The sequence below is a fragment of the Schistocerca serialis genome, chromosome 1 (genome assembly GCF_023864345.2).
Source record: "Schistocerca serialis cubense isolate TAMUIC-IGC-003099 chromosome 1, iqSchSeri2.2, whole genome shotgun sequence".
NCBI classification, from domain to species: domain Eukaryota; kingdom Metazoa; phylum Arthropoda; class Insecta; order Orthoptera; family Acrididae; genus Schistocerca; species Schistocerca serialis.
This window is the reverse complement of record NC_064638.1, coordinates 916558820-916630908: the sequence shown is the minus strand read 5'-3', so window position 1 is coordinate 916630908 and position 72089 is coordinate 916558820. Positions and strand designations below refer to the sequence as shown.

Here is a 72089-nt window from a genome sequence, read left to right as displayed (position 1 = left end):
CAATAGGTCTGTGCGGGGTAGGGTTGCCATCCATGTTGTACTACAAATCCATTGCTCATTTATTGGCCTGTAAATCTCTGTGGCACTATCTGCATAGTAACAGGCTTGCGTTGGACTAGTATCTCTTCATATATCAAATCTATTGAGTCCAATAGAGATAGAAAGTATTCAGTGTCATGTTCCAGAATGGTAATGAGTTTTTCCCTTATGTGGGATGGAAAATGGCCCTTTAAAATTTTCAGCATGTCTGCTTGAGATATCAGGTTCATCAAGTATCTGGTTTCATCAAATATTTTTCAAAATAGTCCCATAAGCTTCCATCTTTGCTACTGAATGGAGCTTTGTTGAATACTTCATGTCTGAGCCTCTCTTGTACTGCCTCATACCATTATTTATCCAGAAAGGCTCTCTCAAACTGTTCATAGTAGTGGCAACACTCTGCCATGTCCATAGCCCATAACAGAACATCACCCTGTGTGCATCCAACAACAAATCTAATTTTCTGGGATTTGGGTCAGGTACGGGGAAAAACATTTCAAAATGCTCTAATAAGGACAGTGGGGTTTGTTCTTTTCCCTTCAGAGGTAAATACCAGAAATTATCATTGCCTAAGTAACCCCTTATCTTCAAGCAATATTAACAAATGTGCGATGCGATCTGTGACAGGAGTGTTTGTGTACACTTGTGGCGTAGCACATGGCAGTTGCGCTTTCTAAACAGGTAAAGCTGCCAGCAAGTGTTGCTGCATTCTGCAACCTTTACTATTTTCCTTCGATGGGCTAGCCATGTATTGTGTGTAACTAGTGAAAGTATCTAGCTCATGGATTTGTTTTTTGTCAAATGTTGTTTTCTGTCAAATGTTGCTTTGGAATGTCAGTAGATTTAGCAATACTGACCCATAGCCTTCCTCTGCTTCTTCTACTGTATCTACATAAATTTTGCACTTTGACACTACCTTTTCAGCAAGCCCTTTTCAGAATCCTGGCTTCAGCTTTTTCAGTTATTTCCTTTACATCTGCATATATCTTATCTCTCTGTTTTTTGTCAAAATTTTTACTCTAAACTTATTTGGTCTACTCTTAGACTTAACTTTTATACTTCTGTGGGTACATTTTTGGACATGTCTTGCAGATTGCTGACTTTATCCGTCACAATTTTTACAGATGCCGGCACTTGGCATTGTGTCTCCTGAATTTGAGAATATGCTTCACTAAGGTTTCGTAACTCACCTGCAAGTTGTTCCTGTTTATTATCTATGGATGATATCTTTTCCATTAACGTATTCATATTGTGGGATATGTTGGTAATTATTTCTTGTTTCATTGTTTAGCTAGCTCTGTCAGCTTCCCAGATAGTTTTGCTTACCTTACTGAACTGCTGATTAATACTATTCTAGAAATTGTTAAATGCCTGATTTTGCTGTGTAAGCTGTTGTGCTATATTTTCCTGATGATTTGTGAACTGCTGTGTCATATCCTTCAGTTGTTGTGTTACACTTTCCAGAAATTCCTATTGTTTTGTAAACGATTGTGTTATTTGTTGTATGAGTTGTATCAAATTGTGTGTCTCACTAGTATTTACATTGCTTTTATGAACTGTTTCCTGTTCTTGCATTCATGATGTCATCAGCAAGTAATTAAATGAATTTTCACTGTAGTGCTCCTCAGTTTCACTATCTGAAAAATTGTTTCCTGGTGATAACTGAGAAATTGTCTCATTGAGGGTCATAAATGTGACATCATGATTAGTTACATTACTAGTGTCATCATTTTTTGATAATGGGCGACCAACATCATTGGTTTGGTTGCCATTGGCCAATTCATGAGTTGGCACATTACTTTCAAATGTTACCAAGCTCAGTTCTCGAACTTCTTGGTGTATTGAATTTTGTAAGGAATTTTCAACTATGACCATTTAATTGGGTCCATTGTACATAGTTTTTACAAAATTGTGAATAAAATGTTTTCTTTCAAAACTGAAAGTTTGTATGTATTGATACTTCTCAATTGAAGTATGCTATGTATTCACTAATGACCTGATTATTATCTGACACAGTCTTGTAGAATCTGAATGACTCATCTTGCACTTTAATGATGACTGAACAAATTTTCATCTTTTCTGTAGAAAAGCACTTTCCATAAAAGATATTAAGTGGAGGGATAGCAGATTGTCTACTGCAAGAGACATGGTGCCAAGCATGGCCATATAAGCATACAGCATAGCAACTTCCTACCTTTACCGCTGAAATCAGCATTCCTGGCTTGTCTTGTTTCTAGGGAGAATTTAATTTTAATTTGCACCCTTAATGTTTTGTCATTCTCAATCTCGTAGGCATGTAACAAATACAATGACAGTTTCATTAGCTTCTTGTAACAATAATATGAATCATTTATCTCAAAACTTTTTATCTCAACAATTGGAACGCCTGTTCATATTTCACTCGGCACCATCCTATCACAGTTGCCATAGAATAGTTATATGTATATGTGGGGGGATAATCATAGAAATTGATTAATAACTGTTTGAATAATTGGAAAAATTGATTGGAAAGAACAATTGAAAGAAAATGGAAGGCAACTTATAAATCTGTATACAATCCTGGGTGACTTTAACAGATGCCAATATCAATAGACCTTCAATATCAATACATTCAAGGTCAATATTCATAATTTTCTTTATGTACTGCTTCACATTAATTCCATTGTACGTAGTCTTGATTATAACAATGCTGATGCAGGAGCATTTCTCCACTGCTCGGGCAAATTCCTCTTATCTGCTCCAAACTTCCCTGATGAAGGATCTCAGTGACGAGAGAAGTGATGAACAGAAAGGGATGGACAGCTTGAAACATACGATTAAATTTTGCTTTCCTAATAACTTTTTATAACACTTTTAATATATAGTTGAAATACACATTTCTTTTACCAGTGCTGGTATGATGGGTCCAAGCATACATCCACATGCTACCATTTATAGAAACAAATGGATGAAGATACAGGAATTAATGAGCAGAAGAACATATTTCTTCTTTTGTTTCATGCAGATGTACCAAAACATTATCCTTGAGACAAAACAACTCATTAATTTACCTTTGTGGGTGTTTGTAACCCATTGAGTTTACATGTAGTTTATATGTATAAAAAGAAAAGAATGAAAAAATAATATGATTCAACACATAACCACAAATGATATCTGTGGTGTCAGTGTGGTGTTAGGTAAGGATGAAGATAGGATCCATGCAGTTTTAGTCACTCAATAGAGACCTTCATGGTATTGCAGTTTTGCAAGACCACCATGATGTGGTCTGATTGTCATAATGCTGGGAAATTAACAGCGTACATTGGTTGGAGCAGCGATCTTGTGTGATCATGGCAATGAATGACATGAGTACAGTGATTCAAATTCATATGGATGGAAATTGGTTGTTTGCCATGGCACAGAGGTTGTGGTGATTCGATTTTGGTTACATGGACTCAGAGCTTTTGCATCTATTATGGAGAGTTCACAGGGGATATCAGTGGTGCAGGTGTGAGATAGTCTGCCAGAATGCATCTGATGTTCAGATTAATGCTGTGCAAATTTTCTGTGGCCCTTATATAGAGTTCCTGAGTTTGATGCTTGGTCACTGTAGTTCAGACCACTAGCCCCAACTGCTGAAGAATCCAGTGCAACATGCTGGCATTTCACAGGTGCATTTTTCTTCTTAACTGTGGTGAATAAACTCTGGGCTCTTCAGAAATGCTAAGTAAGTGCTGGAGCATGATGATGGTGCAGCAGAGTGTCATATTTTTTACTTGAGAAGGCATCCATCATGTGGAGTTGGCAAAGGCATCATTTGCTGCTGACGTCATGGCAGCTGGTGCTGGTGACTGCAGTGTTGTGTACACTCTTTTTGGAACTTTGAGCCATATGCGTAATGGCTAATTATCTTACAGACCAGTGTTAGTTGCATGTGTAATGATAGCTGCTGATGCCAAATATGCAACAAGAAGGCATTGCAAACTTAATTGTGTCTATCATACCTTATAGATGTCATCAAAATTCAGAATGCTTTTGTTGTCTCATTTTTCTCGATAAACCACTTGCTTGAACCTTTTGTCTGACAACTTGATGCTGCAAACAATTGATACAGTTTTTGAAACAAAGTAAACTAGCTGATGAGGTGGGTAGAACACCTGACATCAATGCAGTTGCCCACTGGTCCACATTACTGAACATTAATGTAAATTCTTTGTGATCATCTGAGATTTGTTGAAGCAGATTAATATTTACCATAATTGGAACCAGATTATTGGTTGGTCAGGCACAAATGATTAAGCCTGTAATTACAAATGCAGTTTTCTCCTTATATCACTCACAATTACCATGGTAAACAAAGATAATTAATATGTATTTCAATTAATTAAGTACTTAAGCTGCGAAATTTGACCTCGTTTCTGTACTTGTGAAAATTAGTAAATAAATATTTGATGTCATGAACCATTTTTGATTAAAAAAGATTTTTTCTTCTAATATGTAACTACTGTAGTTGCGCTGTTTAACTTTTATTTATACTGTTTTTGCCATGATCATAATTGAGAAATTGATGGAAATCTGTAATTTTATAGGGAAAAACATGTGGGGACTGATCAGTCTTGATGGTTGATCAAAAAATTGGGTGACAATGGTGAGGGCAGATGATTAATCACAAGGACCAAGAAACTAGAGGCAAAGAAGCGGGAGATGTGCCAGAAATATGTAAAAACCAATTATGTAAAAAGTCTGATATAACAACCCAAGCATATACTTACATAACATGTGAAAATTGATTCATAACCTGTTGTCATTTTGTGTGTACAGATAAGAAAACAGCCTTAATGAATCTATTACATTTTACCTGAATTAAGAATGAATGTAAGGACAATCTTACAATGAAACTGTAGTACAATCTTAAAATGAAACTGTAGTAACTAAACTTAATGCTGCATGTGTGTTTCTTTTTAATATTATAAATCTGGTCAAAGTGGTGAATTCTGGTGCTCTGTTGGCAACACTGTGTCTATGTGGACTCTTCAAGTATTTGCTGCAATAAATAACTATAAAAAGTGTTGTTATTAAGCTGTTTTTAAACATTTACAGTTGCTATAAATATAAGTGTTGTTGAATTAGTGGAAGTATTAGTGAAGTATAAAATCTAAACAAATGCACTACAAGAAGAAGATAATGTCAGGGAACAAAATAAAAACAATATGGGATACAGCGAAAGAGGAGACTCGTAGAACCAGAAAGGAACAGGAGTAAATAGCATTAAGGGTAGATGACACATTAGTAACCAATGGGCATAGTGTGGCAAATCTATTTAACAAGTACTTTATATCCATTACTGATAGAATGGGATTGTCAGGATCAGCAAATAATGCCCCTGAATATCTGAAACTAGCCTTTACAAATAGCTTCAGGTATATGAATATGTCACTCACTTCACCAAAAGAAATAACTTCCATAGTAAAATCTTAAAAAAAAAGCATTCTAGTGGTTACAATGAAATATCAACAAAGTTAATTAAGGCATGTTCTTGTGAGTTTAGTACAATTCCAAGTTACTTGTGTAACCGGTCAATTATAACTGGGACATTTCCTGACTGGCTAAAATATGCAGATTTCTATTCAAGAAAGGGGATAAAGAGATACCATCAAACTACAGACCAATTTCACTTTTGCCAGCATTGTCAAAAATTTTAGAAAAAGTAATGTACAGGTAGATACTCAATCATCTGATCACAAATAGTGTATTATTGAGAACACAGTTTGGATTTCTGAAGGGTTCTGATATTGAGAAGGCTATTTACACCTACAGTGAAAATGTACTTAATTAATTAAATAAAAAATTACAAGCAGCAGGTATTTTCTGTGATCTGTCAAAGGTATTTGATTGTGCTAACCACAACATCCTTTTAAATAAATTACAATTCTATGGTGTCATGGGCAGTGCTGCAAAATAGTTGAAGCAGAGTTTGTTTTGTTTGCAGATGACACAAGTATTGCAATAAACAGTATGTCGAGTGTAGTTATAGAAAGATTTGCTAATGATATTTTCATGGATATTAATAAATGGTTTAAAGCCAACTCACTGACATTAAACTTCAAAAAGACTCACTATATGCAATTCAGAACCTGTAAGAGGTTTCCACCCAGCATATGCATAAAGTATGAAGAAGAGCAGATAGAAGAGGTTGACAGTCTTAAATTCCTGGGATTACAACTTGATAATAAATTCAGTTGGGAGGAGCACATCACAGAACTGCAGAAATGCCTTAACAAATCTGTATTTGCGATTCGAGTGTTAGCAGACACAAGCGACATAAAAATGGAAAAGCTTGAATACTTTGCCAACTTTCATTCCATAATGTCATATGGTATAATATTTTGGGGTAACTCTTCAAGTCAAACAAAAGTGTTCTGAGTCCAAAAGTGTGTAATACATATTATTTGTGGAGTAAATTCATGGACGTCCTGCAGAAACCTCTTCAAAGAACTGGGTATACTAACTGCTACCTCTCAGTATATTTACTCCTTAATGAAATTTGTCCTAAATAATATATCTCTTCTTCAAACAAGTTTATTAAACTGTCCAGCCAAATCAATGTCAATAGCTTTCACACTGCGATACACAGGAAAGCTGCACCACCAGCCACGTTTACTTGTATTAACGTGCCTCAGCAATGCCTCGGCGACGTGCATGGCGTCGTCGCTGGTGGCGCAGCTTTCCTGTGTATCGCAGTGTGAAAGCTATTGACATTGATTTGGCTGGACAGTTTAATAAACAACAGTTGATTGGAGGTCCAAATGTTTTTCGTGGACTCCATTTGAACTTTACATGTGATGTACAAGCAGTTTTTGGAGGTAGTACATGGCTTACTCTTGCTGTTGTATGGGGCAATCATGCAGACTATGGTGGCCTTGAAGCCTTTCCAGATGGAAATATTTTAACATGGAAGACATGGAGTATAGCAGAGACAACAGGACTTTTGGCTAAGCAGCCTTATGGTACAGTTGTTCCTAGTATGCCATTTACTTTTACAAGCTTATGGAGCCAAAGGCTCCTTCATCTGGCAGAAGAGTTGAAGGGAAAGGAAGAGAGGCAAAGGAAAATGACTGGGGTGGTTTAGTGAAAGGGGTACAGTTCAGAAAAGTCACCCAGTTCATACTTACAATACCAGGAACAAAAATGATCTGCACAAAGACTTAAAAGCACTTACTTTAGTTCAAGAAGGGGTCCACTACTCAGGAATACTCATCTTCAATAATTTTCCAGCATGAAAAATTTAGTTACAAATAAAGATCAGTTTAAAAGAAGCCTGAAAGACTTACTAGTGGCCAACTCCTTCTACTCCATTGACAAATTTTTTAATAGAAACAAATGATATATTGTATATACTCATACTATTAGTATTGTTATTTCAGCTTAAAAAATGATGTATTGTATATACTCATAATATTAGTATTGTTATTTCAGCTATTTTTTTTTTTAAAAAAGGACATGTTCCACATCCATGAGGATCTCCTCAGCATGGATCTATGGAACGAATAACTAATCTAATCTAATCTGTGGTTTTGTTTTATGTGACTTGTAATTGTTTTACTGTTATTGATGTCCATTTTATAAAAATTTAATGACATTAGGTAGTTTTTGGGCAAATTACTTGATTTGTCACAGTATGATAACAAAGTAATTATGGAAGTCAGAGGCATTGTCAGAGGCATCGTGTTTACATAATGGCAATTTTTTTATGAAAATCAGGTGACAGGAATGTTCCCATGTGTTAATTTTGTCAGCTGACAGGGAAAAGTTATATTAAAGTGCCAGCATGGTTCAAGGATTGTGACACTATAAAATGTTAGGCAGCCTTTGCAGAATATTTGGATGGGTGATATGTGTGAAGAGCCAGTTTCTCAGCTTTTATGGAATCAAGAGAGTAAGGTAAATAACAACATATTTTATCCAAGCAGTGGTAGAGTAACACACACACTAAAGGGTTTAACTTTTACAAGCTTATGGAGCCAAAGGCTCCTTCATCTGGCAGAAGAGTTGAAGGTAAAGGAAGAGAGGCAAAGGAAAATGACTGGGGTGGTTTAGTGAAAGGGGTACAGTTCAGAAAAGTCACCCAGAATGCCAGGTCATTGGAGACCTACTCTATGGGATGAGAAGGACAGAGTGATTGTTGGGGACTGCACCAGACAAGTTTTGAAAACCTGAGAGCTTAAAGGCAGAAGACAAGGTAATATGCAAGATGGATATTACTACTAAAATATTGAGCATGAGTTAGTAAAAATGGAAAGCTAAGTACATTGTATGTAAAAGACATGGGAGGTGGGAGGGGAGACAGTGAAAAAGAAACTAGTCAGAAAATGAAAGATGTGGAAAACTATAATGGAGTGAAGAAAGGAGTAGTTATGAGAAGAGATGTTGAGATGGAAGGAATTAAGGTAAATTGAGGCCAGATGAGTGGCAAGAACTAAGGCAATGTTGTAGTGCTAGTTCCCACTTGCAGAGTTCTAAGAAACTGGTCTCTGGCGGAAGAATCCAGATGACACGTGTGGTGAAACAGGCACCGAGGTCATAACTGTCATGTTGCACAGCATGCTCTGCAACAGGATATTGTGTGTTGCCTGTATACACCCTCTGCCTATGCCCACTCATCTTGACTGATAACTGGGTGGTAGTCATGCCGATGTAAAAGTATATTGTCAGTAATTGCCTATATTGTCAATAACTGATAATTTTTGTTGTCAACACATTTTACCCAGCAGATTCCATACAACCATTGTGGATGGCATAATGGTGGTGTCATTGACATTAAATGGCAGTGTCCACCCCAGAAAAAATGCAGCAGCATGTTGTGACGATAGTAATAACTGCCCTCAGCAGAGCACAGTGATGCTGTGGCCCTGCACAGTAACCATGTCTCAGTGACACTGCATCATGTTTTGATGCAACATGGCTGGCCCTGTATTGGGACTGATGGCTGACAGAGATAGGCTCTAGCAGGAACATCAGGAAATACTGATATATTGGTAGCCCAGCAGCAGATCTGATTTTGGAGGCATCCAGGCATGGGTTGCATACCAGAGACCCTTCAAAGATGCCCAGGAGTCAGTTTGCTCTTCTTTCCTATATCAAATGTATTTACAGGTTAAACTTAAAACATGTTTGGTTCATTGCATAAAACTTATTCATTACTTTTGGGTAGGGGGGAAGAGAACATAGAGGGGGCAGTGTGGGGGGTAGAGGGAGTGGTAGTGGGAGGGGTAATATAATGGACTGAGAAACACAAATTGGACTATGCATGATCCATGTTTACCAAACTAGGTGCTCCACATTTCATTACATTTTTAAAGAGTCAGACTCATGATTATTTATTTATTAATATTCATTACTGGTCATTATATTTTTATTAAGTAAAGGCAATGTTATTGGATATCCAGCCGGGTGCAGTCACTTTTGTAACATGATATTTCAGTAGCATACCTTGCTGTCATCTTCAGGTGATACCTGTAGAATGAGCCTGGATGGCAACATAACAGGTGTGTGTGTGTGTGTGTGTGTGTGTGTGTGTGTGTGTGTGTGTGTGTGTGTGGATACAGATACAATCATTTGTGTATGCTTATTTCCAGAGGAGTACAAAACTTGTTTGTTACTCCTGCCATAAGGGTTTCATTACTGTAACAGTACTGGCAATTGGACTTTTTAGTTCTATTTACTCCCACCGTAAGGGTTTCATTACTGTAACAGTAGGCTACTGGCAATTGGACATTTTAGTCCCATATTAATAAAAACAGAAAATATTCAACTGTGAGAGAAATCAGAAACATAATATTGGAGACTGCTAGAAAGAAATGGAAGTAACTGAATGAGGTCAGTATTAGTTTTGGTCTGCTTTATGTTAACAACTATATGAAAACTTTTAATTCAAAAGTAACATGTTCAAATATCACTTTATGTCACATACTTTCTCCCTGTTCCCAATAAATGTATAAAGAATTGCAAAAACAGTACACACTTTGCAGTTGAAGGGGCTCAGAATTTAGATGACTGATCTACTGAGATAAGTAAAATTGCTCTCATTAGTTAGAGAGACCATTTAAGATAGAATATTCCCTTAACATCTAAGGAAGAGTAATATTGTGATATTGAAGACTCTGTAAATTTGTATACTATGTTTACATCTACATCCACATCTACGTGGATATTCTGCAAATCACATTTAAGTGCCTGGCAGAGGGTTCATTGAAGCACCTTCACAATTCTCTATTATTCTAATCTCATATAGTGCACTGAAAGAACGAACACCTATATCTTTCTGTATGAGCTCTGATTTCCCTTATTTTATTGTGGTGATTTTTTCTCCCTATGTAGGCCATTGTCAATAAAATATTTTTGCATTTGGAGGAGAAAGTTGGTGGTTGGAATGGCATGAGAAGATTCTGTCGCATTGAAAAACGCCTTTCTTTTAATGGTGTCCAGCCCAAATCCTGTATCATTTCTGTGACACGCTCTCCCATACTTCGTGATAATACAAAACTTGCGGCCCTTCTTTGAAAATTTTGATGTACTCCATCACTCCTATCTGGTAAGGATCCCAAACTGCACAGCAGTATTCTAAAGGAGGACAGAGAAATGTAGTGTAGGCAGTCTCTTTAGTAGGTCTGTTACATTTTCTAAGTGTCCTGCCAATAAAACACAGTCTTTGGTTAGCCTTCCTCACAACATTTTCTATGTGTTCCTTCCAATTTAAGTCATTTGTAATAGTAATGCCGAGCTATTTAGTTGAATTTACAGATTTTAGATTAAACTGATTTATCATGTAACCAAAGTTTAACGAATTCTTTTAGCAGTCATATAGATGACCTCGCACTTATCTTATTTAGGATCAACTGCCAATTTTTACACCATTTTTTTTGTCTATATTGTTTTGCAGTTTGCTTAGATCTTCTGATGACTTTATTAGTCAGATTGTCTCCCAAATAGTTTATATAGATAAGGAACAGCAAAGGGTCTATCACCCTACCTTGGGGAACGCCAGAAATCATTTCTGTTTTACTCAATGACTTTCCATCAATTACTTCAGACTGTGACTTCTCTGACAGGAAATCACAAATCCAGTCACATGACTGAGATGATATTCCATAAGCATACAATTTCACTACAAGCCACTTGTGTGGTATAGTGTCAAAAGCCTTCCAGAAATCCAGAAATATGGAACTGATCTGAAATTCCTTGTCAATAGCACTCAACACGTCATGTGAATAAAGAGCTAGTTGTGTTTCACAGGAACGATGTTTTCTAAACCCATGTTGACTGTATGTCAATAGACAGTGTTCTTCAAGGTAATTCATAATGTTTGAACACAATATATGTTACAAAATCCTGCTGCATATAGACTTTAATGATATGGGCCTGTAATTTACTGGATTTCTCATACTACCTTTCTTGAATATTGGCGTGACCTGTGCAATTTTCCAGTCTTTGGGTATGGTTCTTTCGTCAAGTGAACAGTTGTCTATGATTGTTAAGTATGGAGCTAATGCATCAGCATACTCCGAAAGGTACCTAATTGGTATACAGTCTGGACCAGAAGACTTGGTTTAATTAAGTGATTTAAGTTGCTTCGCTACTCCAAGGATATTAACTTCTATGTTACTCATGTTGGCAGCTGTTCTCAGTTCAAATTCTGGAATATTTCCTTCATCTTCTTTTCTGAAGGCATTTTGAGAGGCTGTGTTTAGTAACTCTGATATGGCACCACTGTTTACGATAGTATCTCCATTGCTATTGTGCAGAGAAGGGATTGATTGTTTCTTGCCGCTAACGTACTTTACATACGACCAGAATCTCTTTGGATTTTCTGCTAGGTTTTGAGTCAAAGTTTCTCTGTGGAAAACTCGTATAAGCATCTCCCATTGAAGACTGCGGTAAATTTTGAGCTTCTGTAAAAGATCATCAATCTTGGGGATTGTGTGTCTGTTTAAATTTGACATGTTTGTTTTGTTGTTTCTGCAACAGTGTTCTACCCCAATTTCCGTACCAAGGAGGATCAGCTCCATCATTTGTTAATTTATTTGGTATAAATCTTTCAGTTGCTGTCAATACTACACTCCTGGAAATGGAAAAAGGAACACATTGACACCGGTGTGTCAGACCCACCATACTTGCTCCGGACACTGTGAGAGGGCTGTACAAGCAATGATCACACGCACGGCACAGCGGACACACCAGGAAACGCGGTGTTGGCCGTCGAATGGCGCTAGCTGCGCAGCATTTGTGCACCGCCGCCGTCAGTGTCAGCCAGTTTGCCATGGCATACGGAGCTCCATCGCAGTCTTTAACACTGGTAGCATGCCGCGACAGCGTGGACATGAACCGTATGTGCAGTTGACGGACTTTGAGCGAGGGCATATAGTGGGCATGCGGGAGGCCGGGTGGACGTACCGCCGAATTGCTCAACACGTGGGGCGTGAGGTCTCCACAGTACATCGATGTTGTCGCCAGTGGTCGGCGGAAGGTGCACGTGCCCGTCAACCTGGGACCGGACCGCAGCGACGCACGGATGCATGCCAAGACCGTAGGATCCTACACAGTGCCGTAGGGGACCGCACCGCCACTTCCCAGCAAATTAGGGACACTGTTGCTCCTGGGGTATCGGCGAGGACCATTCGCAACCGTCTCCATGAAGCTGGGCTACGGTCCCGCACACCATTAGGCCGTCTTCCGCTCACGCCTCAACATCGCGCAGCCCGCCTCCAGTGGTGTCGCGACAGGCGTGAATGGAGGGACGAATGGAGACGTGTCGTCTTCAGCGATGAGAGTCGCTTCTGCCTTGGTGCCAGTGATGGTCGTATGCGTGTTTGGCGCTGTGCAGGTGAGCGCCACAATCAGGACTGCATACGACCAAGGCACACATGGCCAACACCCGGCATCATGGTGTGGGGAGCGATCTCCTACACTGGCCGTACACCACTGGTGATCGTTGAGGGGACACTGAATAGTGCACGGTACATCCAAACTGTCATCGAACCCATCGTTCTACCATTCCTAGACCGGCAAGGGAACTTGCTGTTCCAACAGGACAATGCACGTCCGCATGTATCCCGTGCCACCCAACATGCTCTAGAAGGTGTAAGTCAACTACCCTGGCCAGCAAGATCTCCGGATCTGTCCCCCATTGAGCATGTTTGGGACTGGATGAAGCGTCGTCTCACGCGGTCTGCACGTCCAGCACGAACGCTGGTCTAACTGAGGCACCAGGTGGAAATGGCATGGCATGCTACATCCAGCATCTCTATGATTGTCTCCATGGGAGAATAGCAGCCTGCATTGCTGCGAAAGGTGGATATACACTGTACTAGTGCCGACATTGTGCATGCTCTGTTGCCTGTGTCTATGTGCCTGTGGTTCTGTCAGTGTGATCATGTGATGTATCTGACCCCAGGAATGTGTCAATAAAGTTTCCCCTTCCTGGGACAATGAATTCACGGTGTTCTTATTTCAATTTCCAGGAGTGTATTTCTTTGAATTCAAGACACATCTGTTCTACACTTACTTTATTAATTTGGAATGAGTGGAGACTGTCTCTCAGGAAGGTGTCAAGTGAATTTTTATCTGCTTTTTTGAATAGGTATATTTTTCGCTTATTTTTGAAGGATTTTGTGATTTTTCACTAATCCCTGTATCAGTTTTGATGCTCGTTATTAACTCATGATTATCTGTTGCTAAGAGGTCAAGTGTGCTCTCAGAACCATTTACCATTTGCATGGGCTCCTGAACTAACTGCTCGAAATTATTTTCAAGGAATGTGTTTAGCACAGTTTTGGATGATATTTTCTGTGTACCTCTGGAATTAAGCAAGTATTTTCGCCAACATATCGAGTGTAAATTAAATTCACCACCAATTATTATCATACGAGTCGGGTACGTGTTTGAAATCAAACTCAAGTTGTTGCTAAGAGGTCAAGTGTGCTCTCAGAACCATTTACCATTTGCATGGGCTCCTGAAGTAACTGCTCAAAATAATTTTCAAGGAATGTGTTTAGCACAGTTTTGGATGATATTTTATGTGTACCTCTGGAATTAAGCAAGTATTTTCGCCAACATATCGAGTGTAAATTAAATTCACCACCAACTATTATCATATGAGTCGGGTACGTGTTTGAATTCAAACTCAAGTTTTCTTTGAACCTTTCAGCAACTGTATCATCTGAATTGGGACGTCAGTAAAAGGATCCAATTTTATTCTGGCTGCCAACAATGACCTCTGCCCATAGTATCTCACAGGAAGTATCTACTTCAATTTTGCGACAAGATAAACTACTTCTAACAGAAACAAACACGCCACCGCCAACCGTGTTTAGCCTATCCTTTCGGGACACCATTAGGTTCTTCACAAAAATTTCAGCTGAGCTTATATCTGGTTTTAGCCAGCTTTCAGTGCCTATAACGATTTGAGCATCAGTGCTTTCTATTAGCAATTGGAGCTCTGGTACTTTCCCAACACAGCTACGACAATTTACAACTGTTATACGAATGGTTCCTGTATCTACATTCTTCCTGTGTTTGGCCTGCACCCTTTGTGACTGAAGCCCTTCTTGTGTTTTCGTGAGACCCTCTAACCTAAAAAACTGCCCAGTCCACGCCACACAGCCCCTGCTACCCGTGTAGCCACCTCCTGCGTATAGTGAACACCTGACCTATTCAGCGGAACCCAAAAGCCCATCACCCTTTGGTGCAAGTTGAGGAATCTGCAGCCTACACAGTTGCAGAACCATCTGAGCCTCTGATTCAGACCCTCCACTCAGCTCTCTACCAGAGGTGTGCAATCGGTCCTGTCGACTATGATGCAAATGGTCAGTTCTGATTTCATCTTGGAAGCAAGACTGGCAGCCTTTACCACTTCTAACAGCCAATTCAAACCAGCCAAAACCTCTTCTGATCCAGAGTGACACACATCATTGGTACTGACGTGAGTGACCACCTGCAGTTGGCTGCACCCTGTGCTCCTCATAGCATCTGGGAGGACCCTTTCCACATCTGGAATGACTCTACCTGGTATGCACGCAGAGTGCACATTGGTTTTCTTTCCCTTCTTGTCAGCCAAATCCCTAAGGGGCCCCATAATGTGCCTAACGTTGAAGCTCCCAACTACCAATAATCCCACCCTCTGTGATTGCCCGGATCTTGCAGGATGAGTGGTTTCCTCTGAAACAGGACAGGCGACCACATCTGGCTCAGTGACAGCGTTAGCCACAGACAGCACCTGGAACCTGCTTGTCAGACAAACAAGGGAGGCCTTATGTGCGACTGACTAGGAAGTCTTTCACCACCAGCTTCACCCAGGTGTGATCTCCCACTTGACCACAGGTGAGGGGTCAACCTGAGAGCAAGCAGTAACTGGGTTGGGCACTGGTGAGGACCGATCAGAGGACTCAGAGATGCTGGACAACCTTTGGATCCCCATGGCCAGCCCACAACAGTGGTGCTCATCAACTGCAGCCTCAAGCTGTGTAACAGAAGCCATCACAGCCTGAAGCTGAAAGTGAAGTGTCACCAACTCGGCTTGCATCTGCACACAAAAATTGGAGTCCCTGTCTGTACTAAAGTCCATGGAAAACTAAAGTATGCAGATAAATTGACTATCGGCATGTGCTGTGCAATTCTACTGTAGACGATGACGAAAACACAGGAACTGTTTCTAATAATATGCAGATATTCAGAAACCTAGCTATCAAAGCACAAAGGTGAAACTAAATAATTTGCCCATGATTAACAACTTGTTATATGTCACGAAATGGGTTTACTTTCTGATGCAAAGGAAAATGCGAGAACTGTGGTTATTAGATATTAAATTTGCATGCAGAAACTCAAGAAACTAAATTGTTAAAGCACACAGATGATATTATACAATTCTCTCCTGGTTAGGGACTCAGAAATGTCACAAAAGTAGTTTCTTCCCTGCTGCTGTGTCTGTCTCAGTCAACTAGTACTGCCTGACTAAATTATTTAATGTCGTTTGGCTTTTTACAAGTTTTTACAGTAGTTTGGGTGGTGCATTCTTTGTGAAATTTTAATTGTATTCCTAGTTTAATAGCAGTAAACATGCACAAGTCACTTTCAACACTTTCTAGAATCAGTATTGGAATTTTTGCATGCAAGCTTCAAATATTTTATTGGCCTTTTTGCGAGGCATTTGCTACTGAGTGGATACACAAATTTTTACTTTCATATTACCTGTAATTTGTTAAACTGGGATCAGTTTTGACATTTTTGAGTGAAGAATCTTTGTACTTAATATCTTACTATATCTGATGTGCTGAAATTATTCCACTGTTATTTGTGGTATGAATTCAATATATCCTGTACCAGCCTGTTCAAGGAACTGGCAATACTAACATACTTATTTCTCTAAAAAATTTGTCATAAATAATGTATCACTCTTTTGATCTGATAGCTCAGTTCTCGGAATCAGTGTCAGAAATAAGAATCAGCTACATTAAAATTTAAAGTCACTTACTTTATTTAGCAATGCCTATTTTCAAGAAATTGTCAGCAAACAAAGAAAGCTGAGTCATTAAAAAATATTAGTTTAAGAGGCACCTAAGAGATTTACTGTTGGTCAACCCTTTCTATTCCATAGGAAAATTTCTTAGTGGAATCTACTGGTGTCTACACAGTTTTTGAAAGGTTGACAACCAGCACCATTATCATTTATTTCAATGTTGCCCATAAAGTTACTATTAATTTACTTTTGTATTAGGTTTTCAGATCTGTTCCAGTCTGTCCTTGCTAGTGAAGAACTTTAGAGGAGTTATTAATTTTTTTGTATTTTCAAAATGATGATAAATGGTTTTGAGGGAATATGGTATAGTTGTAGGTAAACAACTAGAATTCTCTCATATACTGATTTATTCACACTTAGCGTCTACACAGATACAAGTCCGGAGGCTAACTGCCGTTAGCGTCCGACATGCTCTCCAAAGCCCTCTCCTCAAAGATAGCACACTTACGCACAGAACAAATATCGATTTTTATGGCGCTCTACACTACATAGCCCCCTCCCCCCCTCCCCCCGCGCAGTATGGAGTACGTCCCCGTGATAGGGGGGGGGGGAGTGAGAAGTTAGGAAGGTAACACACAGTTCTTCTGCGTCAGGCGGAAGCGGTCGACTGGTAGGAGACCGGGGGGTGAAGCCCGGTACGTCGACGGTGAAGTCAGCAAGCGACGCCGGCGGCTGAAGACGACGTCCCGTCCTGGAGTGAAGGTGTAGCACTTCGTCAGCCGGCAGGCGGAAAATCACCTTGCCAGAAGGCCTAACAAAGGCACGCAAATTGCCACACGCAGCACTTCTGCTCAATTTAAAGTGGCGCACCACACGAGATTCTGCACTTCCTCCCTCAATATTGTCACACGCGAGTACCACACACACTGTATCGCCATCTACGACAACAGATAATTTATGTATGTCATCAGGGTGCACATGTGTTGTGAATTCTTGGATGGCACCTGTATGAGCAATGGTAGGAGGCAGGGAGGTGTGGGAAAGCCATGGCAGGGGGAAGCATCTGCTAAGAGGGGGGTGGCAGGTGCACTAGACTGTGCAGGAGACAACCTCGGGCGATCAGCTGACAGGCGAGGGAGCGTGACCGAAGGCAACGAGGAGCCAGCGTGGGTTGAACGGCGTGACAAAGAGCTGTCACACGAAGATGGTAACACAATGGTAGAATCCGAGTGGTTGGCAGTTCGACTGCGAGGGCTGTGAGGAGTGAAGCCCCAAAAAGATTGGCCACTCGAATTAGATGAACGCGGAGAAGGAGCAGTGCTCGGCAGAGAAACACGCTGTGGAAAATCAATACCCAAATGCATGGGTGGGAAGATGGATGGCCGCTCGAAGCAGGAGTGGGAGAAATAGAGGCAGAATCAGGGAGGTTCACCTGAGGCTCAATGAAAGCTGGTTTCACTCGGTTGAGTGAGACCGTGGTTACAGAGTCTTTTATGAGGAGATCCATGTTATTCTCAGAGCATTTGACGACCTTGTAAGGACCTGTGTAGGGTGACTGAAGCGGGGCTTTGACTGAGTCATCTCTGAGAAACACGTACTCACAAGAGTCTAGTGTGCGCGGTACGTACACGCGCGGAGGTGTATGAGCAGCCGGAGGTGGCGGCTGAATTTTGCTGCAGTGCAAGCGCACCTGCTCGAGAAGTGAAGGAAGTTCAGAGGGCTGTGGAAGTGGGGTCAGAGTGACTAATTCTCCAGGCAAAACCAGAGGTTGGCCATATACAAACTCGGCTACGGACCCCTTGAGGTCTTCCTTGAAAGTCGCACGAAGGCCAAGAACCACGAAGGGCAGTGCCTCTGTCCATAGTGAGTCATGGCAACGCAGGGCAGACTTCAGGGTGCGATGCCATCGCTCAACAAGCCCATTGCTTTGGATGTGGTATGCAGAAGTATGAATTTTGACAATACCACACATTTTACATAAGTCAGAGAAAACTGAAGACTCGAATTGTCGCCCCTGGTCAGTGGTGAGGTAAACAGGTGAGCCAAATCTAGAGATCCACAAATCTAAGAATGCTTGACTTACTGTCCCAGAGGTAATGTTCAGAATAGGCACAGCCTCAGCCCACCGAGTCATCCTGTCAATAGCTGTAAACAAGTAACAGAAACCCTCAGAGGGGGGCAAAGGGCCTACGAGGTCAACATGAACATAGTGAAACCGGCCTGGAGGTTGGGCAAAACAGCCAAAGGGTGGAGAAGTGTGCCTGAAAACTTTGTTCTGTTGACACACCATGCATGCTCTTGCCCAAGACTGACAGTCACGGCGCATGTTTCTCCAGACAGCTACCAGATGGGTGGAGGCTTTGACACCGGGGTGTGCTAATGTGTGTAGTTTGTCAAAGACCTGGCATTGAAGGGGATTAGGAATGAATGGCTGCAACGTACCACTCGATTCATCACACCACACTAAGTCAGATATGCCAGGGAAAGTAGAGCGTACTGGTTGGAGAGAGGAGCTGTGGTCTGAAATTAACTGCATGGTATTGGGGTCTGCCGATTGCAACCAAAGTAGGTCCGTTAAGTCAATTAAGGTTGTGACAGCACCAACACGTGAGAGAAAATCAGCGACCACATTGTCCGCTCCTCGGATGTAGCGAATGTCATTTGTAAACTGCAAGATGTAATCGATGTGATGAAAGCATCGTGGGGGCGGATCAGCCGCAGGATTTTTTATGGCAGGAACCAACAGCTTGTGATCAGTGAGCACATAGAAATCTCGTCCCTCAACATCAGTTCTGAAGTGTCTTATGGCCTCATAAACTGCAAGTAGTTCTCTGTCGAATGCTGAGTATTTCTTCTGCGTGTTGTTTAGCTTTTTTGAGAAAAACTGCAGGGGGGTCGTAACATCATTGTATGTCTGACTCAGTACTGCGCCGATAGCATTGTCACTAGCGTCAGTAATGATAAACATTGTGGTGTCCACCCGTGGGTGAGCAATAGTGACAGCGGAGGCTAACAGCTGTTTGAGTTCATTAAATGCCTTGTCCATGTCTGGTGTCCATGGTACCTGGCGGGTGCCAGAAGTTTGTGGGCCAGCGAGAGCATCTGTGAGAGGAGCCTGCACCGCAGAAGCGGTTGGCAAATGTTTCCGGTAATAATTAACTGTTCCGATGAACCTGCATAATTCCCTGTAGGTCTGAGGGTGTAGCATCTCGAGAACAGGCTTGATCTTGTCCTGTGGTGGTGTCAGACCGTCCGATGACACAATATAACTTAGGAATGTGACGGATGACTGGTGCAATTGAGTCTTTTTATTGTTCAGTTCAATACCAGCGGCTGCTAAAATATCTGTCATGACTTGAACACACTCCTCACTCTGTTCTAAAGTAGAAGCAAAAACCAATATGTCGTCCATATATACGAAAGAAAAGTCTAGATGGGATAAAGTTTGATTGATGAAATGCTGCCACGTTTGGGGTGCATTTTTCAACCCAAACGGCATAAATTTGTATTGGAACAGCCCGAAGGGAGTGGTTATGGCAGCCTTTTCAACGTCCTCCGGAGCCATAGGAATCTTATGAAATGCGTGCTTATAGTCCAAAACAGAGAAGTAGTTTGCACCTGCGAGCGCATGATTGAAGTCTGCGATGTGTGGTACCGGATATTTATCAATGATGGCGCGGGCATTTAGACGCCTATAGTCTCCGACCATACGCCAAGTACCGTCTTTCTTTTGGTCAAACAGGATAGGACTAGCCCAGCAACCGGAAGAAGGTTCAATTATTCCCTTTTGTAACAGATTGTCCAATTGTTCTTTTGCAATTTTCATAAATTCTGGCTTGAGGCGGCGTGGACATTGCAATATGGGCGGCCCATCGGTTAGACGTAACCGATGAACTGTGCCGTTAGTGACTACTGCAATACGTGGCGCGGCACGATAGTCAGATGTCCGTGAAGCGGAGCAGGCAGTGGCGGACGGGCCAAGCTGTGGCACTGAGGGCACAGAAGTACAGGTATGCCACCCGCTCGTAGGCTGCGTAAAGGCTGCACACGTGTTAACATGGGCGAGGTTGGTACACTGGTTCTTGGTAGTGGGCCATGCCGCTACGAGCGCTGTAGGCACGAGTGGGCGTGGCCGGACAGCAGATGGCTGTAGTTCATTGCCACAAGCTTGGTAAGTTAATTTTCCATTCGGAACGTAAGGAGCATGAGCACTCGGGCATACCCTATCATTACAAAAGGGGGTGCTGACACAGTTTACAGAGTTCACAACATTGTCGTTAACGTGCGCGGGCACGGGAACACCAGATAGGCATGGACTGACCTTGTCTGTAGCCGACGAGTCGTCTGCTTGTAGTGCCGCGAGGCGTTGTTGTGTGGAGGCCAACTCGTGGTGTATGTCACGGAGATGCAGCAGCATTTCCATACGTTCCATCCGCAACTTAGAAGACTTGGCGCACTCCACTAGCCACTTGTTTGTCCAAGATTGCAGCTCCAAGGATAGGTTTACACACTTCTTAGCACAGCACACATGTTTGGTGTTAGCCGAACTGTCACTCGGCGAAGCGAAAGGAATATGTTTGTTAAGGGAGGGGTAAAACACAGTATTTTGCACAAAATCTAGTGACAACTAATAGTGCTTGAGGAAATCAATTCCGAGAATAGGTTCTTCAATTGTTGACACTAGAAACGTCCACTCCAGCTTGCACTCGGGCGAAAGTTTCAATGTATACAAAGTGGAACCCGAACACTGTAGGGTAGACAAGTTCACTGCACAAAGTACTGTTTTGTGTGGTTGCACTTTATTGGTTGCTAGGCGAACCGGCAGTAAAGAGACGTCTGCGCCAGTGTCTACCAGAAAACATACACCTGATCGACCACACTTACTGTTGTTGTCCGAAACGGAGTGCAACGTGGGATGGTGCCCGTTGTTTACATCGCAGGAGGTGGCACCGTAGCCTACCTGCGGTTGTAGTTTGGGTAAGAACACGGTGACTGGCATTTGCGAGCTTGCTCCCCGAATCTCACGTGGAAGAAACAGTAAGGATGGGCGGGCCTGTGCCCTTGTGGGTAGTTGCTAGGTGACGGAGTATGTGCCCCAGAGTCTTCCACAGAGGCCGATGCACTGTCGTTGCAAGGAGTTGAAGGTGCAGGCAGGGCGGCTAGTTTAAAAACTTGTTATCAGCAGCACCAGACAAGGGCGTGGCGTCAGAAAGCGTCTTAGTGCAGTCACGTCCAGAACACAGTGCACGGAGCTCACGTTGCCTGGCGGAGTATGCTCTGTCGGCGGCGCATAAACGTTCATTTACTGGCCTATCTTCATATGCAGAGATTGGAGTCTGGACAGGCAAAGGCAGCTTTTCAATCCAGATTTCTGCGAGCGTGTCATCAGGCATAACTTGCTCATCGACGAGAAGACAGATGCACTGCCACAGCTGGGATGGAGACCTGTTGCTGAGATGCTGAGACGCTCTTTGTAGATGAGCTGTCGCACATTTTCTCTCCTGGTTTTAGAGACGTGCTCCAGTATCGTTTGTTTCGCCACAGCATACTTCCCTGCTAGGGGGGGCGCTTTGACCAGATCATAAATTAAATCGACGTGGTCGTGAAGATGGTTCATGAGGCAGGCGAAGCGTGCGTCGTCGTCCAAAGCACAGACATTGAATGTTTGCTCAACCAGGTTAAACCAGAACTCCGGGTGAGCGGGTTTGAAGTCTGGTAATTTCAGCAGATTAGGCACTGCAGTCACTGTGGAGGTGCGCCTATTACTTCGGACAGAAGTAGAGCATGCAGAAGATTGCGAGTCCGGATTATTGGCATCCTGTAATGCGGGAATCGCGAAATTCACTTGACGCCGGGGGGGCGGCTGAGAAGTGACGGACACTTGAACGGTGTGAGGATCGTAGTCAAAATGCGCATTCTCATTGACGTGGTGGCTCGGAGAGAAGCCACAAGTGCTTAAGTACGCCGGTGAATGTCCGTTATGCACACAGTATTCACTCGACCGTGAGTGGTGGGGCTGGTTGTAGATGTTGGAGTAATTACTATCCAGCACAGAATTGTTGACCTGATTAGAAGCAACACAAGGATCCCACACACGTCCACTAGGAAGCACACTCGGTGTGATATTTGCTTTTTGGCGAGCATTGAACACCTGTTGACTAGCCGGCACGGAAGGATACACACGTGGCAGGAACTGATTCGAGTTTGAATTTACTACTGGATTTTACAAAGTAGCAAAACCTCGCTCGACGCCACGAACTGTATTGAATTGTGTATTCGACACAGGAGTAGAAATGTTCTGACCAACACTCTGTGGAGAACACGTGGGAAGGTCCAGGCTAACAAAGCCAGAGTCCACGACCGTTGGCAGTTGGAAGAAACTGGCAGCACTCGATGAATTCCACTGCATGTTCTGGCTGAAGGATTCCGAAGATTCTTGCGGCATGTCCACTATGATGGCAGGAGTGCTGGAGAGATATTGCTGGAATCCGGGCGGCGGTGAATGCTGAAAGGCCATTGTCTGGAGCTGAACAAAGGCCCTCGCGATCACGGAGAAACCCGATGCGGTAGGTGCGTAAATAACCTTCAGGCGGTGACTCGGACGCGTATTACACAAACACGTGGTCACCAGTGAGGGAATATGGTATAGTTGTAGGTAAACAACTAGAATTCTCTCATATACAGATTTATTCACACTTAGCATCTACACAGATACAAGTCCGGAGGCTAACTGCCGTTAGCGTCCAACATGCTCTCCAAAGCCCTCTCCTCAAAGATAGCACACTTACGCACAGAACAAATATCGATTTTTATGGCGCTCTATGCCACAGTTTAGTTTTTAAGGGTAAGAATGTTTGGCTCAGAAGTGGCTGGTCATAAGACTGTGATCTGTGCACAAAAATAGAAAATTTGATGCATTTACTGCTCTGTATTACAAAATATTACAAAATCTCTTTTACCTCGTTGTTTTGGTTTTTTTACTTCTGGCACATCAAACATTCTAACATAAAGCAGACATCTCATGAATAACAAAATGTAGGTGGACCACAATGCTTTCAGATAGTTTGAAACATCTCAGTCTCTTTTGCCAACTTAATGTCAAGACAGAATATTCAAGATATGTTAAATACTCAAGAAGCAAATTGGCTAATTTTAAGAAACAAACAGCACAAAAAATGAGATAAAACAAATGTTCTAATATTTTTCTAATACATGGCAGTAAACACTTTGTAATGTTCTCTGTTTGTACCAAAACTCACAGTCCTATGATAAGCCACTTTTGAGCTACACTATTTTCTCCTTAAAAATTATATGATTAATAGTCATTTCTGAAACAAGGCAGAATAAAACGAATTTTACATGAAAGTAAATTGGAAATAACTTTATGTGCAGCTTAGAGATAAATGATATTAGATGGTGGTTTTAAATTTTCTCCATCATTGCATTATTGATAATGTCAAATAAAATTAGAGTTTTGGCAAATCTGACTTCTGCACATATTCAGTGCCGTAATATGATCAATACAAAAAAGTATTGTAAACCAATTTCTATTTGATAATGTGTGTCTGTAATAGCCCAAAAGTTGTCAATTGCACTTCAGTGTATAGGCTACTCATTCATATGACTGATAGTTTGTTGTTACCTTCAGAGATACTGAAATTATATTTCCAGAGCTTTCTTTTTATTTCATTTCAAGAAGAACTACTTCCTGTAGAATCTCAGGAAGGAAAATTAATATTTCTTTTTTTTATAAATGTGTATTATGTATTCTTTTTTTATGGCATTTTCTACATCCTTGAGAATCTTCTCACTGTGGATATATCGAATGAAAACTACCTTTAATCTTTTGTGGTAAATTTTTTTCTTTGTTGAGTCTTTTTCCTAGAACTGTATAGCTGTCTTGGAGAGTTGTAAATTTCACTTTTTTGACTTAAATACTATTTTACTGCACTCCAGTAACTTCATCCTTGCCCCTGGTGATGATTACAATTTTTTTGTGTGACTCTATTTTACACATCTCACATTTCAAGAAATAACTATCAGTTATGAGTATTAAATTTATTTTGCAATATTTGTTATGAAACCAGTAATCACTGCTTCTACTTGTACACCACTTCTCAGGATATTGCTACATAAAAAATGGTACATATGTCCTCAATTTGAAGTTTATCCTGTTGAAGGTTGTATGCTCTTGCCTTTCTCCAACTTTTGAGCTCAATTACCCAGTCAGTTATGGTAGGACCTGTAGTTTAATGTGGTCTCTGAAAGATGATGAAATTTTGCATTCCTCCTATTAAAAATCATTGCCAGAAGTGAAAATATCAGAAAGAGACAGAAGAAATTCTATAACTGTTGTTTCACACATAACTTGGGCAATTCCTATTAACTTTATCTTCATATTTAAATGATACATTTTCACCTACTTATGTGAATAGTTCCATATTCAACTTGAGGTGTTATACAGAAATGAAAAATGAAAGATTGCTATGCTTCTAGGGTGTACCTCAATCATTACGTTTGCATCAGCATTGTGATCCAAGAGGGTTTTGCAAATCAGGACCATTTCATTGCATGGCTTTTGTAAAGCCACTACATGCAGTGGAGTCAGTTCAGCACCCTGCAAGGAAGGGATAAGTTTTGATGTTATCAGTATACATTTAAAAAAATGAGAGGTAACAATGCTACTGTATCAGTTCACTTTATTTTGCTTGACAATAAATCTGAATAAATATTATTCAGTAACATACAGGTGTCTCAGACAAATGAAGGTGGTTAACTTACACAAAATGCAATATAATGGACAGTAAACAAGGGTGGCTTCTATAGTCCTACTTCATAGTTAGGAAGCAGCTAAGTCCTCACAGCAGTTAACATGTACTGTTGGATGGGGGTCACACATACAGTACCTTGCAAATAAATCGCCTAGCATATGCAGTGAAGATATTGTACAATGCTACCAGTACGGCATAAGAAAAGTAGTATATCACAGCTACTTTGAGTCAGTAATAAGATATGGAATTGTATTTTGGGGTACCTCTAACCGTATGTGTCAAATACTAAAACTTCAGAAAACCATCATTAGAAATATGCACAATGTAGGGCGAAGAAAATCCTGTCACCCACTCCTAAAAAATCTGAGTCTACTAAGTGTTCCCTCACTATACATATATGAGCTGATTATCTTTGTACACAGTAATCCTTATTTATTTGCAGCAAATCATTTACAACATGATTACAACACCAGAAATCAAAATAATTTTATGCTGCCCACCGACCGTTTAAAACTTTATGCTCAAACTCCACATTATATGGGTATGAAAATTTATAACAAAGTGAAAGGAAGAGAATTGCTCAGCACAAATTTAGAAACACTGAAAAAATCCTTATATGAGAAACTAGTGCAGAAATGTTACTATTCATAAATGACAACTTGAAAATTTGAGCAGGAGGGAGCAAATACTTAGGACTGTTAATCTTAAAAGTTTGTTACTTTTGAAGAAAAATTATTAACTGCTTAATTAAGTAATTATTCAGTAATGTATATTATATTACTGGTATTATAAGGAAAACTGTAAACCAGTTTTTGTGTTTTGATGATTCTCCTGTACATTTAAGTCAATGGCTTGAAATTGTGTTATGACACAATAAACTTCTACCTATACTGGGCATTGCTTAATGTGGACAACAAATTGAATAAGGAAGGAGGGGGGAGATTAGAAAAGTGGGCATCACCCGTGATTCATTGGCTAATAATGAAGTTTTGAACACATGGAGCAAAACTGAAGGCTGTCCAACAAAGGATCTTTATACCAACAGTGATGATGCACTACCAATACTGAAAGACTGGATCTAATGAAAATGAGGAGGGCTTTACAGCTACAACCAGGGACATCAAAAGGGAAAGATAAGTACAAAATATTTGAGAAGTTAATATGTTTGTAGACTTGTGTGCTTGTTAGCAAAATGAATAGGGACCAAAGCAAAAGAGAGGTAGAAAATGAAGCTACAGGATCAAGTCAAGATATGTCTGAGCCGATTCAAATCATAGACAGTAAAGAAACAGTAAAGACTGATGTTTTGCAGTTAATTTTGACGAAATTATGGGGAAATGAAGGCAGACATCAATAGCAAATTTGGTGCAGTTAATTATCAGGTAAATGACCAATAGCAAATTTACTTCACAATTAAACGTCTTGAAAACTGAAAACATTAGTAAAATGGATAGGGTACAATATAAAATAGGTCAACTTCGTGATCAAGTTTCAGGGTTAGAAAATAGGTTGTCAGAGGGTTTAAGAAGTGTGAATGAAAAAGTTGATGGCTTAGAAAATGAATTTATTGGTTTAGAAAATGTGTTTGTAGATGAGTCAATGAAACAATTAAAGAATCTTGATGACATCAGAGTTGAATAGAAGGCCATAGTGGAAAAACTGTGTGAGTTGGGAGGTACCAGCCAACAAAACATTGCCACTCTAAATAAAAACAATTAAATGTAGAAAAAATATGCAAACTAATGCAACTTTTATGGATCAAAAAAATTCAGCAGTTCAGGAAAGTTGTATTAACAAAAATCTGTGTGCAAACAATGCTACTGTGTGGTCCAACACTCCTATCAAAATATTCTTTCAGATGATTTATATACAGTGGATTTTCTGCACCTCTGCAGAGATAGCTTTGTGTCAGGCATGAATGACAGTAAAAAAGATTAAATTTGAGAAAAGATTTATTGAAGGCAAAGCCCTGTCATGGCTAAATTTAAATTCAAGTCAGTGGGAAACATATCAGAATTCCAAGAAATGTTTTTTAAATAAATTTTGGTTGTAAGCAGAAAAGAGGAGAATCAAAAGTGAATTTGTGAATGGTCTTAACTATAGGAATAGGGACGGCACTTTGAGAGTTTTGTAAGAACAAACTTAAAATATTAGCACCTCTTGACAAACCATTTGATGAAAAGACCTTGATTGATGCACTTAAAAGGAGATTGCAAGAAAGGCTGCAGTGGGACTTAGTATGTGGACCTGATGATTGTCTTGAACAATTATTCTTTGTGTTCACAGAAACCACAATGGTAGTAATTACAGAAACAGAGATAATGGTGACTTCTATCAGGATCAAAGTGTCAATAGAGAGAGGAATCCTGAACATCAGCAGGATAAGAATAATGGGGGTAGCCATGACCATTTTAATAGAAGAAACAATCATAGAAGTAGCTACTCAGGAAATGGCAGTTCATCTCAATGAAGATCCACAGTTTTGGGACAAGGAAACGCAACAAGCACAGACTCTCAAGTTATACATGCAATTAGTCAATAATAACAGTGATATAGAACATGTATCTGAAACTGAACAGAAGGAATGAATATCTGATTTCTCATTAAAATTTTGATCAAAAGTTTTGAGATACTCTTTTCATTCACTTATGTCATATGGTATTATATTTTGGAGTAATTCTTCCCATTCTAAAAGGAAAGAAACAAGTAGTTTGGGCAATAAGCGGTGTAAGTTCACGAACTTCTTGTTGACCGCTGTTCATGTGTCTGGGTATTTTGACATTGTCCTCTCATTATTTATATTCCATACTGTCATTTCTTGTTAACAATATTAGCTTATTCGAAGAATAAGCAGCTTTCACTCAGTTAATACTCAGCAGAAATCAAACATGCATATGGATCGGACTTCCTTAACTCTTGTGCAGAAAGGTGTGCCATATACTGTTGCATCCATTTTCAGTAAGCAACCATTAGAATCCAAAAATCTTAGTAGTAACCCATGCACTTTCAAATCTAAACTGAAGAGTTTCCTCATGGGTCACTCCTCCTGTTTTGAAGAGGAGTTCTTTGAAAAATTAAGCTGATTCTTGTTGTATTGTTGATTGTGTTTACTTAAAGTCATGGCTTAACTTTTTTTGGGTTCATCAATATTTTATTTTTATCTGTTATTACTTTTATGTTTTAATTTCATGTACTGACATGTTCCATGACCCTGGAGATTTGCTCCTCAATTTCATCCTATGGAACTTGATCTGTAAACAATAAATAAATAAACAAAAAATACATTAACTATGGTATAGGTGATAATCCCAAACCAGAATGCAAGAGTAGTAAGAGTTTTGATATAGTATGTACTAATGATTTCTTCTCTTGGTAGGAAAACAGTGTTACTGGTGTGTGTAAAACAGGTGATGACAGTATTGGATCTGAACTATGTGATACTTTTTATCTAGATGTGAATTAGTGCTGTGAAATAACTGAGCTTGGTAAGCCTGACACTGGTGGCTTGTTGAAAATGAATGTAGATGAGGTAAGTGACTTTGATGGTTTCAAGATTTGTATTGTTAGTGATGTTGTTGATGAAGTAATTTTGGGGGACTGTGATGATGCTAAGTATCAGGTATTTGCGGAGTTTAAGAATAATGAAGTTTCAGAGTTATTTGTAAATGATGTTGACAAGACAAGTAAGATGAGCGATGTACATGATGTTGTAAGTGAGGGTGATGGAATATCACTTTCTGCACTTTCCAGAGGGAAATATGCTGGCTCCAACTGTGTTCAATATGTACACAAATGACCAACCTGTAGTATCCAATAACAGGAGCTTCTTGAATGCCAATAACTTTGCCCTATCTATCCAGAGCATAAATTTGAAATCAGTGGAGAACACCCTCACAAATGCTCTTAAACAACAACAACACAAACAAACTTAAAGTAATTCCTCAAAGATACATGTGTGGGATTTTTATTTGAGAAACAGGTAAGCTGCCTAGTTGCAAACTAAAGATAGTATGGTCAGATGTCAAACTGGAAATTGAGAGACCCCAAAATATCTAGGAGCGACACTTGATGGATCTCCAACTTTCAAAAAGTGCTGCCTAAGCTTCATGTCAAAAGTTTCCACCAGGAATGATCTTCAGTGGAAACTGAATGGATCACAATGGTGTAGTCAACCTGAAACTATTCAAATTTATGCAATGGCAATATGCTGTTCTATGGCAGGGTATGCATGTCCAGTATGGTATAATTTAACACATACCAAACAAGTGGACATAGCTTTCAGTGAGATCTGCAGAGTGGTAACAGGATTCTTGAAATCCATTGCAGTCAAATAAGATTTACTACCTTCCAGGATTATGACCGCCACCTGTTCAAAGACAAATAGTGGAAAATGAAGAAGGAAAAGAAGTGGAGCCATGGAAGACTCATCCTCTGCATGGGCAGGAGTCATACCCACAACAACTGAAATCGAGGAGGAGTTTCCTCAGAAAATTGTCAGTACTTTGAAGTGCTGCTGAAAAAGCTAGGTTGCAGCTATGGAAGGCTACAACCTAGCTTTCTTGTGGGCAGAAAATTCGTTCTGAAACTGTACTTATAGGTTATGATAATAAATGGACAACTTGGAAATGCCCGAAAAGATTGAGATATAGAACTGGCAAGTCAAAGATTAATTTGGCAAGCACATTGCTGAAGCTCATGTTCACTGGGACTGTGTAAGATACTTGATTGTTCATCATAAGCTTCAGTGGTGATTGTGTTCAGCTTCCTGCACAGAAGATAAACTGCATCAAGTAAAAAAATGCTTTGAAAGTGGCCAAGTTTTGAGCAAAAGTAATATTGTCATAACTGTGTATAATACCTTTGTTTCTAATATAAGAATAAAGAAATAAACTGAATTCAAATACATATAATACAGGTACTTAAATATGAAATAGTTGACTTTTTTATGAGTATGTGTTTTCATGTAATTATCAGCTAACACAGCAATGCTTCACAATTCTTCACAATTGATAAATACGTATGGGAATAATATATATATCCCACTTTCCTTCTCCCATCTCTCTGTACATCTACTCTCCTTCTCTTTGTCCAGCTCCTCCTCCTCCCCCCCTCTCTCACTGTCCATCTCCTCCTCCCCCTCCCCCTCCCCCCCCAAATCTCTCTCTGTCTCCTTCTCACCCCTCACTTTGTCCATCTCCTCCATCCCTCCTCTCCCTGTTCATTATTTTCCATAGCCCTTCTCTGTGTTGCCAGCTGGGGTGGCCGAGTTGTTCTAGGCACTTCAGTCTGGAACGTGCGACTGCTACGGTCACAGGTTCAAATCCTGCCTTGGGCATGGGTGTTTGTGATGTCTTTAGGTTACTTAGGTTTAAGTAGTTCTATGTTCTACAGAACTGATGACCTCAGATGTTAAGTCCCATAGTGCTCAGAGGCATTTGAACCATTTGAGCCGTTCTCTGTGCATTTCTTCTTCCTCTCTCTCTCTCTCAGGAATTGAACTTTTGTTGAATTATTGCAAATGAAACCTCAATTTGGAAATGACATCACTTACAATGAACAGATAAATTGTTTGGGATGATTGATATAAGGGGTGCAGGAGAGACCCATCCAGCTGCTGGATCTCTGAGGATAGTAGCTTCAATGATACTATTTCTCATATTTTTAATCAGTCAATGGATAGGACTGCAAACTTTCGGATGATTCAGGTTCAACCATGGTATTCTAATCATAAGTTGATAAGTTATAAATACAACATTCCTCTTTCCTCTTAAAACAGACTGTGACAAAGAAGACAGAACAGCACACTGCTGTGTGTTCAATTTTTGTTTAAAATTATGTACGATGAGGAAGAATATACATGGAAATAACAATTTGTCTAATGGTTTAAATGCCCTGACATATAAATTAAAACTGACTGAGAGAAAGAACATGACTTGCAAATGGTTGGTTGGTTGGTTGGTTGTTTTTGGGGAAGGAGACCAGACAGCGAGGTCATCGGTCTCATCGGATTATGGAAATACGGGGAAGGAAGTCGGCCGTGCCCTTTGAAAGGAACCATCCCGGCATTTGCCTGGAGCGATTTAGGGAAATCATGGAGAACCTAAATCAGGATGGCCAGACGCGGGATTGAACCGTCGTCCTCCCGAATGCGAGTCCAGTGTCTAACCACTGCGCCACCTCGCTCGGTGAATTGATTTGCAAATGACATCACTTAAAATAAATGGATAAATTGATCAGGATGATAATATAAGGGGTAAAGGAGAGACCTCTCCAGCTGCTGTATCTCTGAGGATAGTAGCTTCAATGACAGTTTTAACAGAAAGTCTGTAGACTGTTATTTTTTTAATAATAATAAAAAAAAAACATATAGGGGAAGGTGGGATAAGATGACGAAGTGGGTATGATGACAAACACGGTATTTCTCGAACTAATTCATAGAAACCAGCACCTCTCCATGCAGTTTCTGAGATCCAGACAATTGGTTACAAAGTTCACTTAATGGTATTTCGAGAGTGATTGTTTCAAAAGCAGTTAAACAAATCTGTGTTTTTTCTGTGAATTTGTAATTTTTGGACTTGGCAGCCTAAGGAATTACTCATGTGTGGTGTGGTGTTTACACTTTTCCATAAACTATTCTCAAAATGCAATGAGAACAATGTATGGTGAAGATAGTCAATGATAAACTAGAGTAATAATAATAGAGTTCAAAATGGAAATGACATGTGGGGTGAGATGACAAATGGCAGCATGTGTAAGATGATGAGAAATTGGTTAGTTCATCATCTTACCAGACATATTTTGGAGAAGACATTTTTTATTAATAGCTTTTACCATTATTTCATAATTAATTTCAAAACTCAGTTTTATATGCATTTTTTAATATTTTAATTCCTAATTTATGGCTGTTCATCTATTAATGTTTTAGATATTATAAACATAATTCCTAGAAACTGTACCAGTAAATGTGATGGGGGAAATGAAATAAGGAGGCAATGAATGCAGCTATTGGTGAAGTAAGAGATAAAACCTCTAGTGTAAATACAGCAGCAAAGAAACACAATTTGCCAGAACCAGCACTATGGATATAAGTGAAACACAGATGTGGCGTCAAACGGGAAGCTGTAAGTGGGATACCGTAATACAATTTTTTTTAAAGAAATACCTCAAGAAATAATACATCTTAATATTTGTAGATAAAACTTCTATTTGTTTTAGGAGTATCCTAGAAACTTGAGAAGATTTAAACTACATTTACTTACCATCAAATTGAAGAGCTGCCACAGTATGTAATTGATTTTGATAAAAGAGCATTTAGTAACAGATAGACAATTTGGGAAACAGTCGTTTTGTATGCAGAAAAACTAGGAGTATGCCATCAGTTCAATAAAGATGAGGATGCTATTGGAAAAGACCTCATAGAGTATTTTCAAAACATCTGAAAACTAGCTCTGAGAAAGCCAGAGACAACTACAAGAGCTCAGCTCATGGCCTTCAGTAAAGTTAATGTAGTGAAATTTTATGGAACACTTAAAGAACTTAGACTAAAGTATTTGTTCAAAGCCTAAAATATCTATAACATTGATGAAGATGGGTTTCAACAGTGTCAACAGTGTCAATGAAAACTCCTAAAGTAATCTCTCCCATTCCCAATCCTAACATGTCATTTAAGTTTTTTCTGCTGAACAAAGAGTAAAAGTCATGGATTTATGTGGTATGAGTGTTACTGGACCTACTTTCACATGGTAAGGATGAATCCTGATCTTTCTTTAAATGGAGCACCATCAGGCACCTTTGGAGTGTCTCGTGGATCAGGGTGGATGACTGCTCAAAATTATTCAAAGCTCTTAGAACACTTTACCAGTCATGCTCACTCAAGCAAACAAACTTCACTTCTAATTACAATGGAATATCACACATCACATGTCCCTTTGAAGTCTATTGACTTTTTTTGGAATAATGGGCTATGTATGCTAGGATTAAGTCACAGGTTGAAGGCACTTGATGTGTCTTTCTGTGGTTTACTGAAGACTGCCTATTCTCAAGGCTGCAAAGCTTGTTTGATACCTAACACAGGAGCCATGATCGCAATCCAAGAGGTAGCCGTTAGCCATATGAGGCAAAGAATACCTCAGAGTGAGTACTATCCAGACTGCTATCAATGGGTTCAGAGTGTGATGAAGCAAGCTGGGAAATTTTAATTCCCCTCTTGTTTTCCCATCTGCCTCCTTAAATTGGTTTTGTTACTTTTAACTATTTACAATTAGCATACGTGAATATAATCTACATTTGTCATGAAAGAGAAAGATTGGCCCTTAGTTTTAAATAACATAACACCAGAACTGACTTTGTGATTAGTTTTACGTATGTAATTGATTTTCTAATTTATTTTGTTATATGGTGAACTCAGTGATTGTTTTGTACCTTAAATTCTGTTATTGACATATAAACAAGTATAAATTCTGTAGTAATTGTAAACATTTGGAAGATGAAGTACTAGTAACCTTAAAGTATCTATTTAGCTCTATTCAAAAACATGTTAGCAAAACCAGCCCTTCATTAATTACAAAGTAGTTAACAGTTTTGTCAAAAGTATTGTTTACATAACTATATTTGTTAATTTCATGATTTAAACAAATAATTTGGCATAACCCTCATAGTATAAGAAACTGCTAAAAAGAACCAATTTTTCGATGTATTCAGTTAATTTAATGAGTTAAGTTTTAATTGAGCTGCATCAAACCAGTCTCTGGACTGAAGACTACAACAACACATGTTTCAATTGTAATTTCTGTAAATTTAACTTCAAACAATGTGGAGTTTCAGAACCGATTATTGTGATGATATATAAGGGCCTGATTTTGGTCATGAGACAGACAGTTCACAGGCGAGTTTCAGACAAGTGACCTGTGCTGGTTAGAACAATAACAATGCTTCAGTTTAACTGCAAAATATGTGTTAAACAATTAGCCCATGTGTAAAAACCAATGACAATGACTGCTCCATATGCACCAGGTTATTCTCCAAGAACTGTGAACTTTGTGGTTAGGTTTTATTGCTCGTAGCTGTTCAACAGTAAACTATCATACAAGTATTTGAAGTTTTAGTTACAACTATTAATGAGGCTTATGAAAACTTTAAACAATAGAGCACTGGCCACATAACTGTGTAGTATTGGGTGTTGTGCAAAGTGAAAATTAAAGTACTGTGAAATGCAACTGCACACCTGTCAGCTATATGATTGACAGTAGTGTATGTTGGGATCCAAAACCCATTTTTCAGCCAGTGTAGCAATGTAGAACGTTGAGACAACATCAATCATCAATCAATGAATAAATAAAAGCAGGAGGAACTGCCACAAGAGCTACTGGCGCTGAGCCTCAAGATAGGAACATTTTTACACATGATGACTTTCAATTTCATACACCACTGACCTTGTTAAAAACAATGGACAGGTTGCTCTTGCCACTTGTCAGCAGCTCATTCCCTTAGCCCTTCCTCCAGACCCCCAAGATGCCAGCAACCCCATCTCCACAGCCTACCATTTCCTCAGCTGTTCCCCCACAGCCATCAAATTCCTGAACACTTCCTCCACAGCTCCCTTCCAATGGCCAGCAAAAAAACAGCCAGGAGACCAAGGAAGAAAATATATTCTTGCTCCATTTTTGGAAGTCATGTGAAATGAGTTCTTGAAGACAAGAAGGGAGAATTACTAGCCCTGAATGACGGGAAAGATTGAAAACAAAATCTGAAACATTATCTCAAAGAAATCCAACTGCTCCAAAGGATTGAAAATACCAGAAAAAGTTAAGAAAACTAAAGTATATCAATAGGACTACTCAACATCTGATGAGACATCACAAGAGGTTCCTTATAAGGCACACAACATTTCTAATAAGGAGGCAATATTAGAAGAATATGAAGAAGGCTGCATTATTTGTGGAGAACATGGAAAGGAAGAGTTTTGTTATCAGTGCTTCATGTGCATATCTTGGGCACATGTTGCATATTGTGGCTGGGATGATCATGGTGCAAAAGATACAACCTGGAAATGCGATTTTTGTGGGTAAGGTGTATTGGCTATCTAATTACCACTATTCTGAATTTTTGTTGTGATTAACATTTCACAGTTGAGTTTAATTATGAGCAATCCATTAGGGTCTTGCACATGCCCCACACCATTACAGAGCCTCCACCAGCTTGAACTGTCCCCTGCTCACATGTAGGCTCCATGGATTCATGAGGTTGTCTCCACACCTTTACACATCCAACCACTTGATACAGTTTGAAATCAAACTCTTCTGACCGGGAAACATGTTTCCAGCCATCAACAGTCCAGTGTCAGTGTTGATGGGCACAGGCAAGATGTAAAGCTTTGTGTCATGCAGTCATCAAGGGTACACGAGTGGCCTTCAGCTTCGAAAGCCCATATTGATGATGTTTCATTGAATGGTTCATATGCTGACACTTGTTGATGGTCCAGTATTGAAATCTGCAGCATTTTGTGGAATGGTTGCACTTCCGTCATGTCAAGAAAATTCTCTTCAGCCATCATTGGTCCCATTTTTGTGGGGTTGTAGCAATGTCAGAGATTTGAAGTTTTACCAGATTCCAGATATTCACAGTACACTGGTGAAATGGTCATACGAGAAATTCCCCACTTCATCTACCTCAGACATGGTGTGTCCCATCATTCATGTGCTGACTGCACCAACATGTTCAAACTCACTTAAACTTGATAACATGCAATTGTAGCAGCAATAACTGATCTAACAACTGCACCAGACACTTGCTGTCTTATATAGGCACTGCCAACTGCAGCACCATATTCTGCCTGTTTACATACCTCTGTATTTGAATATGCATGCCTACACAAGTTTTTTGGCACTTTGGTGTATTATACATACACACATATACAGAACAAATCAAAATTTGTCACTGAATCAGACAGTAAATTAAGATAAATAAAGTTTGAAAACCCACAAATATAAAATTAACTCCCTCTTAACAAAACTATTTTACTGAATTTTCAACAGTACCACAAACTGACGAAAGAGTTTACAACAAATTCCCTGGTGTAAATGACTAACACAAATGTCATTCTTGAACATTAATCACGAGATAGTAACTTCAATATATTTTAGAAAAACTTTACATAAAACATTATTTCACATTCACACAATTCACTCTTATACCTAGGCACAATTTTACTAGTAATTCACAAACAATTAGAAAATGAAACAAAAATAACTGCAAATCAGACAATATTTTAACTGCAGCTCAAACAGTGTCTGTCAGCTAGTGACCTCTACCAGATCACATAGAAACTATATTCACTAGGCCATCTAAGGCTACCTGTCCTGCACGTGACTTACACTACATGTGTTTTACTACTGTTACAGTCTCAACAGGCACAATATAAGGTGCTACACCTCACACACCCTTTAATTATGAAAAAAAAATTTTTCTTACAAATAAAAATTTTGAATAACTAAACTGAAACACTGGGACAACTTCAAAACCAAAATATAGTAAATTACACCTCTTTGCTTCAGACCTGGTGCTACCAATCACATCAAATTAGTTTTTTCATACAAAATTAGTTTTTTCACACAACTTCTATTTCCTATGTATTTTCCAATATTTATAAAATTTTGCTTCTTTGCTATGGATCGTTTCTATTATTTTACACTAATTAAATTCTCTCCTATATTACTGTTGGCTCATCATTAGCATTAAAATTTTTTTACACTCATTTTTAACATATGTCAGGCCCCAAGTATGTTGCATCCATAACATTTGACCTTCAACTACAATTGCAGCTTCAGTTAGAAGCCCATAGTCTGTGGAGACAGAGTTTCATCTAAGCCTACAAATAACAGTTACAGCTTCATGAAATAAATCATTGTTACATATTTTTCTTAAATTCCATTTCTCATTTAACTCTCCTCTAACTAATGTGTTGAAGTGGCACCCAATTAAACTTCTTGAAACTTTGCATTTACAAGTCAGATGCCTTTGCTCATGTACCAAAACAATTTCACAGTAAGGTTGATGCCAAATGCAGAAAAGATGTTGGTTATCAAGGAGAATCAATCAATTATCAACCTTATGATCCTGCGAGTCTCAGAGTGTTTGTATCAAGGGATGTCACATTCAATGAGGTTAGTAACAGCTCAGCATCTGCACAACGATAATTTGATGACACATTCTTAAATTTCAAGACTGACAAAGAACAAAATATCCAGGATTGACACAAGCAAGTTATTGGTGAATCAGTGCAAGAGATGGAAATTTCACAAAATGATATAAATAAGGCTAAACTGGAAACTGAAGAACAACCTACCAAAGTGCTGTCAATGCAGCTATAAGATCATTCTATGATCCACAAGCTAATCAGATATGAAGCTGATTTTGCTTCAAAGAAGCAATTTCTGGTCCTGACTCAGAATGCTGGTAAAAAGTGATTGAAGAAGAACTGGACTCTCATGAAGACAAGAAAGCACGGAAGATAGTTCCTTAGAACTAACAGCCAGAGAGTTATTGACTCAAACTGGGTGTTCAAGGTTTTATTTGACACAGATTGTAAGATTACTCGGCACAAAGCACGGCTGTGCACAAGAGGTTTCAAACAGCACTATGGTGTTAACTACAATGAGATACGATACGATTCACTCAGAGTTTTCTTGGCAATTGTCACATATAATGTTCTAGAGATGGTACAGTTTGATGTTCGCACAGCATTTCTGTATCGAAGCCTTGATGAAGAAGTTTACATGGATATACCTTAGGGAGTGGTGGTGAAAACAGAGGAAGCTGCAGTTTGCAAACTTCAAAACTCACTGTACGGATTTAAGCAAGCTCCTCGGTGTTGGAACAAGAAATTCATAGATATTCTTTCATACTATAGTTTTCGAGCAACTGATGCTGATCCATGTTTATTCAGTGGTGTAATCAGCAGTGATGTTATCATATTACCATTATTTGTAGATGATGGTGTTATTGCATTGAAGTCAGTGCAAGCTATTCATAAAGTTGTTACATCTCTAAAAGAAGTCTTTCATATCACTGTTGGTAAAGGTTATTGCTTTGTTGGAGTGGAGATTGAGCAAGATCGTGTGGGAATGAAAATGTTAATACATCAACACCAGTATATGAGAAGAATAATTGAGAAATTGGGAATGTCTGAAGTGAAAGATTTAAGTGTTCCTACTGATTCCCAAGTGAGTTTGTTACCTAATGTTGAAGAGTTCAGTGGGGAAAAAGTACCATATTGTGAAGCAGTTGCATTTCCTATGTTTTGTCAGTTATCTCTCGACCAGATATTTCATTTGCAGTTAACAGTGTGAGCAGATTTTTGAACAGCCATTCTAATGCACATTGGCAAGCAGTGAAAAGAATTAACAGGTACTTAATTGAAACACCAGATTACAGTATAGAGTACTCAGACAGCAGAAGCAAAATGCAACTGGTTGATTTTTCTGATGCTGACTACACAGCTGACCCTCCGTCTCAAAAGTCAACAACAGGATTTGTTTTTCTTTTGGCTGGTCATCCTGAAACGTGGACTTCTCAGAGGCAAAATGTTGTTGCTCTAAGTATAACTGAATCCAAATATGTAGCTGCTGCTACCGCTGGTTAGGACTCAATTTGGCTGAAAAAAGTACTAGGTGGTCTGGGAATCAAGTGTAAAGAACCAACTACAAAAAAATCAACAACCAGAGTGCAATCTATCTGCCAAAAATCCTGAATATCACAAATGCACCAAACATTTAGATGTACACCATCATTTCTGATGTGAAAAAGTGCAGTATAAAGAGATAGAAGTTGTTTATGTGTGTACCGAAGAACAACTTTCTGATTTGTTGACCAAAGCATTAACCAATGAAAAATTTTGAAAGCTCAATGTTTTAGTCGTAAATGCAATCAATTAAACAACAGGAGTGTTGGAAAGGTTTTATATAATTGCATTTGCTTATGTTTGCAGTTCTTGTTCTTGTTTATGCTCACAGTCTAGCCACCGGTGTATAGAGTTTATTTATGTGAGCGCAGCTGTTTAACTTTGTCTTCTTTGCAGTGGTAGTATTCTTTGTATTGTTTTTGTTGCCTTTGAAAATTCAGCCATCGTAAAGAAAGACATTTATTTTAATTAATAAAATAAGTTCATACACAGCTTTATTAATCTCTCTTAGCAAACCTGCACTATCCACATCAAGTTATGGGCCCAGGCATCGCTCGGTTTGTGTGAGGAAAGTTGTTATTTCATACAAACTTTTGGTATTCTGACTGTGTTGTGTTCAGACGAAAAGAAGAGAGAAGAAATTTGCAATGGCTGAAGGAGTGTTTTGAAAATACATCTCAAAGCTGGACGTGAAAAATTATCAGACGTGAAAATTGCAGATAACTGCAATCGTGAAGGCTTATGGAATTTTCGATGTTGTAATTGGTACTCAAGGTCAACCTAATGAAGATGACGATGCAAGCTTAAAAGCATGGCCAAAGAAAATGCAAAATGTATGTTTCTGATTTCCACACTAGTAGATGATACACAAATGCAAAGTCTGTTGGTTTGTGAGACAGCCCACAAAATGTGGAACAAGTTGAGATCAATACATGAGCAATGGTCAGAAACCAGCAGACTAACAATAACTCAATGTTTTCATGAATATTGGATGAATGCATATGATTCTGTAGTTGCACATGTAGCTAAAGTTGAAAATCTAGGATTACAACTCAGAAATGTTGGAGAAAAGATTTCAGATGTAGCTGTAATGGCGAAAGTCATTGAAGTATTACCATCAAAATATAAATCATTAAAAACAGCTTGGGACAGTGTGCCAGCTAGTCAACAAAACATGGAAACTTTGACAGAACGTCTCATCAAAGAAGAGTGCCAGATGAATATGAGTGATGAAGAAACTGGTGCATTTGCAGTGATGTCCATCAATAGACAAAAAGGAAATGCAAGATATCCTTATAAAACCAAAAGTTCACAAGAACAAGAAACAAGATCAGATATCGAGTGTTTTTACTGCTAGGAGGATGGTCATAAAGCTTGCAAGTGCTGGAAGAAAAAACAAAAAACAGAGAAAGGTAAGAATGGCGAAAATAAATCCGGGTGTGTATTTATTATGTCAGCAGATAACATATGTCGAGTTGTCAGAAGGTCAAGAGAGACATATGTTAAGTGGTTTGAACATGGTCAGTCAGCTGTTGTGGTTGTTGGACAGTGGTACATCATGTCATATGACTATTCGACAGGAAGCGTTTTCAAAGTTCTGTCCACCGACTAGGGAGCATGTATTACTGGGTAATGATAAAGAATGCCAAGTCTCCACTGTTGGTACCATTATTGTTAGCAAAGAAGATAGTGGCAAATGGAGTGAGGCACATCACAAAAATGTTTTGTGTGTACGAGGTATCAAAAAGAACTTGTTTAGTGACAGAGTATGTATGTCGAAGAAAATCTCTGCAGCTTTCAAAGAAGATCAAGCTGTACTAATACATGACAGAGAGACTGTAGCTGAAGGTGTGAAGGAAGAGAACAATACTTATAGGATGTGTTTCATGACAGAATCCACACTAGGGAGTGAAGTTAATGTTGCAGTGACTGATCTGAAACAGTGGGATGAATGGTTAGTGACTGATCTGAAACAGTGGGATGAACGGTTAGGACATTTGAGTGCAGGAATAATGCAACAGATGTCAGCAAAAGAGGTGGTCAAAGGAGTAATATAAAAAAAAAGAACAGGAAGATTTTTCTGTGAATTGTGCCAGCTAGGCAAGGCACATCAGTTGAAGTTCAGCAACAAAGACAAAATCGTTAACAAAACTAGGGGAATTTATTCATTCAGACGTGTGCAGGTCAATGTCAATTGAATCAATTGGTGATGCAAAGATTTTTGTCATATTCAAAGATGATGCAACTGGATACAGAGCTGTTTATATTCTAAGACACAAATCTGATGTCATTGATCAGTTTCGTGAATTCACTAACTTTGTGTTCAACAAGTTTGGTCAGAATGTGGAAACATTGTGTATGGACAATAGCACTGAATACATTAATTATGGTATGAAACAGTTTCTGATGAACCATGGAATTCAGTTAGAAACAACTACTTCATATATGTGAGAACAGAATGGTCGTTCTGAGAGGGGAAATCGCACAATTTTTGAAAGTGCACGCACACTCTTGGAACCCAAAAACCTTACGAAGTTTTTATGAGCAGAGGCTGTTAACACTGCTGTATGAATATGAAATAGAGTTATAACAAAACGCAATTTGGAGCAAAATCCATATGAGTTGTGGAATGTAAGAAAACCATATGTTGGACATCTTTGGGTGTTTAGATCAGATGCCTTTGTTCTTGTACCAAAACAATTTCGCAGCAAGTTTGATGCCAAATCCAGAAAAGTTGTACTTGTTGCTTATCAAGGAGAAACAACAATTTATGACTTAATGATCCCACAAGTCACAGAGTGTTTGTATCGAGGGATGTCACATTCATTAAGGTCAGCAACAGCTTAGTGTCTGCACAAAAATTAAGTTGATGACACATACTTGTACTTCAAGACTGACGAAGAACAAGATATCCCGGATTGGCACAAGCAAGTTATTGGTGAACCAGCACAAGCACAGGAAGAGATGGAAATTTCACAACATGATATAAATAAGGTTAAAGTGGAAACTGAAGAGCGACCCATCAAAATGCTATCGATGCAGCTATGAGATCATTCTATCATCCACGAGCCAGCAAGATATGAAGCTGATTTTGCTCAGTATAATAATCCTTACAGCTTCAAAGAAGCAATTTCTGGTCCTGGCTCAGAACACTGGAAAAAAGTGATTGAGGAAGAACTGGACTCTCATGAAGACAACGAAACCTGAAAATAGTTCCTAGAATGAATAGCCAGAGAGTTATTGATTCAGAATGGGTGTTCAAGGTTTTATTTGACACAGATGATAAAATTACTCAGTACAAAGCATGGCTGTGCACAAGAAGTTTCAACAGGACTGTGGTGTTAATTACAATGAGACTTTCTCACCAATGATATGATATGATTCACTCAGAGTTTTCTTGGCAGTTGTCACATATAATGATCTAGAGATGGTACAGTTTGATGTTTGCACAGCATTTCTGTATCGAAGCATTGATGAAGAAGTTTACAGGGATAGACCAGAGAGAGTGGTGGTTAAAACAGAGAAATCTGCAGTTTGCAAACTGCAGAAATCACTGTGCAGACTTAAGCAAGCTCCTTGGTGTTGGAACAAGATATTGATAGACATTCTTTCATACTATAGGTTTTGAGCAACTGACGCTGATCCATGTTTATTCAATGGTGTTATTAGCAGTGCTGTTGTCTTGTTAGCATTATTTGTAGATGATGGTGTTATTGCATTGAAGTCAGTGGAAGCTATTCATAAAGTCGTTACATCTCTAAAAGAAGTATTTCAAATCACTGTCAGTGAAGGTTATTGCTTTGCTGGAGTGGAGATTGAGCGATATCATGTGGGAATGAAAATGTTCATATGTCAACACCAGTATACAAGAAGAATAATTGAGAAATTGGGAATGTCTGAAGTGAAAGATTTAAGTGTTCCTACTGATTCCCAAGTGAGTTTCTTACCTAATGATGAAGAGTTCAGTGGTGAAAAAGTACCATATTGTGAAGCAGTTGCATTTCCTATGTTTTGTCAGTTATCTCTCAACCAGATATTTCATCTGCAGTTAACAGTGTGAGCTGATTTTTGAACAGCCATACTAATGCTCATTGGCAAGCAGTGAAAATAATTTGCAGGTACCTAATGGAAACACCAGATCATGGCATAAAGTACTCAGACAGCAGGAGCAAAATGCAATCGGTTGGTTTTTCTGATGTTGACTACACAGGTGATCTTACATCAACAGGATTTGTTTTTCTTTTGGCTGGAGGTCGTGCAACGTGGACTTGTCAGAGGCAGAAGGTTGTTGCTCTAAGTACAACTGAGTTCATACACAGCTTTATTAATCTCTCTTAGCAAACCTTCACTATCTGGATCAGTCTTCTTTGTTAAATGATTGTAAATAATATTACAAGTTTATATTTGTTTCTGTTATATTTGTGCAAGTACCTTTGATGCAAAGCTAATGTTTGATGTATTTGCTCCTAGTATTAGAGATCTGTGAAGTTTAAAACAATATATAGTTGTTCTGTTGCTGATCTTACATTAAGTTCTGGCACTTTAATAAATCTTTGCATAATCATTTACAGGTTGGATACATATATTTTTGTCCTAACATGGTAGCAGAGTGTGGTTGAGATTAGCATTGATTTGATATATAATTGAGACGTGTTAAATAGTGTCAGAATCAACTAATTCAAGCAGACAGCTTGCGATGCAATCAACTTTTTTGTAGACAGTTTATGAAGTTATTCGACGTGTTTGTAAGCGTAAACAGAAAATAAGGGCAAAACAGCATGTCTGAAGAAAAACAACAGGTTTAAAAATTAAATGGCAAAGAAAATTGGGCTATCTGGCATATTCTCATGAAGGCTGCCTTGGAATGTGATGCTCTTTACGATGTTGTATGCGAATCTTTTGTGAAACCAGAAACAAATTTTGAAGATTATGTAACGAAATTAAGTGCTTGGACAAAAGAGAATTCAAAAGCGAAGAAACGTCTTGTTTTGACACTAGAAACAAAACCGCTACTTAGAGTAGTAACATGTGAAACTGCAAAAGATGTTTAGGATAAATTGCACCAGATTTATGATATTCAGTCTGCTGAAAATATCGACTTGTTGTGACATAAGTTTCACTATATCGAATGGGAATGGTCAGGCGGTATGCAAGGTCATTTAGCAAAATTTGACGAAGTACAAATAAATACGTCTGTTCTAAATAAACCAATAGAGGAAGCTGATTTTTGTGAATGTTTGCTTCATACACTGCCAAAAAAATTTGATCACATTTACATAACTTAGCATGATATGCCACAAGCTGACAAAACATGGCATTAACTACAGAAAAGTTGTTTGAATTATGAGCTGCGAATTCAAGACAGAGAAAAAACAAATGTAGGTGCTACAATGTTTTCAAGAACCAAGGGAAGCAAAATTAAATTGCGTAATGTGAAAAAGGTGCAAAAAACAAGCAACCGTGATGTGAAGAAATGTTTCTAATGTGGTAAGACGGAACGCATTTCGAAAGACTGCAAAACAGGCATAGCATGTTTTAAATGCAAAAGCTAAGGTCATATCTCCAGGAACTGACCTTTGATGTACCACAGAAAATGCACAGTGTTAAAAATAATGTACATATTGAAGCATTTGGGAGTGGCTGTATTTATGTTGAAACTTTTAATGGAAGAGAGTGGGCCAAACAATACTTTGAAGATGTATGGTATTGTCCAGATGGTGCTTGTACTGTTAAAAAGGCCGGAGAAAAAGGTATTGATCAAAGTATCAAAAATGATCGTAAAATATGGTCATTTTATAGAGACAATATTTCAATTGTTTTTGCTCTATCTAAAACCAAGAATGAACTTTATCACTTGGCAGTGAAAGTGATTTAGCAAGGAAAGTCCTGTGTAGTAAAGGAAGTTTCTAATACTCTTCAATTGTGGCATGAAAGATTTGGGCACCAGAACAAACAACAAGTGCAATCTTTTTTGACTGCTCATGATAACAATGTAAGGTTAGACAACATCACAGGCTGGTTTTTGGTTCATGAGTTGACAAGCCAACTAGCCTGTGTGAATTAATCTTCGATTATGTCTGTGGTCCAAGGGAAGAAAACGATGTAGTAAACCATCAATATTTTCTTGTTTTTAAAGATGACTTTTAAAGCTTCAGAGTGACATATCTTTTATGGAAAAAGGATGAGGTAAAGGGAAGCTGCCAATATTTATTGAGATGGTGAAAACACAAGCTCAATGTACCATTAAAGAACTGCAGACTGATATTGGCAAGGAGTTTGACAATAATGATGTGAAAAGATATGCTGAGTCAATTTGATTCAAACATTCTTTGACTGTACCATATACACCACAGCAAAATGGAGTTGCTGTGCATGAAAACAGGATTATTTGCAAAATGGTATGTTCATGGCTTCAGTCAGCAAAGCATATTCCAAAAGCTTTATGGGGAGAAGCTGTACTTGTAGCTACTCTGAACAGAACTGGGCCAATGAAGGTTAAAGGAAAGACACCAAAGGAATTATTTTTGAGAAGGAAGAGTCAGTTTAATCATCTAAAAGTATTTGGGACAGAATGTTTTGTCTGGATTCCAGCATAGAAACAGAGAATGTTTAATGCCAAATATCTGAAACGTTATGTAGTTGGTTATCTTAACTGTGGCCATCGTGTATACCTTCCAGATTGGCATTCAGTTATTGTTAGCAGAGATGTAAAATTCAATGACAAAATATTGAAGCAATCATTGAAGTGTGATGTTACCAAATTAGTTGACATATTGACTATGAATGATACAGAAACATATGATTCTAATGATGACAAAATATCAAAAGAAAATATTAAAAGACTGGATCATCAAGATCATGTAGAAGCGACTGAAAATGCAGATGGTCATCGAGTTTTGAGGGACAGACAAACAATTATACAGCTGATACTTTGCCTTGATGAACCTGAGCGAACTAAGATGATGATGCTGAGAGAAGTTCCAAGAAACTATGATGAAGCAGTGAAATCCTCAGATGTAGAAAATTAGAAAGCTGCAATGGATGAAGAAATGGACTCACATCAAAAGGTTGGTACTTGGAAATTATTTGATTTAGCAGCTGGAAGGAAGGCTTTTGGAAATGAATGGGTGTTTGCAATTAAATTGGATAATAAGAATGACATTCTATGGTACAAAGCAAGGCTAGTTGCAAAAGGGTTTATCCAAAGGCCAGGGCTTGATTTTTTTGAAACTTTCAGTCCTGTAGTTAGGTCTGAAACTCTGAGAGCCCTCTTGTGTGTTGCTGTTCAAAGAAATTGGAATATCAAACAATTTGACATTAAAACAACATACTTGAATGGTAAACTGGAGGAAGAAATTTACATGCAACAACCACAAGGTTATGATGATGGCACAGGCTGTGTTTGCAGATTGATTCAAAGCTTGTATGGACTGAAGCAAGCAGCAAAATATTGGTATGAGTGTTTAAAGTTATACCTTAATAAATCAAATTTGCGGGAGAGTAGTGCTAATCATTGTATGTATTTTAATGAAAATTTATTTATTTTATTTTATTTCCCCCCCCCCCCCCCCCCCCCCCCCCCCCCATGCGAATGATGGATTGATAATGGGACCTGGTGAAACAGTTAATGACTACACAAAACAATTACATGAAGAGTTTGATATGGTAGTAGGTGAAGTGGATTGTTATCTTGGCTTGCAATTCCAAAGATTTAATTACTGTATGAAGATTAATCAGACTACATATGTGAAAAGAGTGTTAGCCAAGTATCATATGACTGATGCAAAGCCAATATCATTACCAATTAAGCCTGGATTGATACCTGGTAATTCACCACCAGCTACTGCCACAGGCGCTTACCAAGAAATTATAGGCAGTCTCACATATTTAACATTGGGGACATGTCCAGCTCTAGCATATGCTGTAAATGTTGCTTCAAGAGCACACGATTCGCCTAACAAAGCACACCTAACATTAATCAAACGAATTCTTAGCTATTTGAAGGGTGCAGAAAATGATGGAATCCAGTTTAGGAAAACGAACAGTTCTGATATAGAAGGTTATAGGAATGCTGATTATACAGATGAAAAATTGACTAGACGTTCAACAAATGGAGTTTTAATGAAGTTTTGTGGTGGACCAGTATTGTGGTAAAGTAAACTACAGAAATGTGTCGCCCAATCATCAATGGAAGCTAAATTTGTTGCTGCCAAGAGGCAAGTAAATCTCTAATATGGTTTGATCTTTTATTGAAAGAAACTGACATTGTTGAAAAGAATTCAATTCCTTTATTACCGGTACACATTGACAATCAAAGTGCTATTAAATATATCAATGTAGCAGGATTCTATGAACACTCTAAGCATATTGAAATGCACTATCACCGTGTACAACAATTAAGGATGTATCAATACAAGATCAGGCAGCTGACATTCTTACCAAGGGCTTATCAGCAAACAAGCTATCAAGAATGAAAACTTTGATTGGATGGAAGTAACTAATGAAAATAAAGACTGAGTTAAATTCTTGATTTGATGATGAAATATGAACATGCAGGAGAGTGTTAAAGGATTGTAAATAATATTTCAAGTTCATATTTGTTTCTGTTACATGTGTGCAAGTATCTTTGATGCAAAGTTAATGTTTGATGTATTTGTTCATTATAGATCTGTGAAGTTTTAAAAAAATATTTAGTTGTTCTGTTGTTGATATTACGTTAAGTTCTGGCACTTTAATAAATCTTTGCACAATCATTTAAAGATTGGATATATATATTTTTATCCTAAGATTCTAAACCAAGATCTGTATAAAATATTAATTTCTTGCTTCCTTGTTTTCTCTTATTACTCCTAATAATCAAGCTGCTATTATTTACGAAGATGGTCTGATAAGTAACCGACCCAACAAAGAAAACACAAAAATTTTGGAAATAAATTTACTTATTTTTCAACATAATCTCCTTTTAGCTCTATACACTTCTCCCAGCATTGTTCAATAAGTTTGATAACATTTTATAATGAGAACTGTCTGACTCCTCAAAATAGCCATTAACTGCTAACATACCGTAACGTAGTTATTTTTTTTAATCTTCAACCACTGAGCCATTTTTCCAAGTTTGGGAACAGAAAATAATCAGAGGGGGCTAAATCTGTCGAATAGGGTGCATGAGGTAGCAATTCAAGCTTTAATTCATTAATTTTGGCCATTGCAATAACAGACTTGTGAGCTGGTGCATATTCCTGAAGAAACAACACTTTCTTTTTGTCCAAATGCTGCCATTTTTGCTTGATTTCTTTGCTCTAACATTGCAATAAGTTTGCATAATAATCACCACTGATAGTTTTTCCTTTTTCAAGATAGTCAATGAAAATTATCTCATGTGCATTCAAAAAACCCGACGCCATGACCTTGCCTGCAGATGAAACGGTCATCGCCTTCTTTAGAGTCGCTTCTCCAATTTGTGTCCATTGTTTTGATTGTTCTTGTGTCTCGGGAGTGAAGTGGTGGACTCATGTTTCATCCATGGTTATGTAATGGCTTTGTTGCTGTGAAACTTTGCTAAACACCCAATTGAAACAACTTCACAACACTGTTTCTGCTTGACTGTGAGCAAATGCGGCAGAAACCTTGCACACAGTTTTCATATGTCCAAATTTTCAGATATTATGCAATGTACTTCACTTTTTGAAATGCCTACTATGTCTGCTAGCTCCCGCACTTTCAGTTGACGATCATCCAATACTGCTTTGTGGATTTTCTTCACCGTTTCTGCAGTTGCCACCTCATTTGGTCAACCACTGTGATGCTCATCTTGCCAGATCTGATGGCATCATTTGAACTCAGCTACCCAATACTTTACACTTGACAATGAAGTAGCAGACTCTCCCAAAATAGAATCAAGCTCAACTTTAATATTGTTGGCCCTGAGGCCTATAAAATCACTCCATGATGGGTGCAAAGTGCAGGTGTCCCACAACCCAAGTAGGATGGGGGTGTGTGGGTCTGGCAATTGGGGTGTGGCAATGACAGGCCTTGTGGCCAGCTCTGCCAGTGTAGGAGGTGGTGGGGGTGGCAGCATGGCCTCCAGGATGGAGCCCTACACTTCAGCAGCTGGGCCGGTGGTAGCAGCTAGCATACTGCTTACAGTTCAATCTTGATATTGGATGGTTTGTATGGGCTTGGAATGTACACTGTATACAACTTATGGTGACAGTAGATGGAGGTGGATAGAAAAAAATCTTCTCTTATATCTTGAGCATCAGCTGTGGACCAGAATACTGTGGGTGGAGCATTGCCTGTTTGGCATCCACTCAGGGCCTAATATGCTTGTATGTATGGAGGTCTTTGTGCATGAAGCTGAACAATGACTGGAACTTAGCTGGTGGTCAGCACTGGTTGGTCCTCAATGAAATCTCCTGGGAAGATGAGTGGTTGCCCGTATATGATTTCTGCAGCAGACACAGATTTTCTAACCACTTTGGATGACAATTTAAGTGTGAAGTAAAAATACTACCTTCCACTTCTTTTACGAGAGAACTTACTTGACATGCTCAGCCAACTTTCCTTGCTGGTTAGCCTGCTGCTACAAATTCTCTTTCACTTTCTTCTCTGAAGTATGCTGCTAGATACAAGAATTTCTTCAGACTCTCTCTTCTTATAAAAATAAGTAGACACACCAATTTTATTTGCTTCTACAAACAAAGTATATCTGAACTTCAGACATATTATAAATCTCACTCTTCATATAAATATATACTGCTTCATAAGCCTCTCATGTCTCCAAACATTAGAAAAAAACTAATTTACATATAAGAGAAAGTTGACTTAAACACCATGTCCAGTGTCAACATGAATCAGGATATATTCCTTCCCTTCAAAAAGGCTAAGACAAGAGCTTTCTCAAGAGTACCTTCTCAACTGTTCTCGTTATTATAACAATGGTCACACACAATTAGCACAGAATAACATAGAAGCTCCATGGTTCTTCTGTAAACTTTCACTAAAACTTCCATGGATCACCAAACAAGTACTTGTCACTGCTGTTCGACTGCCGCATCTACATTCTTCTCGCAACTGAATTTCAAACTTACACACTAAAACATGTGATGCAGAGTAGGTAGGATTGTATCATCCCACATTCACATCTAAAATATCATGTGTTTGAGACGGTAGAAGGCTGAGTGATTCTAGAATTTATGTAGAAATTCTTGAAACACTACATGCCCCCTCAGCTCAGACACGCATTATTTTATACACAATCATTATGTAAATAATATCACTCAAAACAACATTTCATATCATAGCAATATACACTCCTGGAAATTGAAATAAGAACACCGTGAATTCATTGTCCCAGGAAGGGGAAACTTTATTGACACATTCCTGGGGTCAGATACATCACATGATCACACTGACAGAACGACAGGCACATAGACACAGGCAACAGAGCATGCACAATGTCGGCACTAGTATAGTGTATATCCACCTTTAGCAGCAATGCAGGCTGCTATTCTCCCATGGAGATGATCGTAGAGATGCTGGATGTAGTCCTGTGGAATGGCTTGCCATGCCATTTCCACCTGGCGCCTCAGTTGGACCAGCGTTCGTGCTGGACGTGCAGACCGCGTGAGACGACGCTTCATCCAGTCCCAAACATGCTCAATGGGGGACAGATCCGGAGATCTTGCTGGCCAGGGTAGTTGACTTACACCTTCTAGAGCACGTTGGGTGGCACGGGATACATGTGGACGTGCATTGTCCTGTTGGAACAGCAAGTTCCCTTGCCGGTCTAGGAATGGTAGAACGATGGGTTCGATGACGGTTTGGATGTACCGTGCACTATTCAGTGTCCCCTCGACGATCACCAGTGGTGTACGGCCAGTGTAGGAGATCGCTCCCCACACCATGATGCCGGGTGTTGGCCCTGTGTGCCTCGGTCGTATGCAGTCCTGATTGTGGCGCTCACCTGCACGGCGCCAAACACGCATACGACCATCATTGGCACCAAGGCAGAAGCGACTCTCATCGCTGAAGACGACACGCCTCCATTCGTCCCTCCATTCACGCCTGTCGCGACACCACTGGAGGCGGGCTGCACGATGTTGGGGCGTGAGCGGAAGACGGCCTAATGGTGTGCGGGACCGTAGCCCAGCTTCATGGAGACGGTTGCGAATAGTCCTCGCCGATACCCCAGGAGCAACAGTGTCCCTAATTTGCTGGGAAGTGGCGGTGCGGTCCCCTATGGCACTGCGTAGGATCCTACGGTCTTGGCGTGCATCCGTGCGTCGCTGCGGTCCGGTCCCAGGTCGACGGGCACGTGCACCTTCCGCCGACCACTGGCGACAACATCGATGTACTGTGGAGACCTCACGCCCCACGTGTTGAGCAATTCGGCGGTACGTCCACCCGGCCTCTCACATGCCCACTATACGCCCTCGCTCAAAGTCCGTCAACTGCACATACGGTTCACGTCCACGCTGTCGCGGCATGCTACCAGTGTTAAAGACTGCGATGGAGCTCCGTATGCCACGGAAAACTGGCTGACACTGATGGCGGCAGTGCACAAATGCTGCGCAGCTAGCGCCATTCGATGGCCAACACCACGGTTCCTGATGTGTCCGCTGTGCCGTGCGTGTGATCATTGCTTGTACAGCCCTCTCGCAGTGTCCGGAGCAAGTATGGTGGGTCTGACACACCGGTGTCAATGTGTTCTTTTTTCCATTTCCAGGAGTGTACTTTTCTTACACATGTTTATACGTACATTTTTCACTTCAACAATCTCTTTTTTTTCTTTAGAACACTCTTTACCTGAGTGTTTCTTTATTCTGTTCTTACTTTACTTTGATATTCAGACATGAGCATTTATTCATATTTCAGACAGCTTTCCTAGTATTTAGAAATTGTAAGGTCTCTTTCCTCATTTTCAATCATAAACTTCAGGTGTTCATGACGCATGGGTAATCTACTTTGCAATCTAACTTTTTTGTGCTACTTTTCCTTAGTATACACTTTCCATCACTTTCCACCTCCATGGTAAACTTGATGCTAGGATGCAGTGAATTAAAATGATTTAGGAGGCGGTCAAGAGCTTCTCTCCCATGAGGCCATACCATAAACGTATCGTCAACGTACCTTCAGAAACAAGTTGGTTTTAAGGACGCCGTCTTCAGCGCCATGCCCTCAAAATCTTCCATAAAAAGATTGGTGACTATTGGGGACAATGGGCTCCCCATAGCCACTCCGTCAGTCTGTTCAAAATATTTGTCATTAAATAAAAAGTACGTCGACGTCAGCACGTGGCGACAAAGCCTGGTTGTTTCCTCATCCAGTTTCTCACCAATTAATTGCAAGGATTCTTCCAGAGGAACCCAGGTAAAAAGCAACACGACATCAAAGCTCACAAGTAAATCCGAGGGACTAAGACACAAGGACTTCAATCTCTGAATAAACACCATAGAATTGTAAATGTGATGATCGCATTTACCGACGTGAGGGCCAAGAACAGATGCTAAATACTTGGCTAGATTGTTGGTAGGAGCACCCAAATTACTCACGATTGGACGAAGCGGGACCCCTTTCTTATGAATCTTGGGTAGACCGTATCATCTCGGTGGCACGGCAGCACCAGGACGAAGTTTTTTGAGAACGTCGTCAGATAAAAAACTCTTCTTCAGCAGTGAAAGCGTCTTCCGTTTTATCCATTCAGTTGGGTCATCCTGCAATGTTCTGTATGCTGAGTCTTCAAGTAAGAGATCCATCTTTCCCAGATAATCATCACATGACAGAAGAACCGTTGCGTTGCCTTTGTCTGCTGGTAGAACTATCAGATCTTCGTCTTCTCTAATGGACCGGTGGAAATAGGCGAAATCGAGATATTGCTGTCAAAAATTAAAAAACAACTGACATCAAAAAACAATGGTCTGTGTTTTGATCATCGGAATAAAAAATATTTTTTAATTTTTGACAGCAATATCTCGATTTCGCCTATTTCCACCACTGGCGGCGCGGTATGTTTACTGTGCTAGAGGGCAGTTACGGCACCTTCTCGAGCACGCGTTGTGGGTATTCTGTGGCCTATATAGGGGCCGCAGCTTGCACTAGGAAGTCAGTTCCGGCGAGATCGTGCAACAGTACTCTCACCTGAAGATGGCGGCCAGTTGGACCGCGGAAATATTGTGTCATGAAGACGTTATGATCCGGCTGCATACCCGAGAAGAATATTATCAATTATTACGCCGGGAAAGCCTTCGTAGCCACATCAGAAGCCTCTACGGGGAGGAGATGGTGGAACGTGTGAAGAAGTTTGATAAACTTCATAAGAAGAAAAGCAAGTTGTGAGTGCCCTCGCCTTTTTGCTGAGATGCTGCAATGGAAGAGTAATACCTAAGTTTGCTAGATTTGTGCATTTTATTGATACGAAAAAGGCCAACAACTTCAAGAAGCGTGCCAGTTTCGCCATAGTCAAGGAGTGCATTCGCTTCACTCGAAGACAACTGGATCTCATATCCAAGGATTTACTTTTCTTGCACTTGGAGTTATCATTGCTGCTGTCAGACGCATCCTGGGAATGGGTGGATAGTTCTTCTTGTGCACTATCAGATTGGACACGTAGGAGCGCCGTCATGAAACAGTCTTCGAAGTTTCAACGGCTTTCTTCTCAACCCACGATATCTGTTGACAACACCCGTCGACAGACAGTGATTAACCTCATGAGTAAAGATCTGGACAATGCCACGCTGTCAGTGTTGGAGAAAGGCCTGAATTTTGCCCCTACACCAAGGAATGTGCCTATCACCGAAATCATCTGCGCAGTCGAACAAGCAGTGTCCAGCTTTTCGGAGGACCAAGCTGAAGAGATTAGGCAAGAGGTCTCACATACATTGCAGCGGGCGCTGCCTCCGCGGAGTAACATCTCCTCTCTCGAAAGGGCAGCCGTCCGGTCCATTAGAGAAGACGAAGATCTGGTAGTTCTACCAGCAGACAAAGGAACGCAACAGTTCTTCTGTCATGTGATGATTATCTGGGAAAGATGGATCTCTTACTTGAAGACTCAGCATACAGAACATTGTAGGATGACCCAACTGAATGGATAAAACGGAAGACGCTTTCACTGCTGAAGAAGAGTTTTTTACCTGATGACGTTCTCAAAAAACTTCGTCCTGGTGCTGCCGTGCCACCGAGATTATATGGTCTACCCAAGATTCATAAGAAAGGGGCCCTGCTTCGTCCAATCGTGAGTAATTTGGGTGCTCCTACCTACAATCTAGCCAAGTATTTAGCATCTGTTCTTGGCCCTCAAGTCAGTAAATGCGAACATCACATTTCTAATTCTATAGTGTTTATTCAGAGATTAAAGTCCTTGTGCCTTAGTCCCTTGGATTTACTTGTGAGCTTTGATGTCGTATCGCTTTTTACCCGGGTTCCTCTGGAAGAATCCTTGCAATTAATTGGTGAGAAACTGGATGAGGAAACAACCAGGCTTTGTCGCCACATGCTGATGTTGACGTACTTTTTATTTAATAACAAATATTTTGAACAGACTGACGGAGTGGCTATGGGGATCCCATTGTCCCCAATAGTCACCAATCTTTTTATGGAAGATTTTGAGGACATGGCGCTGAAGACGGCGTCCTTAAAACCAACTTGTTTCTGGAGGTACGTTGACGATGCGTTTATGGTGTGGCCTCATGGGAGAGAAGCTCTTGACTGCCTCCTAGATCATTTTAATTCACTGCATCCTAGCATCAAGTTTACCATGGAGGTGGAAAGTGATGGAAAGCTTCCGTTTCTGGATGTTCTGGTGTACAGAAAGGATGATGGGACACTGAGACACAGTGTTTATCGAAAGCCTACACACACGGACCGTTACCTGCATGCTTCTAGCTGTCATCCATCGTTCCAGTGTACGGGGGTCCTGCGGACGTTGGCGAGAAGAGCTTATGCCATTTCAGATGGAGAAAACTTGACACAAGAACTGGACCATCTTAAGGTGGTGTTCAAGCAGAATGGCTATACAGATAAACAGATCCATCGTGCTTTCCAGTTTGGACCTTCGCCTGAACCACCAGAAGATACCTGCAAATCGGTGGCTTTTCTGCCTTTTGCTGGGAGCATTTCCTCAAAGATAGGAAGAATTCTGAAAAGATACCATATCAAAAGTATTTTTCGTCCGCCAGCCCTGATTAGAGCGCTCCTTGGCTCTGTAAAGGATGACTTGGGTTTGAGGAAGCACGGTGTGTACAAGATCCCTTGCCACTGTGGGAAGGCTTATATTGGGCAGACAATCCGGACCATTCAGGACCGATGTGTTGAGCATCAGCGGCACACATGGCTGCTTCAACCTGAGAAATCTGCAGTGGCAGAGCACTGTCTCACCGAGGGACACAGAATGCTCTATGACAAGACACAAATGGTTGCCCCTGCATCTCGCTATTGGGACTGTGTTTTAAAAGAATCCATGGAGATTCGTTTATCTGACAATCTTATTAATAGAGACAAGGGCTATCTTTTAAGTAAGACTTGGGACCTGGTGTTATCTGACATCAAAAAGCAACGGTCTGTGTTTCGATCGTCGTAATAAAAAAATTTTTAATTTTTGACAGCGATATCTTGATTTCGCCCTTTTCCACCACTGGCGGCGCGGTATGTTTACTACGCTAGAGGGCAGTTATGGCACCTTCTTGCGCACGCGTTGTGGGTCTTCTGCTGCCTATATAGGGGCCGCAGCTTGCGCTAGGAAGTCAGTTCCGGCGAGAGCGTGCACCAGCACTCTCACCTGAAGATGGCGGCCAGTTGGACCGCGGAAATACTGTGTCATGAAGACATTATGATCCGGCTGCTTACCCAAGAAGAATATTATCAATTATTATGCCGGGAAAGTCTTCGTAGCCACTCCTTAATTTTTGTTGTCCACAAAGTATGTTTCTCATGACAGTAAGTATGACATAATTTTCCAATTTGCTTCATTACTTGTTTACACGGGTTTGATGATGGGTTATAATTGGATATTAACACCTGACAAATTACATCCCATGCTAGGAATTCCCTAAGGGCGTTACTTACAATCTGTGGTCCATTAGCTGTAAGAAACCATTTTGGTTTACCTACTTCTAGAAAGTGTTGTTGTAAACAGTGTATAACTGTTTGCGTATTCGCTTTTTTAATAAGATATAGTTTAACATACTTTGACCTGCATTCTACAATGACCAAAATGTATGATATCCCTCCCTTTCGTTTTGGAACTGTTCCAAAAAAATCTGCCGCTATAAGGTCGTGCAATGACTTAGGAATAATAAGATACATTTTGTGTTTTAGAAGATAATTATTCTCTTTCACTTTCTGGCAAATTTCACAAGTTCTTATAAAAGATGCTATTCTATGCCTGAGTTCTTAAAATAATAAAACTTATTCATATGGGCTATACACTTTTTGATTCCATAGTGTCCATATCCTGTATGAACATACTACACAAGTGCATTTTCCATCACCTTTGAAATACATAAGCGCCAATGCTGTGATGTTGTGCTGTCTCTCCAAAATAAGTTATTACCCATAATTTTCCATTTTCCTAATTTATTAGGAGGTAAGGAGTTTTGGATAAATATAGAAAATATTTCTGTTAAATAGGGGTCATGATGGATATTTTCTGTTATTCTTTGAGCCATTTCCTTTCTGCTGACATAAAATTAATGGCAAAAAAATAACGCCAGGTCCTTCCTTACATTTTAATTCTTCCATTCCTATGCATAGCCTACACAAAGCGTCAGGTACTATATTTTCAGAACCTTTTACATATTGTATTTGTGTCCTAATATCATTTTCCTGTAGGAAAAGCATCCATCACATTATCCTACTGTGTAATAATCGACTACTCATTAGAAAGGGTAATCTGTATAAACATGGATTTCAGGTCTTATTACTAGTGTGTGAAATTTTTGAATACTCCATACAGTTGCCAAAAGTTCCTTTTTGGTAGCTGTGTAATTTAATTCATGATTATTTAGGCTACAACTTGCAAAAGCTATGGTTCTGTGTTTTACACTATTTGGATCCCAATCCCCTTGAAAAAGTTTGGCAGCCACACCACAATTAGATGCATCTGTTGACAATTTAAATTATTTGCCCAAACCGGATGATGTGATATGGGTGATTCAACAAGCACACTTTTGAATTTTCAAACGCATCATTGGCACCTTGATCTCTAGTCCACGGTACTCCCTTTCTCAATAAATATAAAATTCTCAGGTCATTTAGCTCTTGCCCTCATATGTACCATCAATAGTACCCAGCCATACCTATAAATCCTTTTAACTGTCTTACGTTTCTTGGGTGAGGACATTCTTTGATAGCTCCGACGCTTTCAGGGTCCAGTCTAATTTCCTGTACCCCTACAATATGACCTAAGAACTTACGTTCTTGAAGCACAAAGTGCGATTTAGATAGTTTCACTGTTATACATTTCTCTTTAAATTTTTTCATATTCTTCACGAAGTTAAACAATGTTCTTCTTAAGTAGGTGATATTATCAGGATATCATCTACATATATTATCAAATCTTTCTATAACTCTCTCCCTAGTGCCTCATATAATGCACATATAAATACGGACACAGAGATATTAAGTCCGAATGGCAATACATTGCAATAATATGATTTACCGTCAAACAAAAATGCTGTCTACTGTTTAGATTCTGGATTTAACTTTATTTGCCAATATCTCACAGTCAAATCCATCATGCTAAAGAGCCTTGTCTTTTCAAATTTGGATAACATTTCATCAATATTAAGTGGTCTGTCTCTATATATTTATTCAATGTACGAGCATCTAACACTAATCATACTCCCCCCCCCTGTAGCTTTTTTCGCCACGACCAGAGGATTGTTCATTATGCTAGAACTTCGTTCTACTGTTATCAATAATTTTGTTGATTTCATCCCTAATTGCTTCTTTCAAACTTACTGGTATTGGATACAGTTTGCAAAAGAATGGTGTGTCATCTTTGATTTTGAACTTACAGATGTAGTCACTGACATTACCTGGATGATTGGAAATCACTACTTCATACTCCATTAAAATTTTATATAAATCTCATCTTTGTTGTTCTGTTAAAATTAGGGGTTCATTAACTTGGTTTATGTATCAGTTCGATGTACTTCTTGACTCACATTATCAATCTTTGGTGACAATTGTGCTGTAGCTCTTAATCTCAGACACTGACACTCAATTGTTTGTTTTCCAATGTAACTGTCTGTCACAAATGGTGCCCAACATTTATTAGCCCCTTTACCAAAACAAAGAAGGTTTTTATCTAAGTTTAGGATGACTTTAAACTCTAATAACCAATCTAAACCAAATAATATATCTCTATTAATATTCTCTACTATTAATAGTGTTTGATGAAATAATATATTTTCAGTATGACAGTTCACTTGAGTTTTGTATTTCACAATTTTACTTTTTGTTCCTGTTATTCTGACTATATGTACTCCTGTCAATGGTATGTGTTGTTTACTATGTAATGAATTAAAAAATGCGTTTGAGATGAGCGATACCTCACTTCCTGAATCTATAAATATGTTAACCTCTGAAGTTTCCACTGTCCCTACTATTGTAGGTTGTGGGTTACTAGTAACTAAGCTTGGTTCTTCAAGAATTAACCATTCCTTTGTAGGTATTCTGTGTGTGAAATTAACACCCGGCCCTGGATCCAGATTGAACCATTGTTTCCTCATTACCACTCATTATGGGTTGATTACCGAAACAAGATACTACATTTCCCTTCAGTGTTCCCTGGTTACTCAGTATGAATTCTTGAGAAGTTAGCAGATTTAGATTTGAATGTGGATGCTTCTTTTGGTAATTGACGCTACAATTTTGCTTATTGTAATGGTGTACTTTTGCAAGGTTTACTTCATGCTTTCTAAAATTATTTCCTCTATTTCTTTTATAGTTCAGATTTTCCCCTTGGTGTAAAGTTACACCATTACAGTTCTTATTTATGGCATATAGTGCGTCAACAAAAGATAACAACTCTTCTACCATTTTCCGGCCACTACATAAGATGTCTTTTATTGCATATATGGGTAATCATCTAATTAAAATTCATATCAATCCTTCTTCTTCCATCAGCTTATCTAAATACTTCACCCATGTTGGATGCCAATCAAAATACTTCCCCCTTGTACCCCAAGTATTATTGTAAAATTTTGGATCCCAAAGATCTGATGTTAATTTTTCTTGCGCACTAGCAGACCAGTATTTCTCTTTAAACTTCTTTTGGAAGTGTCCCCAAGAAGAAAAATTCTCAATATTCACGGTTCCCCATTCTGAGGCTTCTCCTAGAAGGTAACCCACAGCAGATTCAATCCTTTTAGAGTCTTTCCAATTTTTTGGCAAAGCTTGGTTAAGCTTTTTCAATAAATGTGTCGGATGTACGTCTCCACTGGGCTGAAATTTGGGGAATTGCCTGGATAGCACTGAATTAGCCCCCTGTTGCAGATCGGTCATCACTTTACTAATTAATACCACATTAGGCGAAGCTACCCTTTTGTCTACTTTATCCTGGATAAGCTTGAATTCTTTCCATAGGTAATCTATACCTTTCTTGGTATCATTAAGTTCAGAAGATAAAACAGGAGATGTTTCCGGATGTTACTCTCTCTGTAACTTGTTGATCTATAATTTCTTCAACATTTTATTCCAAACTACTTATATTTATGATATCAGAGTTCACTAATTTCTTTTGAAGTTCCTTTCCACATTATCCGCTCGTGTATTAACACCTGTAATTTGCAATTGGATTATTAGCATTAAATTATCCTGCTTATCGACACTCTCTTTCATAGTACTCAAACCTTGCTTTACAGCATTAAGTTTAATATTACACACATTTTCAAAGGATCCTAACTTTTCATTAAGCTCCAATTCTACACTGTTATATTTATCTTCAATATTCAGTCCTAAGCTTTTTGACATATTCTGAAAACTATCTCTCTCTCTCTTTCTGGCTGAAGTCAGTAAACATTTGATTTACATGAATAGTCAAGAAAGTAGTCAATTCATTCTTTAAATCTAATTTTAAATTCTCTACCTTACTATTTAAGGCGTCGAATTCATTAAAGCATCCATGCCTTCACGTAGTTTACTAAATTCTTTGCTTTGTGAGTCAACTTTAGTATTTAACCATCCTAAATTTGTTGTTTGGGCATTTAATTGAGAATTTACTGATTCTAATTTTTCACTTAGAGTTGCATTTTGAGCATTTAATGCTTCACTCTGGGCATTCAGTTGAGAATGTACTGAACCTAGTTTTTCACTTGGAATTGCATTTAAAGCTCCACTTTGGGCTTTGATTAAGTTTACTACATCAGCCCAGTCTGGCACTCCTCTACTACTCTCATGGCCATAGCTAGTTCTTGAGTTTCCTCGACTTGTAGTATGTTATCCATATTCTTGCAAGCTTTAGAACTTGTGAGCATTTAACTAACTTTAAGTATGGTAACTACCCTAATAAAATTCACTGAACAGTTTCTACCACTTTGTACTAAAACAGTAAAGTCCTGTTTTCCACTCACCTGGTGGAGAATTTACACTGTGTCAGTGAGTGGATGCGGAGGCAGGTCAGTACCGGTGAACAGCAACTGGTGCCGTCAGCATCAGATGTTGGTTTCCGCGTCTGTGTCCTCACAATGTATATGAGAGCTCTACACTCCCCACACCAGATCCTCTTAATCATAGTGTTCTAGGTGTATTGCTTCTTAGAGAAACACACTGGAATCTTCTTCTCTATCTCTAAATTCAAAATTTTGCTCCTTTAAATTCTTGAGCTTGTTCCGTTGTCTCCAAGTAAATTATGTGTCATATTTGGTTTAGTTGCTGTGCCAACATACAAAAGCTTATTTTCTCATTTTTTGGTCTTAGAATTGCTGTTTTTTCAGTGCTTGCTTACTGGTTGCCACGTTTTAATGGCTTTGGACAACAAATTAAATGTGAAGTAAATATACTAACTTCCACCTCATTTACAAGATGACTTACTTGACATGCTCAGCCGACTTTCCTTGCTGGTTAGCCTGCTGCTTCAAACTCTATTTCACTTTCTTCTCTGAAGTATGCTGCTAGGTACAAGAAATTCTTCAGACTCTCTCTACTTATAAAAATAAGTAGACATACCAATTTCATTTGCTTCTACTAACAAAGTATATTTGAACTTAAGAAATATTACAAATCTCACTCTTCATATAAATATATACTGCTTCATAAACCTCTTGTGTCTCCAAACATTAGAAACAAACAAAAACTTTCACTAAAACTTCCATGGATTGCCAGACAAGTACTTGTCGTTGCCTTTTGACTGACATTCTTCTCGCAACTGAATTTCAAACCTGCACACACAAGCACGTGATGCGCAGTGGGTAGGATTCCATCATCCCACACTCACATCTAAAATATCATGTGTTCGAGATGGTAAAGGCTGAGTGGTTCTAGAATTTATGCAGAAATTCTCGAAACACTACACTTTGTGTGGCACTTGCAAACCTAGGAGAACTAGTGGTAGGGTGGTAGACCAGTTTATATTATGCCATCTGTGGGCAACATTCAGTGTTCTGTGGAATCTCTCCACCAAGCCGTTTGCAGCAGGGTGGTAACTGGTCATGAAATAAACAAGTGTGCTGCATGTTGCAGCTAATGTTTTAAATAGGCCTGATGTGAACTGTCATCTGTAGTCTGCTGTAACATAGCAGGGCATCCAGAATATGAGATCAAAATGTATGTGAGAGCCATAGCCACTGTGTCTGCCATAATGTCAGGCAGTCATACAGCCTCCGACAACTGGGTGAATCCATCTATGACAGTGAGCATATGCCTGTGGCCATTTGATAATGGGAAGATTTCAACAACATCAGTATGGATATCAGAGAGATGGTTATCAACAAGAGGGAAAGAGGGGACTGATATGTAGATGTGGTGTCCCACTTTGGCGTACTTACAAGGAAAGCAAGCGAGCACCCATCTGGTGAAATCCTAATATATGCTAGTCTGTACGAAGTGTTCTTGCACAAGAGTCATGGGTGCACAAACACCATAGTGAGACAAACTGTGGACGTGCTCAAAAGCTGGCCAGCAGAAGTCAGGGGGTAGGTAGGGCCATATGCATGCATTAGGACCATCTGGGTGGTCAGAACTCATGCAGAAATCACACCAAATTTACAACACCATACCTGGGATTGCACTTGGTTGAAGGTTGTGACTGCTGGTGGGGTCGCTTATCAGTTTGTGTAATTTGTTGTTGGCTACCTGGATGGCTGCCAGGGCAGTGTAATCGAGGGGGGCTGTAATGGCACAAGAGTGACTAATATTGTCGGCACCTGCCATATGTCATATGTCAGTTGTGAACTGTGCAATGTATTCTTTCTGGGGTTATGACTGAGGGGCAGTTTGGCTGCTGTCTTTTCAGCAGAAACCTGTGGTGAGGGGACAGAGGAACACTGTAATTGGGTGTCTTTTAGTTGAGGGCAGAAATACTTTATCACTTCATATAAGGCAAGAAGTTCTTGGTCATGTGTGGTCCACCACAGTTTCAGTTCAATAGCTTCACAGAGAAAAATGCCGGCAGCTGCCAAGCACTTTTGACACATTGCTGTAGAACAGGGATGATGGTGGATTGGCTGGCATCTGCATCAACTGTTGGGGGGAATGGGGGATGGATGGTGGTGTGCTAATACGGAAGCATTGCAAAGACTTTGTTTTGTGAGCTCAAAGTTCATTGTCATTTTGGCTGTCCAGGGAATGGGCCTGCTGCCATTGGTGCAGTTGCCCTGAAGGTAGTAGTGAGCAGTTTCTGGATGTTAGATGCATTCTTAGGTGGTATCGGTAAAAATTTACCTCCCTGAAGAATCTGTAGAGCTCCTTAAACATTTTAGAGTATGGGAACTCAGTGACATCATGGGTCTTCTCGTGTAGTGTGCAGGAGCCCGTTGGTGATATTCCATGCCAATCTCTGGAACACTGAAAATGCCTTTTCTAAGAATGATTATCACTCTCGCCATTTGGAGGAAGGAGAAAACCTCTCAGAGGAGGTGATGGCGCTCAGCTGGATTGTATGAATAAATGTGGACATCATCAAAGTGTGCAATGCAACCTGAGGTGCTGCCCAGGAAGTTATGAAGAAAATGTTGCCAGGTTTTGGTGGCATTCTGAAGTCCTGATGGCAGAAAGACACTTTTGAATAGACTGAAAGGTGTGATTATTGCCATCTTTTCCACGTCTTCTGGGGTGAAAAGAATTTGCATAAAAGTTTCTGAGCAGTCCGGTTTTCTAAACATGGTAGCACCTGACAGCTTGTTGCTGTAGCTCCACAATAGCAGAACCAGTTAAGGGCCGGGAACCATCCTTTTGTTGAGGGCACAGAAGTCACCAGTATGTTAAGCCCTGGGCTTTTTGGGGATAAGGTGCAACAAGAGGCTCAGGGCTTTTTGAGAGGCACAACACCTCAGCAGCAATGACTGCCATGGTTTCGACCTGTACAATCTGGCAGTTTTCAGGAGGGAGGTGGCATGGGTGGCAGAAAACTGAGGGATCCACGGTCACTGCAATGCAGTGCACCATATTATGGTGTTAACTCATGGGGGCACAGGAGGGGCAGGTGAGGAGTGGAATTCAGAAAGGATGCCAGAAAAGGATCCAGAATAGGATAACTGTCTAATGGCGAAGTGAGTGGTGTGTGGTACAGGAGTATCAGGGTGCAGAATGGTGGGAAGTGCTGTCAATGACATGGCTGTTCACGTGTTTAAGGAGAAGTCCATAATGTGTGATGAAATCAGTGATGAGGATGGGGTCTGTAATGTCAGCAATGGTAAAGTCCATGCAAAATCTCTTCTGAGGCTGAGACCAACAGAACGGGTATGGGAACAGCAAGCGGCAATTGGTGAACCATTTGCTGCATTGAAGAGTAGGGGAAAGTGTGGGAAGGAGCCAGCAGCAGGCAATAACTGGTGGGGTAGATGGAGAGGTCTGACCTCATGTCAAACTGGTAGGGTTTTGAGCACCTGTGGGATTCCAGCTGGCAGCTACTGTTGGAGTTTGGGTGCCATGTGCAGGATGACACACAGTTGATGGCATTATTGCTGAAGTTCTGATTATACCAGCACAGATGGCTTGTGTCTTGGTGACCCCAATCCTACTAGACTGGATGGCAGACACACTGGTGGCTGCAGGTCAGGGGACAGGAGGTGTGCGTGTCATGCCAGGTGGGTTGCACCACAGCTCGTGAACCATGGGAGTGTTGTAGGGGTTGGGGGGTGAGGTAACCAACATTAGATGTGCATGGGGACAGCTTTGCAGAGAGGGATCAGAATGTTGTGTGGTGGTGATTGCGATGTTAAGTGATTCAAACATCATGCCAGCAGTGACAATTGTCACATTGACACTCATATAGTCATGCACAGCCTTTACCATACTGCCATACAGATGATTGTGGACAGGTGGGCAGGCACATGAGCAAATTTGCGAGCAGCAAGTCATTTGGAATTATTGTGTGTTTGGCCAGACTAGAAAGATATTGCAGGAGCTCTGAAGGCCACATATCAGTACATTCCTCCGTTGAAAATAATGTTTGTGAGCACTGCACCTAATTTGTGTGGGGAGGCTTCCACAGGAATTGAAGGCTTTAGCTTTGTGACCATCAGAGCAAACTCCATAGTTTTGCTAATCACTGAAGAGCCTGTGAAAATTGTTTCCACAGAGGCAAACCGGTGCTGGGAATCCTGTGGATTGAAAGGTGGACAGTGCTACAAGCTGGCTGTGTGGCTGAAGGTGGGGAGTGTGCAGCAGCAGTGCTCTTTTGCATCAGAGGGACATGCTGGCTAAGAAATGCGTGCAATGTGGCATTGGTGCTGTTACCTCATAGGGAGGTGCCAGGGGGTCTGGTCATCAGCCATGGTCAAGTTCAAAGGGAGTGTTGACTGGCTTCGAACTCATTCCCGGCTCGGCCCATGATGCCAAGTCCATTAGGCATCTGTTGTGGAACTCAGATGGAGTTACCAGTGTGGGAACAGTAATATGTTTCACCAACTAATCTGTTATAAATAAATGTTACATAGGAATGGATGGGAGGGAGTGGCCCCTGACATATGTCACATGTAACAACTTACTATGTACCATGAAAAAAAAAGAAGTTTAAAAAAAGAATGTCACTGACAAGCCATAGTGGTTACTCTGATGCTGGCAGTAACAATAGGCACCCAATTTTGAATAAGCAAATGTTTGGCACCATATAGGGTGTGGTACATAGCTTGAAAAACCCCATTAGTTCTGAAATCAACACTGGTGTGGGACAGGGAAGTCTCATGCTAAAATGAAAAATATTAATAATGCTCTGGACTACGTATGTTGGACAGTTGTTTCATGCAATGTCTATATTAACTGATCTCCTTGTTTCCAGGATGTAGTTAATTGACCTTAACACACAAATTAGTAAAAATTGTTCACAGAATACTATTGTTCAGTGGATAGGGTGCATGAAATCACTCAGTTATTATTTATTCCTAGTCCATAACTTTCTGATACCATCATTGTCCAGTGCCTACTTAGTGCAGCCAGTGCAAATTGTGTTATCGTATTGCACCTTTGCAAACTGATACAAGGTTTGGAATGCAATTTTCTCAATTGGTTCAGTTCAGCAGACTCTGATAGTCAGATTCTCCATTACACAATCTTTAGTCCCTGGAAAGTGTTTTCGTGAATGACTGAAATCACCTAAAGCACTTTGTTTTTCTACCATCAACTCTCCATAAAACTAATTACATAGCAACCAATTAAATATCTGATATCACAAGAACAAAATTATTTTAGAAACACTAACAGAACTTGAGAGATCATGTCTCACTGTGTGTGTTGCTAGGAATCCCCACAGGAAGTGACACGAACTAGAATGCCTACAAAATCCCCATGATTGGCAAAGAGGCAAGCACGAAATATTCTAAAAAAGACATGGGAGATCATACCCCATGATGCATGTTGTTGGGCATCTCCACAGGAAGTGCCACTGAGTAGAATGCCTGCTGCCATATGGCTTTTTCGGAGAAACTTCATGCTTGGCAAATAGGCAAGCATGAGACATACTACTGCTTACTGCTACATGTGGTCGGCACTGCTGTGTGTGGCAGCTGATGTGTCTGCTCAGTCTGTCACAGCAGATGGGTGGCATATGTGAAAATGCATTTTCAAATCGTCACAGTAGCTTACATCTATTGATACATTTGATAAATTAAATTATTGTAAGAGTTACTATTTAGATGGCATTGCTTCTGATGTTGAACTTGAAGTATTACATATAATTATGGTCATGTGTTTACCCTGTTTCATACTTGTTAAGTAGCCTACATGTAATTAGAACTGTTAGCTGTAACCTAAATTTATTTGAATGAATGAAAAACTGTTATAATGTCTCTAACATATGACTTAATGAAATATGTCTGAAGATGGATGTGGGCATAAAACAACAGTGGAAAAAATCGATTATTCAAACCAAAATTGTGGCTGGTTTAGACTTCTGTTACAATTATATGATCAATAAACATCTAAAAGCATGACAAGGACTTTTATATAGACAGCATCAAAATATAACTGCATCTTAATAGTTATCACATTCCTTGACATGTGACAGCTTAATGCATTTTTAGTGACAATGTAGTATAGTATACCTGTTTTGAAAATGTTACATTTAGTATTTGAGTAGGATAATGCAATTTTTGCGTGACATTTTGAGCTGTTGGTTGTTTTGCTGGATGTTTAGTACACTGTACTGTACTGTAAATTAGAAGTAACACATAGAATAGAAACAGAAAACACAACAATCTCATTTAGCTGCTGTTATTCAGTCTGAGCAGTGTGTATAATATTTGTCTTTCAGAGGCAGTATCCCACCAGTTAAATCATTTACTCAGTGGAGAAGAAGAAAGCAAATGGTGAGTTAACTTAAAATTGTATCTTGAAGAATGCCCACATTGTGTAATAGATACCATGTGACAGCAAAAAAGGCATGGTTGCATGTTCAACTACTGGTCTGACACACAGTTTAACTACTTGCTAAAAAGTTAATCATGTTGTATAATGCACCAGGAATAAATTAAATATTGATCCTTTCCAGTGTCAAGTGGTGCTCGATGTTGTGAATTCTGTTTTCTGCTCCGATGTTGAGCCTCATTCAACACAATTTCTTGTGGCTCACACATGCTCAGTTCACGATTCTGACAGTACTAGGCATCAGTGGTGCTTAATGCTACCATCTACGGGAACCTGTGTTAATTCAGTATCAAACTGTTCCAGTTGTGTAGATGGGAGTGTTGGAACTATTACAATCAAGTTCGCTCATGTGCAATGGCTAATTCCTCACGTTTAGTTCTTTCTGAGAAAGAGATTTTACAGCTTTTAGAGGAAATTTCTGGGTGATAATGACAGTGAGAGTGATCTTCTAGTGATTTAGCAGAAGATTTGTGGCAAATGTGGAGAGAAAATGAGTCTGACTTTACAGATTTTCCTTTTGATAATTCAAAATGTGGTTTTGTCACTGGAACTGGCGATGTTCCATTGTCACCAATTGCTTTCTTTCAGTCAATTTTTACAGACAACCTATTTCAACAAATATCAGACCAAACAAACAGGTACACTACAGTAAAAATACATAACGATACTGCTTCCACAACATTCTGCATGGTGGGACTGAAGAAATTTACCACAGTAGGAATTAAATTCCTCCAATATGTTCTATTGAATATGGCATTAGAAAAGTGTAAGAACTAGCAGGACTTTTTTTTTTCAAGAGAATGGTTACAATCATCTGACTTCTTTTCAGACTGTTTTACTCACAGGTGATTGATGCACATTTTCTGGGCACTTCATGTTTCTAATCCAGAGAATGCTACACATATCAGTACACAGGTTCAGTAACATCTGAGTGAACTGAAGAATGTATTGGGTTACTTGTCATGCAAGTTTCTCAAAATTTATCAACCATATAGGTATTAAGCTGCTGATGAATCTACAGTATCATTCTGGGGTTGTGTGTTATTCAAAACATACAATCCTCAAAACTAACAAAATGGGGACTGAAGAGTTTGGATCCATCAAATGGCTATTTTTTCAGTTTGATACCCTATTTTGGAGTGGCAATAACAGAATCATTGGTGTATTCAGACTTGAATTTTTCTGAGAGAATAGTTCTTCAATTGCTGCCTACTATCAGAAATGCTACAGGGCGATCAGGGTATCATTTATACACTGAGCATTTTTAACAGGTGTTGCATTAACTGATGAACTTGTAGTGATTCAAGAATTTCCATGTGAATTCTAGAACCACTCGACCTTCTGCCACCTCAAACACATGATGTTTTAAAGATAAGTGTGTGTGAGAGAGAGAGCCTATTTACTGCACAACACTTGTCTGTGTGTGCAGGATGGAAGTTTATAATGGGAACTCAAGAGTTGCATCAGACGAGTATTATTTCTTCAGAGAAGAAGTTGTGGAGATTGGCACAGCTACATATCCATGAAAGAGGATCGGCTAAATGTTTCAAGTAAGTCAACTATAGTAAGAGAAGTGTGAAGCCTGCAATCCAGTTTTGCACTGCTTCTCTTGTTGCCGAAACCATTAGAACATGGTGACCGACATGATGAGGACTTAAAGAAAGAGGAATTTTCAAACAAAATCAAGATAATAACACATTGTGAGTTGCTATGGCAACCAATAGCAACAAGGCAGGGAAATTGTTTCGCTGAGTTGGATTCTGCATAAATGGTAATAAGGGGTGAGAATGAATAAATACCATACAAGAAAAGACGCAAGGAAAATCTCAACAGTTTAGACTAAGAAGAGTTACAATGAGATCCATTTTATGGTAAAGATCCAGTTGTAATGCTGGAAATGCATATCCTCCTATTTCCATCTATTGTACTATAAATTTTTTCCTTATTTTGTTACCTGAAGGTATGACATTTCTGTGTATTTATATATTGTAATTGTTTTACTATTTGTGTGTGTCTATATATATGTTGATGTATAATTGGTTTGTTTTGTGAATATTATTTGTATTTTTACGCTGGGTCTGGCCTAGGGAAAACTATGCTATCGAACGATTACATCGATAGGTCGTGTGGAGAACCAAAGTGTTTAGGATCTTTGGTAGTGTTAACTTTGCCGCATGGAGCACGGGCAGAGAGAGTCTGGCTGAAGTAGGGCAGTGGAGCAGGTGTGTTGTGTGACACTCCCGTGAGTTGCCGCGCTTTCGGGGTTTGGCAGCATGTAATTGTGCTCGACTTGCTATGATAGTTTCTGACACGGTGTCGTGGACGGGAAGCATTAGCTGGCGCACATCAAGAGCCCGTTTCGCCTGGTGACCATGTCGAGAAGAAGGCGCGCCAACATCCAGCTTCTGCAACAGCGAAGGCTGACAATGAGTGACTGTCGCCACCTCCTTGACCCACAACTTCAAAGCTTCAATCAACCAACAAGGAAGACTGGAAGCATGTAAAGCTTTAGAACTGTATGGCAGACCTCAGCTGTTCAAACTGTTCATATCACAAAATTACAGCAACTACCATGAACCTTTGTTGCTCATTGTCCCAATTGCATTACCAAACAGGGTCCCTCCTTTTTCCAGAATGAACTCGAGTGTCGTTGAAATTCAAACACCAGCATTAAAGTAATATCATTCCATTTCACTGCTTTAATTTCAAAGTTCAGTTAAAGTATTCATAGCTGGCTACAATATTTAGATTACACAAGCACAAATTAAGAGTGCGAGTTTTGTTACCATATTTTAGCTTACCTGTGACTGCAGCTCAGCTTGGTACGTACTAAATTTTACTATTGTTAATTGTTCAGAATCAATTAATTCAAGTTCAAAGTGAAATATCTCATTTATAAATTGCGTAGATTCAAGTAGCTTTTGAAATGATTGTTGAGGTAGCCCAAGACTAACCCTCTTTTATTGAATTTCGTAGTGCTTCAGAAACAAAGTTCACTATTAATTTCAATCACTAAATTAACTTTCAATTTTCCAGTTTTATTAATTCTTCTCCTAAATTAAGTCAGAGTGTAGCGAAATTTATTACTTCTGACAAACATTCAGTTTTCACACAACACGTGTCAACCTTCAGTTGCCACGCTTTTAGTGCTAAATATATGTGCATTAATCTTTCATTTTCAGTTATTATAGTAGTTGTCCATAGGACTGGTGACCATAATTTTCCCCAGATCTCAAATATCTAATTAATGCCAATTAATTGTTAATGTAACGACCGCACATTTACTTTCTTTATTAACTTTACCCCTTTTCAAAATTAATTCCCACCAATTTCATTTGCATTTTTCCTTTCATTAAGATGTAACCCTTTCCTCCCTCTTTACCGACAGATTAACTTCAGTGACAATTGCTTTTCCCAAATTTCCATTAGGAACACGCGGTTTAATTTTTCACTGTCATTAAGGTCGATAAGTGAGGGGGAGGTTACACAGTGTGGTGAGTAAGCAGCCCTCACTCACACACATTGTGGGGATGTGGACCCCGTAACCATTAACTGATGCCAAGGATGCCAGCTGCTGCTCACCGGTGCTGACTTCATATCCGTTAACGGGCACTGATGCTGAAACCAACCTTCAATGCTGCCGGCACCTGTGCTGTTCACCAGCTCCAATTACACACCTGCTCACCTATACAGTCTAAAACTCTATGCCGACTGAGTGTAAGACAATTAATTGAGTGTGAAGTTAAGGACTCTGTTCTATAATAGACTGTTAGTATAGTTATTATACTCAGAGGTGAATTTTGTAAAATGATAACTCAGTCTAAAAGTAAGGGGAATATGGATAATACTAAAAGAACTGGACAACTATCAGAACCAGCCATGGCCATGACAATGATTAGGGAAATTCCAGACTGGTCTGAAGTAGTGAGTTTAATCAAAGTCCAAAACGCCCAAATTACTACTTTAAGTAAAAATCTAAGAGCTCAGAGTTTTGAATTAAATTCTAGATTAGATGCTTAAAGTAAAGAATTTACTGCTCAAAGTACTTCTTTAAGAAAGGAACTAAATACAACTTTAAATGCTCAAAGTCTTAAACTAGACACAGTGAATACTCAATTAAATAATAAAATAGATGACCAGGGGGCTTCTTTAAGTAAGGAACTGAGTGAAAACCTAAGAAAAGAAATAAGTGTGGTACATTCTAGTTTAAATAAACAAAATGAAGTCCTAAATGAGCAAGGTACAAATATAGGTTTATTAAGGAAGGAATTTGACACTCTAAACCATAAACGTCACATCTTTGGTGTGACGTCATAAGCGTGTGACTGCGTGTGAGATTGCTCTCTAAGTTTTCATATATTTTTAGGATTCAGATATATATTTTAACGGTTTTTATGATAATATTACCTATGTAAGTGACTTATTAGTGGTTTTTTCACTCACCTCTGCCTTTCTTGTGTTGTGACCTGATATTTGGAGTGTTTCGTATCGAGCAACTTAACCTCTTACCCGTGTTTACATTCCGCGCTGACCAGTTGCAGCTGTAGCGTCGCATCAAAAGCTAAGTACTAATTAATTGATTGTGTATAGTAGTTTATTTAGGAACTTTAGTAGTCTTCAACTGTTGATCTTGGTGTTTTCTGGTGAAATAATTTCAGAAGAAATTTTTGCGAACTGCTTTCAGTTTCGTTACTGTGTCATTAGACGTTTGATTTTCTTTCTGTGGTAGTATTTTGTTATATTCTCATTTGTTGTTGATTAATACTGTCTATAATAGTAGTTACTTCCCTTGTAGAGCAAGTTTGTGATTATTGTAGTCAGTTTTTAGCATCTTCTTATTGTAGTAGCAGAACTTAGATAAAGTTGTTTTCTTGTTTCAATAACTGTAAAATTTTACCATGAGTGAGAAGTGTGGGCTTTGCCATAGGTTAGTGAGTAGTGGATTGCGGTGTGAGACTTGTTCAAAGTATTTTCACTGGGAGGAATGCAGTGGGGAAGCCCGTGGGCATTCTGGTGAGATCCTCTCCTGGAACTGCAGGTTATGTAGCAAGAGTAAGTTGATAGAGGATCAGGAGCGTAAGATCTGTGCCCT

At 39.5% G+C, this 72089-nt stretch overlaps 2 protein-coding genes across 2 annotated transcripts; both read left to right on the top strand.

The window, feature by feature from the left end:
* The first annotated feature begins 39788 nt into the window (after positions 1-39788).
* On the top strand, positions 39789-40334 carry LOC126447546 (uncharacterized). The gene has a single exon (XM_050090991.1). The coding sequence runs from the start codon at positions 39789-39791 to the stop codon at positions 40332-40334; it is 546 nt and encodes a 181-aa protein (XP_049946948.1).
* A 6248-nt stretch (positions 40335-46582) lies between these two features.
* On the top strand, positions 46583-47131 carry LOC126447215 (uncharacterized). Its single transcript, XM_050090990.1, has one exon. The coding sequence runs from the start codon at positions 46583-46585 to the stop codon at positions 47129-47131; it is 549 nt and encodes a 182-aa protein (XP_049946947.1).
* Positions 47132-72089: the final 24958 nt, after the last annotated feature.

Excerpts from the sequence above, each read along its gene's own strand:
- LOC126447546 (XM_050090991.1), top strand. The coding sequence starts at position 39,789 with ATGGCCAAAGAAAATGCAAAATGTATGTTTCTGATTTCCACACTAGTA.
- LOC126447215 (XM_050090990.1), top strand. The coding sequence starts at position 46,583 with ATGGGACCTGGTGAAACAGTTAATGACTACACAAAACAATTACATGAA.